Raw genomic sequence first — 71,281 nt, forward strand, 5'->3', positions numbered from 1 at the left:
CTAATTCCTCTGCCCTTTTTCAATCCTGAGAGTCTTTATCCAACCTGTCAAGATTTAATTTGGAAATTTCTACATTATATTAATTCTCCCTGAAAGAAATCTCTGATCTGAGGGGATTGGCTTTGGAGAGATAAGTCTCTAATTGGAATCTCTCCAACTGTGTACCCTTATGGTTCTAAGCACAGATCCTGGTAAGTGGGAAAGCAGTTTCAAAAGAATTGTTGAAACTTTTTTTTTTTTTTTGTTCCCAAACTGAAACATGTTAAATTTACATGATACGGTAGAAGATGGAAGTCTAGAGGTTCTAGGTTCTGGTCCTAGATCTGGCCCTTACTAGCTTTCAACCTCAAACCTCTCTGAGCGTCATTTTGCTTTTCCATAAGCACACTTCTCTGACTCTCCTAGAATAGCTGCTGAAAAATACAGGGGAAAGCCCCCTCACTCAGGATACCAAGAGTAACACCGTTCTTCAAATGCCTTTCCAGCCCCTGCACGGAAAAGGAAGCAGGCCATAAATGAGGTGCCCTTGCACAATACCTGCAAGGGAGAACTCTTAAAATACTTGCAGGCACTTTCCCAAGCTGGGTGGAAGGGGGTGGGGGGTGGGGTAGGTTGGAGCAGTGGGTATAGAGATCAGAAGTAGCAGTTAGTCTCTGATCACTCTGCCTGAGAGAATTGTCTGGCCTGCCTTTATAGGACTAATAAGAGATGGCTGGAAAGGGCAGTGAAGTAAATCCTTTAACTCCCCAGCAACTCCTTGAGCTCAGCTCTAGAGGGAACACAGCCTACCACCCCATCTTATCTCCTAGCTACTAACACTATTGACTCAAGCCCACTTTACAGCGTCCCCTCAGGCCGGCTGGCTGTGACAGTGGCCAGGTAAAGACCTGGCAGGGGAGCCGTCTGGCCCAGCCAGATCCCGGCCCACAGCCAGACTGCCTTCTCCCATTAGTTTTAGGAGGGAATAAGGACTCCCTCAATGACTCCCTCAGAGCCCTGGCCAATGGCTTGGTCTTTTTTCCTTCTCCCCTTCTGTTTCTTGTTCTGAGCAGGCCAAGCATCTCTGATCTGCCTCTTGGGTCAGAAGGTCAGGCTCCAGGGTCACTGGGATTTCTTTTACTTGAAATGTCAGAGGAAATCAGTCCCTAAGGTCCCTGGACCTCTGAGGAGTCTGCTGATGGATTGAAAGGGGCAGATTCTTGGCGGGCCCTTTGTCCTGCTACCCCACTTTTGATCTTTGTAGTGGGAGGGCCCAGAGCTTTTCCTACCTCCCCTTCCACTTCCAAGCCTGTTAAAGGGGCCCTGGCTGGAGCCAGAGTCTTGGAAGAGCAATACCTCCGGCAGAATTCATGTGGCAATTCACTTCCTCCTCCTCCTCCTCCTCCTCCTCCTCCACTAGCTAGACCTCCACTAGGTCAGACGGATTTGTCCAGGGTCTTTGTCTCGGTTGATGTTGGGAAGAGGAGCACAGGGAGCAGTGAGCTCACGTGGGGACTGAGTCAATTTAAACTGCAGACTTAAATATATGAAATGTGTCACAAAACAGCCCGATATTCTCTTGGAAGGGGTGGAGATGCTCTCTTTGCTTGTACTAATATGATCTTAGTATAGAAACATTTGAAAAATGGCCCGCTGAATATTAACCAAAATAGAGAGCCAACATATTGCAGAAGAAAGAGGCACTCGAGTGGTAGGTCAGCTCCACACGACAAACTCTGTGTATCCTTAGATCTGTTAGTTCCCATCTCAGCGCCTCACCCTTCTCATCTCTAAAATGGAGAGGATTACAGCAGATGGCTCTTCTGCCAATACTGTTGGGCTCTAGGACTCTGTTTTTGTTTTTGTTTTTGTTTTTTTTAAACAGTTCCCAAAGTATAGCCGGGAGGCCATCAAAAATAAATAAATAAAGGGTCCAAAATGGGATAAGAAGGGGATGGATCTTGGAAACAGGAAATAGAGGGGTTTGTTCTTCTCTTTTGTTTGGATAGGAACCAGATGTAGGAACATTTTTCCCCCCACTAGAAAGTGTTACTGGGCCTGCAGTCAGAAGGTCCTGGGATTGTAGGATCTTAGACAAGTCCCATTCCCAGGGCCCAGTTTCCTCAACCCCAACTCTAAATCTGTCCTAGGTTATACTATTATATTTTTGAGCATCTGCTATTTGTTTAACTATTTATTAGGTTTCCAAAATGTAAGGCTGGTTCTCTATACTCTCGTCAAGGACTATTCATTCCAACTAAGGAGATAAGATATCTGTGACAGGGCAAACAATGCCATACTGTGGATGATAAGAACCTGGAAGATAAGCACAGACAAATGTTGTAAAAGTTCAAAAAAGATAAGGGATGCTTAGCTTGAGATGGGCTAAGAAAGGCTTTACTGGAGTCCTGGTGAGATTTCAGTTCATCCTTGAAAGAGTTATAGAATTTTGAATAAATGATAAATAAATAAAACAAATTAAGAACCTCCAAATTTGGTCACTGGTTATATTTGCAATTTTCTGGTGAAAATATACAGATATCCTGTGTATCTAGTAACAAAGTCAGGCTTTAAAATTTATTTGACTTAGTGTGAGGAAACCTGGATTTTTGTTCCTCCAGCTCTGGCTTTATTGATATGTAACGTGGGTGAGGACACAGAACACGGGAAAATACCAAGTAGTAAATAGAGCATTAGATCTGGGTTCTAATCTTGGTTCTGTCATTAGGTGTGTGACATTGCCTTGGTCATCTGAATTCCCTGGGTCTGTTTCCTCACTTGTAAAATGTATCGGTCTCGAGGTTGACTTCCCTTGTGGTTCTACGAGTGTATTGTGTGTGCTCTCCAGGGCTCATTTGCCGTCTGTAAAATAGTGTGTCTCAAGATCGACACCCCTAGAACCATCAAGAGAAGTGAAACATGGATTTGGAGGCATTCTAGGCTAGCATTAACAATGACACTGGGAGGTGGGGGGAGGAAATGAAACTAGCCTAAAGGGCCTGGGAAGATCAGGGAGGAGAGCTTTGGAGTCCTGAGCAGATGAGCATCCCCAATCACAGAATAGACCTTGATCTGTCTAGCCCAATCCCCTCTCTTATCAAGCTGGGGACTAGATTATGGCTTTACAGCCCAGTGCTCTTGATTGACCCATACTGACTCTTTTGTGTGTATCTGTGTGTGTCCGGGCTAGGGAACACATGACCAATGATCCATACCTTCCCTGAAAATAGATATTTCCTTTCTCCTGCTTCCCATTCTCATCCCATGGTGGGAGCCTTGATTTCCCTAATTAATCTGCCAAGACAGTTGGTCTGAGGTTAGTGGTGCTTCAATTCTCAAAGCCCAGACTTGGATTACAACTGCCTACTCCCACCTCCTCCTTCTCTGTCTCCCTCCCTCCTTTTCGCTTCTCTTTCTCTCCTGTTTCTTTTTCTCTCTCCCACTTTCTTTCTCTCCTTCTCTCCCTCCTTTCCTCTCTCTCCCCCTTTCTCTCTCTGACTGTTTCTGTCTCTCCTCCTCTTTCTCTCCGTCTGACTCTCTCCCCTTCTGTTTCTCCCTCTTTCTCTTCTTCTTTCTCTCCCTGTCTCTCTACCCCTTTCTCTCTCCATTTCTCCATTTTCTCCCTCTTTCTCTCCCCCTTCCCCTCTCTCTCTGTCTCCGACTTTCTCCCTATTTCTTCCTCTCTCCGTCCTTTTCTCTCTCCCCCCTTCTCTCTCCCTGTTTCTCTGTCTCTGTCTCTCTTCCCCTCCCCCTCCCCCTCTCTGACCAGGGATGGGCCTCTTCCCTTCCCCCTAGGACTCCCCTCCTGACCATACTTGTCTCCCCCTCTCTCAGTCAGTCAGCTCCACAGTTCCCCAGACTGGTGGCTGTACCTCCCTCTCCCCGCCCCACCCCCATTCTCCTTTCACTGCCCTGGCCAGCCCCTGGGAGCCACTGAGGGCTGTTTGGGAACAAGCCTGAGGAGGCTGGGGAGGGGCCGAGAACCACATGGACTGATTCATTCAGAAGCAGGAGATGCCCTGGGTCCTGTCCTGCCTTCTTAGCCCTGTCTCAGGAGCACTGGCCCACAGCCTCTCCCCAATGGATCTCAGAGCGCTAAGCCATTCCACTCCAGGAGGACCCAGCATCTAATGCAGTCACTGGCTTCAGGTAGATCCAGGGAACAGGGAGGAAGGAGGTTGTGAATCCGGAGAATTTAGGCAAAGAAGATAACTCAAATCACTAGAGGAGAGAAAGAACTGACTGGAGCACAGGCGAGGAGAGAAACCCCGAGAAGAACGAGCTGTTCAGGAGGAGGAATCAAGCCAAGGGCCCCACAGTGTGGATGCCTGCAGGGAGAGTGGGACCAGGGAGCTGGAGGAGGTGCTGGGGGCTGGTGGCGGGAGAAGGCCGGGGCTATGATCCTCATGCCGGCCCTGCTGCTGATCCTGACCCTGCTTTCAGGGCTAACTGAGGGGGCCAGCCTCCAGCCTGAACCCGTGAGCCACCCAGGTGTGTGCCCCAACCAGCTCAATCCCAACCTGTGGGTGGATGCCCAGAGCACCTGTGAGAGGGAATGCCATGTGGATCAGGTGAGAACCGGGGGGCTGACTTGAGGGAGATTAGTTTAAGGGTATCTGGGGGCCTTCCTGCTCTGACTGGGGTTGCAGGAGCTCCTTCTAAGGCTGGTATTCTGGAATTGCCGAAAGGGAGCCACTTCCCTCTTCACTGACTCAGTTATCTAGTATAGTCCAGGCGGATCACCTCAGTATTCCCCAGTCAGAATCCTAAGCAGTGATCTTTATTCAAGATTCCACATCCATCAGTCCCCACAGTCCCGTACCATCATCCAAAGGTTATTAAAATAACAAACTCCAAAATCCTTGGAAATTCCAGAATCAGGAAGCCAGGGAACTACAGAGCAGATCATTTTTTTCCTACAAACGTCTAAAGATGTCACTTATGAGCGGCTATCGCATCCCTAAATGGATTGTTATACCGCATCTGCCTCTTGTCTAGTCTAGATTCTAACGTGGTATCGTGAAATTGTTTTGATCATTGTTTGATGATTTTTCAATATGCTTGGTTCCCTTTGTTACCTTACGTATTTTATTTAAAAACATTATTCCAAGAGGGGATCCATTAGTTTCATCAGATTACTGAAGTTTCAGACTCAAAAAATGTTAAGAACGCCTGGGTCTAGTCCATTCTTTAGTACTCCTGGATAAATAAATGATGTTCTTCCACTTTCCCAGGAGACTCCTCCACCCTACCTCCAGTCCTCCTTCAGTATGGTGCTCTCGTACTTATCAATCCGAAAAGCTTGGAAGTTCTTCCCAGTGTCAGACTTGACTCTTTGCTGCTGCTATTTACGCCCATTCCCTTTTGCCCCAGAGCCAGAGGATACAGCAAGGACAGATTACTTGCTATCTACTCTGTTCCTTTTTCATGTGCTGGAGTTGAATCCCTACTGTATCTCAGCCTTCTCTAAATCAACTGAGCTTCTATATTCTGCAGCCCTTCCGCCATTAGTCCCTGTGAGACTAATGTCAAACTGGACGTGGATCCCTGTGACAAGGGCCTTTTACCAACCCTGCAGTCAGTACAGCCTTGATTGCCTTGTGGTCCCATGTCCTAGATCCTAATTTATACATCATGCCAGAAATGAGGGAGAGCAAAGTTCACCAAAAAACATAGAGCATAACATGGGGGGAGGAGTGGTGGAAGGCAATGAGAGGTTTTAAAAAGAAATATATGACTTTTATAAATACACATTTTAATGCCAAAAAAATTCCTCTCTCTATGCCACATAGTGATTTATTTTGTGGTGAGTCAAGTTGGCTGTGTTAAAAATGAAGGCTCAAAGGGGGAGGTGGGGAAAGATGAAGTGGGGATAGGCCTTCCGCGACCAAACCTTGCCTAGAATTTCTCAAGGGGCCCTGTGGCTTTAAAGAAAGGGGAAGAGGTGTTATATTGCTTATGTACTTTGTCTTGGAGGTCACCATAAGCCGCAGACCATTTTTCCTAAAGCCACAATTTAAAATCATGCAGTCTTGTCTTTCCCTATTCTTTTCAAATTTGCCGAGGCTTCCTGATTTTCTGGGATTTATTAAAGATTTGATTCTATCCTAAATTACATCACTCCATTAACTTGGTATTACTAGCAAACTTACTGTGTTCAAGTCCTTTTTGAAAATAGCAATCAGCTTCCAGCTTAGGGACACTTAGTCTGTGGAGCCAGTAGCTAATCCTACTTGTCTTACATCTGCAAACTTTCACATCCAAAGTGCTTTCCCATCTCATTTGATCCTCCAGCTCTCCCACGAAGTGGTTATGGCTGGGATAATTCTACTTATTTTACAGAAAAGGAAACTGAGCTGAAGAGGAATGAAGTGATTTTTCCATTTCCCAAAAGCCAGTTAGTGGTGGAGCCAAGGGGTTACAATTAAATTAGTCTGCACCGAAGGAGCCCCAAATTAGTCCCAGCAGGAGTCTCAGAGCTGTCTATTCACTGACCTTGGGCAAGCGACTTCCTTTCTCCAGGCCCCTTCTGTGAGAGGGAGAGGTGGGGCGGAGGGCGGCCAGGGAAGCTCTTGCTGGGCGTTCTAGGCCCCTCTCCCCGGCCCCCCCAGGGAGCAGCCCCAGACAAAGGCCCAGGACCTCCTGGAGGGTTTGCCAGGGAGGAAGAGGGGTCCAGGGCGCCTCTCCCCCGTAGCCCGGGCCTGGCAGAAGGGAGGTGGGCCCGCTCTAAGCGCCTCTTCTCCCCCTTCCCAGGACTGCAGCGGGTTTGAAAAGTGCTGCACCAATGTGTGCGGCTTGCGGAGCTGTGTGGCGGCCCGCTTTGCCGACGGGAGCTCAGCAACCCCGGCACCGGCCGCCTCCTGCGAGAGCTTCATCTGCCCCCAGCAGGGCTCCGACTGTGACATCTGGGATGGCCAGCCCGTGTGCAAGTGTCGGGACCGCTGTGAGAAGGAGCCCAACTTCACCTGCGCCTCAGACGGCCTCACTTACTACAACCGCTGCTACATGGATGCCGAGGCCTGCCTGCGGGGCCTCCACCTCAGCGTGGTCCCCTGCAAGTATGTCTTCAGCTGGCCTCACACCAGCCCCGGGCCTCCCGAGACCACCGCCCCCCCCACTCCGGGCGCGGCCCCTGACGTGCCCATCCCGCCCGCCCTCTACAGCAACCCCTTCCACCAGTCTGTCTACGCCGGGGGCACAGCCAGCTTCCACTGCGATGTGAGCGGCCGCCCCCCACCCGACATCACCTGGGAGAAGCAGAGTGATCAGCGTGAGAACTTCATCATGCGGCCCGACCAGATGTACGGCAACGTGGTGGTCACCAACATTGGGCAGCTGGTGGTCTACAACGCGCGGCCCGAGGACGCCGGCCTCTACACGTGCACCGCCCGCAACGCCGCCGGCCTCCTCCGGGCCGACTTCCCCCTCTCGGTCATCCAGCGGGAGCCCCCGAGAGGGGAGCCCCCAGCCCCCAGCCCGCCACCCCCCGCGCCAATGGAGTGTCTGAAGGAACCCGACCGCCAGGCCTGCCAGGGTGCCGGTGGCCGAGTACGGTGGCACTTCGATGCCAAAAGGGGCAGCTGCACCACCTTCCAAGACAACGGCTGCGACCGGGGCAACGGCAACCGGTTTGAGACCTACGAGGCCTGCCAGCGGGCCTGTGCGCGGGGCCCTGGGGATGCGTGCGTGCTGCCCGCCGTGCAGGGCCCTTGCCGGAGCTGGGAGGCTCGCTGGGCCTACAGCCCGCTCCTTAAACAGTGCCATTCTTTTGTGTATGGGGGCTGTGAGGGCAACGCCAACAACTTTGAAAGCCGCGAGAGCTGCGAAGACGCGTGCCCTTTCCCCCGGACGCTGCCCTGCAAGGCCTGCAGGCTCAAAAGCAAGATGGCGCTGAGCCTGTGCCGCAGTGACTTTGCCATCATCGGGCGCCTGACCGAAGTGATCGAGGAGCCCGATGCCGGCATCGCCCGCTTCGCCCTGGAGGGAGTGCTCAAGGATGATAAGATGGGGCTCAAGTTCTTTGACACCAAGTATCTGGAGGTGACGCTGATGGGCATGGACTGGGACTGCCCCTGTCCCAACATGACGGCGGGTGACGGGCCGCTGGTCATCATGGGGGAGGTGCACGACGGGGTGGCCGTACTCCACCCCAGCAGCTACGTCAGGGCCGCCAGCGACAAGCGGGTCAAGAAAATCTTGGAGCTGATTGAGAAGAAGGCCTGCGAGCTGCTCAACCGCTTTCAGGACTGAGCCTGGGGGTCCCTGAAGGCCGAGTTCCAGCCGGCGCCCCACTCAGCCGGTGTTTTCGAGTCGGTGAATAAAAGGTGTTTCTCTCTCAAGGCCTTGTGGCCCTTCTGCCGAGGGCAGGGACCCGGAGGGGCCAGTGGCAGGGCCCGCCTAACGGCCTGGCCAGACGCCCTCTCCCAGCCACGCGCCACCCCCCCAGCCGCACAAACACGACTTCTCCTCCCAAACATGGCCAGCTTCCAGACTTGGGGGCTCTTCTTGGGCATTGCCTCTGGGCCAGCGGGGAGAGAGGAGGTCGGAACTGCTCTTTCCATACAAGCCACTGGGCGGGGACTCAGGCGCCCTTCTCCTGTCCCCCTGGTGCTTCCTGTTCCCCGGCCAGCTTTGGGGCTCACCTATGTAGCCCTGGTTTGCTTTAGGGCCGGAGCTGGGGTCAGAGTTCAGTAGGAACAGATAGGAAGGGAAAGGGTCAGAACTCACAGAAGAAGAAACCTCCTCAGATCCCAGGCTGACAAACCTGAGCCTTCATCTGGGGACCCCCGGCCTGATGCCTCCCTGGGGAAAGGGCAACGTCTCCTCCTGGCAGTCAGTCAGGGCCTATTCTTCTCCTCCGGGTTGGGACTCAGAGGTTAAGAAAGGGAAACCATTCGATTAGCTGTGGTTGCTGAGAGACAAGGCAAACAGGGCCCCTACAGAGGCCTCTCAGCCTGGGGTACTGGCCAGAAAGATGGGAGGGGAAAAGAACTGGGGGCCCAGAGGTGGCTGTTGCTTCAGAGACAGTGGGGGGAGGGAGGGAAGGCAGAGGGACAGAGCTCTTCCAGGAGTTTCTAGAGAGCTCCGGCCCTCGGGGAGGAAAGGTTCGAGGGGAAGCAGGCCTCAGAAGGGGGGTGCGACGGCCCCTTCGCCCGAGAGACCCAGCGCCTTCCCCTGACCACAGTATAAGGGCATCTTCGCTTCCCTGGCCGCTCCCCAGCCAGAGCTGACTCGGCAGCCCCCTATCACTAACAGGGGCACCTAGTTTCTAAGCTCCAGCTTTCCTGGCCCCTAGTTCTGGGAGGCAGGCCCTTGTTATTTCCCAGCTTCCTTTCCCTGACCCCAAGTCCAGCTAGGCACAAGCAGTCCCTTCTCAGCACGGCCGCCAGGGGGAGCTATGACTCCACCAAGGGACGGCTCCCAAGTCTGCTGCTGAGGTCTCTTGGTTCCCATTTTCTGGATCAAGGGCTCCCAGCTCGGTGTGGGCCGTACAAAGGCCTTGGGATGGGCCCTTCCCCCCGTGAAGAAGGATGTGAGCAGCCCAAACCACTGAGTCACAGAAGGTTAGAGCTGAGATCCTTTATTACAATTCACTCGTATAGAAAGAGAAATGGAGGTCCCCAAAGTGCCACAAGTCAGTGACTGGCAGAACACCCCAAAAAAAGTAGATCTCATTCAGGATGGCAAGCAGATGCCAAGGCTGACCTTTCACCCCGGGCTCTCCCGACGCACGGAAGACGAGCATGCAGGGGGTGAGAGAGAAGGAGGTCATAGGCCCAGGAAGGAGGCCAGCCAAGAGCTGGTTGACACTTAGGACTTGGTGAGTTGCCAAGGCTTGCTAGTCAGCCCCAGTTCTGCTCCTGCATGGCAGGACCCTAGAGAAAAGTCCTCCAGCCTCTGAAAAGCTAGGACACACTCATAAATATTCCCCAATTGGCAGGGTGGAAGCCTGTTAACCAGCTGAGCACCAAGCTCAGCCCGTGTATAAGGATGAATTTTGCAGTTGCCAGTAGTGACCGGGCGCCTAATTTTTCTGAAGCCCTGGAACTGTGGCAAGCGCAATGGGAAAAGCAGGAATCCTCCCCAGGGCGGTGAGAAGTGATGACTGGGGGTCAGCAAGTCACTGTTTTCGAAAAATCAGGCATTTGTTGTTGGCTGGCATGTCAATCTGGGAAGAGAAGTACGGATAATAAAGGAATGGAGACTCCCCTGGTGAGCTCACTACCTGCCGTCTTGTCCATGTTGACCCTGGCAGGTGACATGTCACTGCTGTTACCTCTAGGCGATGGTAGCACAGACAGATCGCCTCTGGCTTCCAGGATGACCCAAACCAGAAGGGGAGGAAGGAAAATAGAAAACCCAGTCCTAGGCAGCAACAGCCCTGGTCAGCACCCACTTACTCCACGGCCCAAACTGGTACCCATGTGGGTTCCTACCATTTTCTCCAGATACAGGCCACTGGCTTGAGCAAGCTGCTGCAAAAGGGATGTGTCTCGGAGCCCCCAAGCTGGGTTCCTGCAAAACCATCAGACAGGGAAAGGGAGGTGAAGTCACTCCTCTGTTCTCTGGTAAGTGAGGAAGCAAAGACGTGGGTGGCCCAGCCACCACTGCCGCACCCCCGCTGGTGCCCGTACCTGCATCTGAGGCCAATATCAAAGTCCACGTTGCTCTGGGGGGTGATCCTCCCGTTGATGGCATAAGGCTGTCAAAGACATGGAGACCCCCCCACAGGTCAGTCAGTAGAATCCTGTTGTCCTCTGCAGGAGCAGCCAATGGGAAACTGAGGAGGAGCTCTAGATCCCTTCCTTCCTCAAGTAATCTGAACCTTTACAGACTCTGACCCATGAGACCTCAAAGCCTTTCTAGTTCAGCCCACACCTGAAAAGAATTCCCTTATAGTACTCCCCAAAATCATCCAGCCTCTGCAGCAGGGCCTCCCAATGCAGGGAGCTTCCAACACTTCTCGGCAGTTCTAATTGCTTTTCATTCTTCAATTGTGTCTCACTCTTTGTGATCCCATCTGGGATTTTCTTAGCAAAGGTACTGGAGCAGATTGACATTTCCTTCTCCAGCTCATTTTACAGATAAGGAAATGCAGGCAAACTCGCCCAGAGTCACACAGCTAGTAAGTGTCTGAGGTTGGATTCACACTCAGGAAGACTCATCTCCCTGACTCCAGGACCAGCACTCTATCCATTGTGATAGCTACCTGTGCTCATATTGTTTTTTCCCCTCTTCTCTAAAGCCTGAATCAATTTCTTTTCAACTCATGGTTTCTCATTTTGCCATCCAGGGCTAAGCAAAACAAGTCTATACTCCATGGGAAAACCTTTCAAATGTATTGGTTATCATTTTTTCTCTTCCTTCACCCAAAGTACCTCTTCTCCAGGCTGTTTTTTTTTTTTTTTTTTTTCAACTAATCCTCACATGGCATATGATATCCAGTCCTTTTGTCATCCTGATAGGCCTTTTGTACCCAGGCTCCAATCCCCTTTCTTCTTCCCCAAGATTTTACCTTATACTTCGATGATCTAAGAATACCCCATAAGGAAACCCCTGCCAGTGTAGATTATCCCTGATCTGCCACTTTTAGTCTTCAAGAATTGTCTCTGGCATTGAGAGGTTGTGATTTAAAGAGGATCATTCTCACAGTATGTATCAGAAGCAGGATTTAAGGCCAGATCCCTACTTACTACAACACATTGCCTCTCTTTATAGACAGACATCCATATTCTCCCTAAAAAGTGATCCCAGAACTGATTCTCCACACGTGTATTGAGCACAACTGAGTGCTGCAAAACCACTGCCAAATTTCTGAGCACTCTACTTTTCAATGTGGTTGAGGAAAGTATTTGATTTTTATGGCTACTGAAATCTGAGGACTCCTCAGACTAAACTTGTAGTCTACCCCATCTACCTGATCAGTCATGTCTTTTTACCTTCTAGGATGTAGGACTTTACATTTATTCTTTTCATTAAGCTTCAACTTCTTCAGTTCAAAGCATCATTCTAGCCTATTGAGATTTTTTTATTTCTATCAACATGCTGGCCATGGTATCATGGGCAAATTTTACAACCACGTCTGCCCTGGTTCTATCACTGGAAAAAAAAAAAAAATGTTTACTAGCAAAGAGCCAAAGAGAGACTCCTGGATCATGACACTAGGTGCCTCCTTCTAAGTGGCCACTGACACTCTTGGCCTGCCCCAACCCACTTTCCTCCTAGGTTCTCGGCCTATTTTGTAGAAGAAGCATATGGAACAGGTAATCAAAAAGATGGCACAGCAGGATGAGGGAGTCATTCTACCAAAACAGAACTCAAGGCTTTGAGCATCACTTACCCCATAGGTGATCAGCAAACCATCAGGTTTCAGCAGCTGTCCAGCCCCTTTGAACAGCCCCTGAGGAGAACAAGAGGGCTCTGGAAAACAGAAATATTGAGGAACTACCTCCAAACTGGGCATCTCCTACAGCTCCATTCAATAAATAAGTCATATTGAGCAAAAACTAGAATCCTGCTGAGTGCCAGGAAGTTGGTCTCTTCCGCTCTGTGCCTCAGTTTCCCCAACTAAATGAAGTCCCCAACTATTTGCACTAGCAGGTAGCTAAGGTCCTTTCCAATTCTTAACATGTTAGCTTCTCTATCCTAAGAGCTTTTTCTAGCTCTAAGGCCCCCCAATAATTTTGATATTCTATGCATCCTCTAAATCACTGTCCACTCAAGACCCTACTCACCTCCGTGCAGCTCATGGGGGTGATGTGAATCATATTAATACAGAGCACCAGGTCCACAGATCTAGCCTGGATCCCTCCCCACTTTTCCCAGCTGCAGGAAACATCCAGGAAGAGGGGTGGTCTCACGTTCTGAAGCTGCTGGTTCTTGATGAAAGCTGAAATGCTAGAGTAAGAGAAAACCCGGAGCCTGAGGAAGGGAAGGCTGAGACTCTTATTGTAGTTGGTCCTTAGTTCTTGAAGAGGACCATGACCTCAGTTTCCCTTCCAGAGCCATCTGGGTCCAGTGGTCAGATATAGATCAGGACGGAGCACAGATGGCCCTGTATGTCCAAACACTGCCCTTCTTATCCTGGTCCTCACCACCTCACAGGTTAATGATTAATGATAAAAAAAATAAATAGCAACATTGGGACTGAAAGGGTGGAGAGATCTGGGTTTTAATCAAGACACTGCTAGTAAGTACTAGTTTACCGTGTGATCTCCAGCAAGTTTTTTCTTCTCTGAAGTTCCCTTTCCACAGTTGCGAAATGAAGAGATTAAACTGGATGTAAGAATTCTTCTATTTTTAAGGGACTCTGAATGTATGAAACAAAACCAATGGCTTCAGCAACATCCCTGGCCCAGTTATACCCCAGATGACTTAGGAGGTAAATTCTCACTAAAGGGTGAGCACCTTCTCTCTCACTTTGGGGGGAGGGGGGCAGATGGGTCGGCAGACCCAACGGCGGAGAGGGGGCGGCTTGCGGTCGAGGGGCGGGGCCGGAGAACACTAAAACAGGGTGCTGTCCCGCCCAGCCCCTCCCTCCCAAGGGAAGCCCTCCGTTTGGGAAGTTCTCCTGGGCAAAACCACAAAAACGTCCTCCTTTCTGGCCGCCCCACCCCATGCCCTGCTGCGTCTGCACAAGAAGGGATCCGGCCGGGCGTTAGGGAACAATCCGGAGCAGCCGGGACCTGTTTGGGATGAGGCGGGAGGAGCAAAAGCGAAAGCGGGTGCAAAGGTGCCTTCAGAAGCCCCCGCCTCCCCAGAAGAATAAGAAAGAAGCGTCCCGGACACCGGGGGGCGCACCGGGGCGGATCCCGACCCACCTAAGAAGCCAATGGGAATGGGGCATTATGGGAGGCCCCGCCCCCAGCGTTTCCCAAGCCCTCCCCTTACTTGTTGAGGGACTGCGGGTCCACCTCGGTGGGCTGCCACACCGCCTTGGGAAAAGCCCGAGAGAAATGGGCCACATGCTGACCCGAGCCCGACGCCACTTCCAGGACCTGGAAGTTGGACAGGGCGGGGTTTATGTACTGCTGCAGGACCCGGAGAATGGGCTCCTTGTTCCGCTCGGCTGCTGCGGCCACAAACATCCTCGGTCTGGTTCCCCAGTGGCCTCCTCCGTGGATCTCGGATCTTGTCCCGATTCTTCCCTTTAATCGACCCCTGAACCGGGCCCGGTCCCCCCTTTACCCTGACGCTCGGATCTCTTATTCCGGATTCTAACTAGCCTGACCTTTGACGCTCCCCACGATATGATTTCTCTTCCGTAATCTCTGATCGGAGAGCGGGATATTGATTGATCGTTGTTTTCCGGATCCTAAATTTCCTATCTCCTCGGGGTGCAGATCTGTTAATTCCTCACCCGGCGAGTGCTAAGCACGCTGGGATTTGTAGTCCAGCGCTTACTCCCCGCCCCTTCTCCCGCCCGGGTGTATGAGAGAAGAGTTCACGTGCGCCGCAGTCTTAGGCTACGTAGCCAAGACTACAATTCCCAGAAGACCATGGGCATCTCTAGCCAATCAGTTAAAAGGACCACCCCCACAAAACTCCAACACCTCCCCACGCTTGTGATTTTAACCTCTTATGGAGTAAAGCTCAACCATGGAAGAGTGTTCGCTGAGTATCCATGCTTTCCCAGCGTGAACTATTTTTCACCATTTCTTCGCGAACAGTTGGGAGTCTACTAAACTTGGACCTTACTCTAAAAGACTATTTTTATTTTATTTTAATAGTATTTTATTTTCCCCAATTACACGGAAAGATGGTGTTCGCCGTTGATTTTTGTCATATTTTGGAACTAGCACGCTAGTAAACAGTCTGAGTTCTACGTGTGGGTTCCTTTTTTAATATATTTCCGTAAAATGTAGGGGAAGAACAATCACCACAAAGGGAGAAAATTAAGTATTCTGCAATTTTCATTAAATCTCCATTGTGTGTAGCTGCGGATGGCACTTTTTATTGCAATTTGAAGGCTAATTTTAAATTGACGAAATTACAGTAATCCTCCCGTCCCATTAGGAAGTTTTTCAAGAAAAATAGTTATTTTACGGAGGGAAAAGGAAGTGCGCCGCCCGGGAATCGAACCCGGGTCGCAAGAATGGGAATCTTGCATGATACCACTACACCAGCGGCGCTGTGGTTAATTTTCTGCCCTCCAAAGCTGACGAGGTTAACGGGAGGGAATTTCTGTGGCAATGCGCCTGCGTGTTTTAACCTTAACTAAGCTTTAACCAGCCGCCCTGAAAAGATGGGATGCGGATCTCGCGGATGGCATTTCTAGCTGGCTTTCTGAAATAGGAGGAAAGGATTAGGGACCGGACTGGGGACCGGACTGGGAGGAGCCCTATCTTGGAGATAGCTGGGGGAGACAGGGTGTCTGCAGGGCCTGATTATAGAAATGACTGTAAGCTTTTGGAGAGAAGAAACTGTGTATTTCCTGCTATCATTGATGCTCAAGAATTTGGGCTGGATTTTAGAAAACTAAGATATCAGAATGTCACAAGCAGCCAGGACCTGTTGGGCTGAGGGAGGAGGGAGAAGGAGGAGGGTGGGAGGAGGGAGAGGGAGGAGGGTGGGAGGAGGGAGAGAGATGGGAAGGTAGTTGTGGGGGATTCCGCCCTCCTCCCGGGAAGGAAAAAAAAGTACAGTGTCCAGATCAGAGACAGAGGGATGGCTACCAGACAAATCGCTTCCTGCCCTACCTAAAAAGCTAAAAGGGATGGAGCACTCATCTATCATCCAAATCCTTCTTCCCAAGCTCCCCTCTTACCTGTTGAGGAACTGCTGGTCCACTAGTGTGCCACACAGCCTTGGCAAAGAAACCATTTGGTTGTTGCACGAAAGGAAATCTTTTCTATTATTAACAGTCTTATTTAAATATTAATCTTGAATATCCGTGCCAACGGCTATTTTTATATTTTCTATCTCTTTTATCTGATTACCTGTATCCTGAACAGTTTTTTTGGAAAATTAAAAGTCATTGGGAGAAGCCATACTTGATATTAAACAAAAATGATTGATTAGATGTGGGACAAATAAGAACTCAGCGGATATAAAAGAAAAACAGGATAGTTGATCAGATTTGAGATCCACCCCAAGTTCAACTGTGTCAATCAGCTAGCATGTAGTAAGCACCTGCTAGGTGGGTATAAAGACAAAAAAATTTAGTTCCTCTTCTCAAATAAATGCGCCCAATCTAATACAAGTAAGATGTGTACAGGGTTATTTGGGGATAGTCTCAGAGAAAAGACTTCTAGCAGAACTTGGAGCTTGAACTGATAAGGCTTGAAGGAAGTCAGGAAGAGATAGAAATTCTAGGTTTTAGGTGGGAAGGAGGGCACTCCCTCGAGAGTTAAGAGCTAGGGAGTCTTATCTGAAAAACAGCTTGCTTTTTAGCAAGATATGTTTGATAGCTGAGTGGAGGGTGTGTTGAAGAAGGGAAAAGGTCACCATGTTTTCCTGAGAAATGCAGCATGTGCACAGATAAGCCCTAAGTAACAAGAGAGAGAACACTAAATAGAATCAATGATATTTTATGTTTTTATTTACTCAAGTAATCTGCTAGCCCAACGTTTTTCACCGCGTTTCCATGGAATTGCCATGACCCTGACTTTAGAGGTCCCCTGGGACTCAGAATTTTAGCCTCTGCTTTCATGTATTATAAGATCTACCTGATACTAAATTTCTTCATATGAAGGATTATAGAAGTTGGGTTAAATTACACAAGATTTACACAAGATGATTTTTTTTTGTTGTTATTTTCAAAACATATGCATGGATAATTTTCAACATTTACCCTTGAAAAACCTTGTGTTCCAAATTTTTCCCTCTCTTCCCTTACCCCTTCCAAATGGCAAGTAATCCAATGTAGGTTAAACATGTGCAATTCTTCTATAGAATTTTCACAATTATCATGCTGCATAAGAAAAATCAGATCAAAAAGGAACAAAATTAGAAAGAAAACAAAATGCAAGCACAACAAAAAGAGTGAACATATGTTGTGATCCATGTTCCCAGAGTCCTCTCTCTGGGTGCAGATGGCTCTCTTCATCACAAGACCATTGAAATTGGCCTGCATCATCTCATTTTTGAAGAGAGCCCCACCCATCAAAATTATTGTATAATCTTGTTGCTGGTTCTGCTCATTTCACTTAGCATGAGTTCGTGTAAATTTCTTCAGGCCTCTCTGAAATCATCCTGCTGGTTGTTTCTTACAGAACAATAATATTCCATAACATTCATATATCATAACTTATTCAACCATTCTCCAACTGATAAGTATCCACTCAGCTTCCAGTTACTTGCCACTACAAAAAGGGCTGCCACAAACATTTTTGCCCATGTGAGTCCCTTTCCCTTCTTTAAGATCTCTTTGGGATATAAGCCCAGTAGTAACACTGCTGAGTCAAAGGGTATGCACAGTTTGATAACTCTGGGGGCATAATTCCAAATTGCTCTCTAGAATGGTTGGATCCATTCACAATTCCACCAACAATGTATCAGTGTCCCAGTTTTCCCACATCCCCTCCAACATTCATCATTATCTTTTCCTGTCATTTTAGCCAATCTGAAAGGTGTGTAGTGGTATCTCAGAGTTGTCTTAATTTGCATTTCCCTGATCAATAGTGATTTAGAACACTTTTTCAAATGAGTAGAAATGGTTCCAATTTCATCTGAAAATTGTCTGTTCATATCCTTGACCATTTATCAGTTGGAGAATAGCTTGAGTTCTTATAAATTTGAGTCAATTCTCTCTATATATTAGAAATTAGGCCTTTATCAGAACTCTTGAATGTAAAAATGTTTTCCCACTTTATTGCTTCCCCTCTAATCTTGTCTGCATTGGTTTTGTTTGTACAAAAATTTTTAACTTAATATAATCAAAATTGTTTTGTATTCAATAGTGTACTCCAGTTCTTTGGTCACAAATACTTTCCTTCTTCAAAGGTCTGAGAGGCAAACTATCCTTTGTTCTTCTAATTTGCTTATAATATCACTCTTTTTTGTCTAAATCATGAACCCCTTGTTATACAATGTTAGGTGTGGGTCAATGCTTAGTTTCTGTCATACTAACTTCCAATTTTCCCAGCAGTTTTTTGTCAAATAGTAAGTTCTTATCCCCAAAGGTGGGGTCTTTGGGTTTGTCAAACACTAGTTTACTATTGTCATTGACTATTTTTAGACAAGATGATTTTTAAGGATCTTTTCTACTCTTAAAATTACACTATGATCTTATAAGAATGAGCAGGGTAAGGAGTGTGCTGATAACAACCAGGTTAAAAAAAATGACTAGTCACATGGGAAATACTAAGGGAATGAAGCATATCTATTGTTAAGATGACAACATTCATTTCCATGTACGAATTGTAGAACTTGTAGGGCTCTTTGGGGATGAACCCACGTGAATCTGGCCCAGAGATGAATAGGAGAAAAGTGTGCTAGATGGCTTTGAGGAAATTAGGAAGCTCTTGTCTTTAGTCTTTCCATATTTTGTTTTTTGGGAGGCTATGGAGTTAAGTGACTTGCCCAGGATCACATAGTTAGCATATGTCTGAGTTTGGATTTGAATTCAGATCCTTCTCTCTCCAGGGCTAGGGCTCAATTCAGTGTACAATCTAGCTGCCCCCTGCCTATATTATTCTACGGTTTTGCCGGAGAGACATGGAGTGCCACTGTATATGAAGAAAGAAAAATGAACATCATAGAAGGGCAGTGGAAAGGTGCAGAGGGGCCATCTACTCCAACCTGCTCATTTCACTTAAGAGGAACCTGAGGTAGCTCACAAGGTGACTTGAGGAGCTGAACTGTCATTGCAAATACTCTAGGTGCCTCAAATATCACAAGGAATTATGTTGTGAGCCAGGATGTTGGTAGAACTGGGAACACTTGAGTTACTCCCCCTTCTCTTCAGGATATTCCTGCAATACCAACAAGAAGTGTAGTAACCAAAGAAATTAGGAAGCCCCAGTTCTTATTAGCAGTTCACAATGCAAAGCAATCCCAATAAACTTTGGGTACAAAATGCCATCTGCATCCAGAAAGTGAACTGTGGAGAATGAATGTAAATTAACATATGCTATGTTCACTTTTTTTTCTGTTTTTTTTTCCTCTTGTGGTTTTTCCTTTTTGTTTTGATTTTTCTCTCCCAATAGGATTCATAAAGAATTGTGTATTTAAAAAGTTAATGTATAACCAGAAAAAATATATAAAACAATTAAAAAAAGAAAGAAAGACATGAACTGATGTTGAGCGAAAAAGCAGAACCAGGAATACATTGTACACAACAGCAAGAATGTGCGATGATCAACTATGAAAGACTTAGTTCTTCTCAGTGGTTTAGTGATCCAAAGCAATCCCAATAGGCAGAAAATACCATCTACATCCAGAAAAAGAAGTATGGAGACAATGTAAATCAACACATGCTATGTTCACTTCTTTTTTGTTTTTTTTTTTTTCCTTCCACGGTTTTTCCCTTTTACTCTGATTTTTCTCTCCCAACATGATTCATAAAGCAATGTGTATTAAAAGTAAATATATTTTTTAAAAAGAAAAATTAGGGAGCCCATATGGAATGACTTGAAATCATTTGTCCCAAAGTAGATTGATCTGGGACCCAGTTGTGGGCCCCAGAAACAAGGAAGCTAGAAAATCTGGCAAGAAGCTATTTTTTTAAAAAAGAAGCTATTAATATATATATTTTAACACTTTTGGATTACTCTCTTCTCCCTATGCTTTTGTGACAGCACTCTTTCTGTTCTGTTCCTAACTGCCAAATTACTCCTTCTCAGTTGCATTTGTGGGGTCTTAATTCAAGACATGGGGAGGTTGGTATGCTATATATTTGCTGAATTTTTTCCTTGCTCTGAATATTCAACCTTTTCCTTCCATGATTAAATAATCTTTCTTTTGTCATTTGTTAATATATTAAAAGCATCTACAAGTATCTCACTTTATTCTAGTCTTGAATGAACCTGAGATACCGAATGGGACTTAGCTTTCTCTATGGCATCCTTTGATGAGAATACTGGGATCTTTGGGAAAACCAACAAATGTAATGTTGTACTAAACTGGTGGCTGGGGGTAGCAACACCTTGTGGACAAATTATATACTACATTTCCTTGCTGGTCAATTTAGTTACAAGACCCATTGACATTAGAATTCTAATCCTATTATATTTTTAGGTGAATACAAAATCTAAATTCTCCAGCTGGAAGTGGATTTCTTCAAGGACTTTTTTTGAGGGATGATACACTAAGCTGTATGCTTTCTAAGGAGGGAAATGCTCATACAAGAAATGAGACAATATCATTCAGAAAAAAGTAACATTTCTTCAGAATGTTGGCCCTGTAAGCAGACTAATAGAACATATGTTACGTTACATGTTGAAATTTATACATCTTATTATGTGAGCTATAATGAATCTTCATTTGTAACTATCATATTCATGGAATATAATATGGCATAAAATGTGCCCAATGACTTTGAATTGTTTACTTTTAGGACCCGGATGATAATGATGGAAAATAAGAGGATGGTCCTTCTTATAGGAGAGTCCTTATTTGCAATGGGCAAGAAAACATATAATAAACAAAATGTTAAAGTAAATGAAGAGAACAGTAGCAAAACAATTGAAATTAAATACTAGGAAATTATTATTATAATTAAAGAAGAGATATAAGTAGGTACTTTGCAAAGGTAGGAGTGTGAATTGTTATATTTTATATTAGTGGGTTTTTAAAATGTGTTAGTTTTGTTGCATTTTTCTTTGTTAAAAGGGGTAGTTTTCTGGAATAGGGAAAGGGAAGCAATATGTTGGGAAATAAAGTTCATGGAGAAACTGAAGATATAATTTTTTTTAAGGAAGTCATTTGGATTGGGATGGATTATTATTGCACCTTAAGAAACGACAAGTAGAATCTTTTCAGATTTGCATGAACTGATGTAAAATGAAATGAGCTGAACCAGGAGAACTTTGTACACAGTAACAGCAAAATTATAGGATGAGCAATTGTGAATGACTTAGCCATTCTCAGCAATATAATGATCCAAGGCAACCCCAAAGAACTAATGATGAGAGATACTGCCTCCAGAGAAAGAATTGATATTGTTTGAATATAGGCTGAAATATGCTATTTTTTACTTTCTTTCATTCTTTTCTTTTATTCAAGTCTTCATGTATAAAATAACTTATATGGACATGTTTTATATTGGGATGGGGAATCCTCAGTCTGCAGGTCTTATAAGGCCTGAGAAATCATTTGCTAAGGCATCCACAGGAATGATGAGCTAAAAGCCAGATGTAGCAACCTCCTACTGCTTGAATTCTATAAGTTCATAATTTTGTATGGCCCATGAATTATGTTAATAAGTGTCTAAATCGTTCTTAACCACAACAAAACAGTTCCCTAGCACTGCTTTACATGATTGCATATGTATAACCTTTCATTGCTTATCTTCTCAGGGAGGTAGAAGGAAGGGAGAAGTAGAATCTGCAACTCAAATTTTTTTTTAAATGTTTAAAATCTTAGTTTTAAAATTACATGTTTTGGGGAAAAATAAAATAATTTTTTCCTCAGTATTATTTTATGTTTCCAAATATATGGAAATATAGTTTTAACATTTATTTTTGTAAGACTTTGTGCACAAATTTTTCTCCCTCCCTTACCTCCCTTCCTAACATATCCCTAGATATCAGCTATCTGATATAGGTTAAATATCTTTTGAGTCCTTTCAAATATAAAAAATAAATATTTTTTAAAAGAAGTGATATGGTGGGGGGCAGGGGGATGGAGGCAACATAATGATCTGCAGAATTGATCTCTCTACTACTGACTTTAGATTATGACTTGCAAAACACCAGGAGATCTAATCTGCAGCCAAGTAATTGCAGCTGGTAGAAGGGAATAAAAGGGGTGGAGGGTGTCAGCTCACCATCTCAGGATCAAGCACTTGTTTCTAAACAGGGAAAGGAGGGGGGATGGGAGGGAGCAATGGAAATTAGCCTGTGTCTTGAGCTTGACAGAATCCTAAGTTTTCCCACAACTGGCAGTCTTAGCAATAAGGCAAGCTCTCCAGGCAGCTTCTGTCATTGACCCTACTCCCAGATCCAGGTTTGTGCCACAGAGGTGTTTTCCCATTGTCTCACTTCCCAGACACTCAAAACTGTGACCATTGCACCTGTTGCCCAGGCCACTTCTGTCTACCTCATGGAATCCTACAAGACCAAAGTCAAGGTCATCAGGAAGCTGGATGACGGCTTACAGATCTTGTCCCCTTCTTCCTATCATGTGACTTCTGACAAGCATTCCCTAAGACCTCCTGGTGAGGGGAAAGTGGCAATTACCCTCTCATGTGCCAGAAACTGGGCTGCCAGTTTTTTTTTTTTTTTTCTGAAACACACCAGGAGTAAACAATAATTCTGAGAGATTAGCTATTCAGAGAAAATACGAGTGGCTCTCCTTAAAAAAATCTATGTATCCAAAAAATAAAATAAAAAGTCTAGGCAAAACAATGATCAGGAATCATTTTAGATTTTTTTAGAAAATTTATTATAAATTTATTCAAAATTCATTAGAACTTATTTAGAAAATTTTATTAGAAGTTATTAGACAATTTATTTTTATTCATTAGAATTTATTAGGAAAAAAGTAGGGGTAGTAATCATTGATTTCAGACAAAATTAAAGCTATAAAAAAGATTGAATCAAAATAGAGAAATCTTATATGTCAGCCAAATTAATACTGTTTTAGATGTATGTGTATATGTTTTATGCACATAAACATATGCATATATATGTGTGTGTATAAGTATATGCGTGTACATATATTGTGTGTTTGTGTATGGATATGTATGTGTATATATGTAAATATATCTGTGCTTAACTGTAACCTGCTTGGGGCAGGAGGAAAAAAGAATAAAGTAAAAAATGCATAGGAGAGAACAAAAGAAAACTAAGAAGCAAAGAAAAGATGGACAATTCTAAATATGTCTTCTATTATTATATGTTTTCTTGAAAATGGAAATTTATTGTTAGCTATTTTGAATCTTATGTATTTCCATGCACATGACAATATCTTTTTTCTTTTTTCATTTTATATTATTTCAAGTAGAGAAATACATTTTTAAAAAAAGTCAATGTAGAAGGGGTAGCTAGATGATGTAGTAGACAGAGTACTAGATTTCAAGAAAGGAAGACAGAACTGAGTGCAAATCTGGACTCAGACACTTAACACTTCCTATCTGTATGACTCTGGCAAGTCACTTAACCCCAATTACCTTACACATGCTAAAAAAAAAGTCTATGTAGAAATGGCTACAAAATTCCTATAGCCACTGTTGCTACCAAGGGATGTAAGTATTGGTACTAATACAATCAGCCAAAAAATTTTAAATTAATAAATCATACTCATGAAGAACAGAAATTCTTATTAATCTTTTTGTGTTGTGAACCCCTTTGACAGTATGATAACACCTTGAAATCTATCCACTGATCCCTTGGGATTCTCTTGATCTCAAATTAAGACTACTTGATGCCCATTTTACAAAAGAACACACTGAAGATGATATGCAGTGTCTAGTCTTTGGTGACATGACTGTGAAGTGTCCCACTCCTGATCCTAAAGCTTTTCAATTAGAAGTTGTTGCTCTGACTCACTGTGGTGCCTCTTTAACTCAGAACATAAGCTCTTTGTTTTGGAACAGTCCCAGAACTCATTTTAGGAAAATTTAAGTCTTAGTCAGACTCAAATCAGAGTTCAGTCATTCTGAATAATAGGGAATCAATTCTTTCTTTGGGGCCAAAGTGCCAGACCTTTGGCTATAGATTTAGTGGGACGTTCCTCTGCCTGAAGGCAACTAGCCATTATTTCAATTGCTGATAATAAGAATAAAGAAAAAAAAATTTAGATCTGCAAACTGCTTTCCAAATATTATCTCACTTTATCCTCACAATAACACTTGAAGATGGATGCTTTAATAACCCAGTAGTTATTAGTTTATTATCCCTCCTGTTAAAGAAACTAAGTGACTTGCCCAGGATCCCATAGCTAATGTGTGACAGAACTCAGGTCTTCCTGACTCTAGATCCAATTCTCTAGTCACTGTGCCAACCTGCTGTGTCAACTATGTTGTATATCAACACTGTGGAGGACCACAAATGTGCCAACCAAATATCTGTAGTAGGCTGTTTATCTAATACCCTCAATATTCCTATAAAACAGTTTTTAATTTTCCATCCTTTTGCTCCTTTGTGACCTGCTGATATGTGTGGTTCAGAAATTGCCCAGACTAAAAAGAGAAGTACAGTAGAAAGACTACTTCACATTTCTAGTATTCAAGTACTTCATCAGCAAAAAGAGGGCTGGAACAGATGTCTTCTTGCATCCTTTTCAGCTCTGAATCTCTGGTCCTATAATAGTGGGTAGAAGCATCCTCCCAAATTTTGGGAACACTCATATGATTCCTGACATTTAATTCCTTTTTTTTTTTAAATTTAATAGCCTTTTATTTACAGGATATATACATGGGTAACTTTACAGCATTAACAATTGCCAAACCTCTTGTTCCAATTTTTCACCTCTTACCCCCCCACCCCCCTCCCCTAAATGGCAGGATGACCAGTAGATGTTAAATATATTAAAATATAACTTAGATACATAATAAGTATACATGACCAAAACATTATTTTGCTGTACAAAAAGAATCAGACTCTGAATTATTGTACAATTAGCTTGTGAAGGAAATCAAAAATGCAGGTGTGCATAAATATAGGGATTGGGAATTCAATGTAATGGTTTTTAGTCATCTCCCAGAGTTCTTTTTCTGGGCATAGCTGGTTCAGTTCATTACTGCTCCATTAGAAATGATTTGGTTGATCTTGTTGCTGAGGATGGCCTGATCCATCAGAACTGGTCATCATCTAGTATTGTTGTTGAAGTATATAATGATCTCCTGGTCCTGCTCATTTCACTCAGCATCAGTTCGTGTAAGTCTCTCCAGGCCTTTCTGAAATCATCCTGTTGGTCATTTCTTACAGAACAGTAATATTCCATAATTTTCATATACCACAATTTATTCAGCCATTCTCCAACTGATGGACATCCATTCAGTTTCCAGTTTCTAGCCACTACAAAAAGGGCTGCCACAAACATTCGTGCACATACAGGTCCCTTTCCCTTCTTTATAATCTCTTTGGGATATAATCCCAGTAGTAACACTGCTGGATCAAAGGGTATGCACAGTTTGATAACTTTTTGAGCATAGTTCCAAACTACTCTCCAAAATGGTTGGATTCGTTCACAACTCCACCAACAATGCCTCAATGTCCCAGTTTTCCCACATCCCCTCCAACAATCATCATTATTTTTTCCTGTCATCTTAGCCAATCTGACAGGTGTGTAGTGGTATCTTAGAGTTGTCTTAATTTGCATTTCTCTGATTAATAATGACTTGGAGCATCTTTTCATATGACTAGAAATAGTTTCAATTTCTTCATCTGAGAATTGTCTGTTCATATCCTTTGACCATTTTTCAATTGGAGAATGGCTTGATTTTTTATAAATTAGAGTTAATTCTCTATATATTTTGGAAATGAGGCCTTTATCAGAACCTTTGACTGTAAAAATATTTTCCCAGTTTATTGCTTCCCTTCTAATCTTGTCTGCATTAGTTTTGTTTGTACAAAAACTTTTCAGTTTGGTATAATCAAAATTTTCTATTTTGTGATCAGTAATGATCTCTAGTTCTGCTTTGGTCATAAAGACCTTCCCCTTCCACAGGTCTGAGATGTAAACTATCCTATGTTCCTCTAATTTATTAATGACTGACATTTAATTCCAATGAACAAACCCAGGTTGTAGATAACTTTGGAAGGATGGGAATCATGGGTATGACACCAGTGGGCTCTATTTGTGACATTTGGGATGTTAGAATATTCTGTAGGATAAGCAGTCCAAAGTGCTTTGTATGCTGTTTTTCCCTTAAAAAAAAAAATAATTATTTTTCTTTAATTAACAAAGATAATTTTTAACATTCTTTAAAAAAAAAATTGAGTTTCTAGTTTCCTCCCTCCCTCTCTCATCACCCCCATTCCTGAAACAAGCAATTTGATATAGGTTATACATGTTCAGTCATGCAAAACATATTACCATATTAGTCCTGTTGTGAAAGAAAACACAGACTTCAAAGGAAAGAAAATATACAAAAAAGAAAGTGAAAAATAGTACACTTTGATCTGTGTGTTGCCTTTCTTAAACTTAAAGAAAGACAGAGGGTAAATCTGAGGAGTCAGAGCCCCCTGTCTTCCCACCAGCTTGTGAGCTCTGGAGCAAGGCACATTGTGAGCGCCATCAGTACTGGTTTCCTATTTCATTTAAACTTTTTTATCTTTCCCTGCACCTGGCAGGGTGCTCAGTATATAGAGAGCTTTGTAAGAAGAGGTTCCTTACTGTTAAGGAAATGTATTTTGTTTGAATTCACATGTAGAATCAATATCACATTGTTTTTACTTGCCTTCTCAACAGGTGGAGAGAGGTGGGAGAGACTAATTTTTTTAACGTTCAATTTTTTAAAATGTAACTGAAATATATTCAACAAAGAAAAAAAAAGAGGGCCCTTATGTATTAATTAGTGAAAGATCACAATAGTTGCCCACTAAGAGGTGTTCTCCTTAAGCCACCCAGTCCAGTAACTGCTTCACTTTCTCTCTGTGACCTTCCAATATACCCTTCCTAAAGGTTGAAATATTCTTACAGGTCACTAGAGTATTTAGCCTTTAATAGCCTAAGCTTGTTTCCCTTTACTAAATAGTTCAAACTCTCTCATTAGCTAGATTTGAAGTTATCTGAAGACTGAAATGGATTAATAGTTCTCAAAGTATCAAAAATATGTTCCTACCTCAAGTTTTCCTCTCAGTAGTCATGACCTCCCCCCCCCCCCCCCCCCCACCCCCCCCCCCCCCCCCACACACACACACAGAGGACTCAGATGCTTTGGGGGGGAATATGGTGGAGAAAGAAATTGAAAACCAAGAGGCAGAAATCTATAGTGGAAGTGTATAAAGGAACAAGGAGTGAATATGACTGGTCTGGGCATTTCCTTAGAGTAGGCATTCCTTACCATTCTTCTCTAAGAAACAACCAGCAGGATGATTCAGAGAGGCTGGGAGAGACTTTCATGAACTGATGCTAAGTGAAATGAGCAGAACCAGGAGATTATTGTACACTTCAACAATACTGTATGAGGATGTATTCTGATGGAAGTGGCTCTCTTCAACAATGAGATGATTCAAACCAGTTCCACTTGTTCAGTGATGAAGAGAACCATCTACACCCAGAGAGAGGACTGTGGGAACTGAATGTGGAACATAACATAGCTTTCTCACTCTCTCTGTTGTTATTTGCTTGCATTTTGTTTTCTTTCTCAGTTTTTCTTTTTCTTCCTTCTTGATTTTAATAGCTTTTTATTTACAGGTTATATGTATGGGTAACTTTACAGCATTAACATTTGCCAAACCTCTTGTTCCAATTTTTCACCTCTTACCTCCTACCCCCTCCCCCAGATGGCAGGATGACCAGTAGATGTTAAATATATTAAAATATAAATTAGATACGCAATAAGTATACATGACCAAACCGTTATTTTGCTGTTCAAAAAGAAATCTGATTTTTCTTGTACAGCAAGATAATTGTGTGTGTGTGTGTGTGTGTTGGATTTAACATGTATTTCAACATATTTAACACGTATTGGACTACATGCCAACTAGGGGAGGGGATGAGAGGAAGAAGGGGAAAAATTTTGAACAAAAGGTTTTGCAAGGGTCAGTACTGGAAAAATTACCCATGAATATGTTTTGTAAATAAAAAATTTTAGTAAAAATTATAAATAAATAAAAGAATAGGCATTCCTGAAGGAAATGACAAAAAGGAAAGAACCACAATTAACTTTCATGGTGAAGGATACTTGCTGATCAATATTGTGGAAAATGAAGACTGAAAACACCAGCTCTAGAGTTAGGAGCACCTCAGTTCAAATGTTACTTAAGACATTTACTATCTTCGTAATTCTGGGCAAGGCACTTAATCCAAGAAAAGGAAGAAGGAGAAGAAGAAAGAGGAGGAGGAGGAGGAGGAGGAGGAGGAAGAAGAATCATCAGTTTATAAACATCAATTAAAAGCCTACTATGTGCTAAGCACTGAAGATTCAAAGAAAGGCTAAAAACGGCCCCAACCTTTAAGGAGCTTACAAATGTAATAAAAAAGAAAGAGTAAAAGAACTTGAAAAATAAGGAGTACAAGAAAAGGAAAGGAGGTACAGCAGCTGGTAGGAAATGATGAGATGTTTTGCCCTGGGTCTCCTCCTTAAATGGACAATTTGTTGGGCAATCTTCAATGTCCACCTTCCACCCTCTATTAGCTTTAATTAAAGGGAGAAAGGGGCCCCAGGGCAGAGGGTGCTGAAGAGATGTGATTTTCAGAGATGATTTAATTTTGCAGGACGATAAGTATCTCAGGTAGTCCAATGCAAGTCAGGTGGGGAAATGATATCATGATATATGCCCACGATTTTATGAGTAGGAAGACAATGCTTGAGTTAGAGTCACAACGGAAACAAAAAATATAATTGGACTAAAAAGCTCAATGTCTTCATTTGCCAGAAGAGCAAAATAGAGCCAGAGAGGTAATTTACTTAAGGTCACACAACTAATAAGTAATAATGATGCTGAACCCAAGTCTTCACATTGTGGGTTCATTGATCTTTCTCCTTTACCAGGAAGTTTCAAGATTAAAGTCCTCTCATTTGGTAATTGTCAAACCTTTGACTTTTTCCACATCCTTTCCCTTGTCACTCTTTTTCTTGGGATCCTCTTTCATTTTTCCTCAGGGATTTAAAACTCTTTTCAGGAACAAAGAAGGCCAGGAGATTGGAGAGGGGGGGAAAAAACAACAAATAAAATGGGAGGAAAAAAAAGTACTATGGGTGTAGGGTTGGAGGATTAAGTCACTTTGAAGTCTGGAGCGGTGCTAGACTTCTCCCAGGTCATGTGACCCTATTGACCTAAGTAAATCCCAGATAGAGCAGTTTGTAGAATGCAAATAGACTTTCTATAGACCCTGCAAAAGTCCTGAATGGTGTTCTGGACCAAGAGAAATCGAAGAATTGATCCCTGGAGCAGGCAGGTAGGAGGTTGTGATAATCAAGGTCCATTTAGTTCCTTGGCTCCACACACTGGAGGTAATACAATCAGAAATCCAAGTTATGTCAAATTTTCCCTGAGGCTAAATTTTCCCTATAAAACAATTTATTGGCCCTTGGCTTTGCTACTGCTCTCCTATGGGTCAGCCCACCTCAGCATTCTGCCTCATGGTGTCTTTCCCTTTCCTCTTCATTCATGCCAAATATTATTTCCACTATGCTTCCTAAAACCACTTTTCTTCCTTACAGCTAACTAACTTTTTTTAGGGTGCTCAATCCAATTTAGCCTGCCAGCTAAGGGCATACCCCAGCCTCAAAGGATGCTCCCTTTCTACTGGGTAATTATGAGTTCCACTGAGGAACTTATCTTTCATGTGCTCTCCAACTCAATTTCACATTTGCCATTCCTGATGTTAATTGTATCCCTTCATTTTGCCTGAAACAGCACCTATTGATGATATATACTGAAAGTACATTTACATAGTATGTGTCTTGAAAAACAATGTCTAAGGATGAGCTGGTTAATACAATTCCTGTAAATTCTCCAATTGTGAAAAAGAAGATGAAGCCCAGAGCTCATAGTATAGCAGGAGATAACTTCTTCCCTAAATAAATCTACCTTTTGCCAAAGAGAATAGCCATTGTGAATTCTTCACATGACCAAACCCCAATTTTTGGTGCCAAACCCCACATCAGAGATCACATCAATTGGTCTAGCTGTTCAGTTTGATTTGAGATTTGTAAAAGAAATTCTACTAAAAAGACCAATGTCTTGAATCTCCATGTACTATTGTAAGAATTGACCTCTCCAACATTTTCTAAATGTTCTTGTTCTCTGGTAGACCCCCACCATTTCAAGAATTGGGGGCCAGACTAAATATTCTGCCTCAGGCAAAGGAACAATCGGAAATTGGAAATCCTCCTTGTTATATAGAATATTCACCAACATAATTAATTAGGCAGTTCAACAAATTCAATTCAAATCAATAAACATCCAGTACAGAGCCACTATATGTTTCTTCCAAGAGGAAGAGGATGGAGATTGATGAAGCCTTAGGATGAATTTCTAGATTCAGAGTTGGAAGATTTGCTGAAGAGGAAACTGGGGTCGGAAAAGGTTGTGATTTGCACAATACTGGGCTGTGAATCAAACTTCTCCAATTCCAAATCCAACTGTCTTCCCATGACACCAGACAGTCCATCTTCAATTCAACATGCTTGTTAAGGACCTTCTATTTATAACCCCCTGTGTTTGGTCAGGAATTCAAAGATGTAAAAATGTTCACAAAAAATTTACAATTCAGTATAGAGACAAATGACTATTATGTAAGGTATCTGTGTAAGGGAGAGGTCAGTCAAGATGATAAAGCTAGCAAAGAGGCATTTGGGAGTAGAATGGGAGATCAAGGAAGGCTTCTCAAAAGAGCTGATGCATAGCTGAGCCTTGAAGGAAGAGAGGGTTTCCATTGAGTGGAGACATGGGAGAAGTCCATTTCAAGCAAAGAACATGCATATTTGAGCAAAAGCTCAAAAGTGGGAAAGAACAGAGGAAAACACTCTTTTCCCCCCTGGAAGTGAGAGAAAAAAGGAAAGAAATCATATGTATAAAACTATTTATGGCAGCTTTTTTGTTATGACAAGCACTGAAATTTAAGATGTTCATCATTTGGAGAGTAGATAGATTATAATATAATGGAACATTACTATTTCATAAGGAATTATGAAAAGCAAAGTTTCAGACACTTGAGAAGATTGTGTGAATTGATGCAGAGTGAAATGAACAAAATTAAAAGAATATTTTATATAACACTATAGACAAAAACAACTTTGAAGATTTAAAACTGAAGGGATTAAATAGGCAACATTACATTATGCTTTAAGGGTAAGAAATGAGGGAGGGATGGATAGACTGGGAAGCAAAGGATGAGAAAAGAAGACAAGGGAGGGATGCATGGTTGGGAGAGCTTAAAGGCAAGTTAAGGAGCAGAATTAAAGTAAAGAGTCATCATTGATCAAACATCAGTGTGTGTGTATGGAGGTGGAATGGGGAGGTGTATGTGTGCATGTATGTGTATGTATATATAACTATAGCCTCCTTGAGGGTGAAAGGGGGAGGAAAAAGAGTAAAAAAGGTATGTGGCAGACAACAAAAGAATAATTTACAAGGAACTAAAGAATAAATAGACATTCATGAATATAATTTCTTCTACTAATATATATACTTTCTTGAATTGGTCATTTGTTATATATTTTAATTTTTCCCTGATATTTTGCTGGGCACACAACAATTTTTTTAAAATTTTGTTTTGTTTTATTTTGTTTTTGTATTCCTTTTCTGTTTTTTAAAATAAAATAAATGAAAAAGAAAGACAAAACTGATCAATGCAATGACCAATTAAGGTTCTAGAATTTATTTTGATTGAGTGTAGTTTTATTTTTTTTAACACTTTAAATTTTTTTGAGCTCCAAATTCTTTTCCTCCCTCCATTCCCTCATCCCCCCATTGAGAAAGGAACATAATATTATACTCATTATGCATCTGAAGTCATGGATAATATAGTTCCATATTAGTCTTGCTGCAAAAAAAAAAAAAAAAAAAAAAAAAAAGCAAGAAAAATAAAGTAAAAAAAAGTGAAACATTTTTAAAAATGCATACAAGAGAAGTCCAGAAAAAAAATCAGACCAGCAGGGCAGCTTTGAAAGTTAGATGTTGAATTTATTATATATTTTAAAAGAAAAAAAAAGCTGTATGTAATAGTTTTACAATTCCATGTACAATTGTCTTTTTCTATTTTAATGTATATATATGCATATACATGTGCATATTTTATTAGGTAATTGTTACAGTTTAGAATAAAAATTTCAAATTATAATAAAGATGTAATCTGTTGTCTCATCTTTCACATGCACAAAGCAGTTTCTTGAGAAAGCCAGATTTTATGAAGCTCTAGTCTAAATGTTAAAACATGACTCCTTAGTTTTTTTCTTTCATTTGCTATCTGCTCTAGAAACTGAATCGGCTGTGAGAAAAGGTACTACCCATATAGAGGTTTCATAAAAAATTCCTGAGATAAGAAAGTATCACTTCACATTGCAACTTGGGGACCAAAGAAGACATTTTGCTTTTCTCAGAAGCTCTTGCTATTTGGCTTTGGTCTGTCTCTTGAATGATATTATTTGCCAGTCCATGGAGGTCCATCCAAGTCATTAAGATGTCATTAGAATGATTTTGCTCTCCAGGATATCATTTTCATACCCAAATCTCTGGTATCTGGTTCTAAGGAAATTATTTCTTTGAACTTCAAATTTGCCTCAATAAAATAGCAACATGGAATTTTCTGAGGGTGTTTTCATCTGACTGGGGGGAAAAAAGGCTTTCTGGAGAGAAACAAGGGAGATTATTCTTTCTCCACCTTGTCCTTTAGAAAAACAGGATCAACCTCAAATAGAAATAAGAAGTCACTAAACCATAGATAAGGATCTCTGTGGACTATTAACTAAGAAAAACACATTAACAATATCTATTTTTATTTATTTTGTTAAATATTTCCCAATTACATTTTAATTTGATTCAGACCACACTAGAGAGTTCTGTGAACCACAAGGTGAGTGGGCTGTAAGTTTCACAGCTCTGCTTAGGAATCTCCTCAGTGAAGTAAATTGGCTTCTCTCTCAATGCAGGAGGATGTAATACTCTAAGAAAATATCACCTTGGCTACTTTGAAGTTGTTCAACTTTGAGGTCTTTTTGTCTTCTTATCTTTGCTTCTATGCTTCAGGACTTCCTCTCTTTTCCCTTGCTAATATCATCCCTTCTTTTTTCCTTTTCATCATCTTTTTTTCCTTTAACCCTGCCTTTTGGTTTCTTTTTCTATCCTTTCTTTATCTGTTCTAACATACTGTCACCCTCTATCTGCCAGCTTATGTGCCTTAAGTAAACAAAAATGCTAAAAAATTGATGTTTATATTATATACCCTATCTCATTTGAGCTTGATAACTATGGGATGTCGGTAATGCAGGCATTATTGTCTCCATTTTATAGATGTTTTTCTTCTTCCAGATCTTTTCACAACAGTAGCTACTTCCAGAATACAATACATAAATATTTTTGGATATGTGATATGTGCCAGTCTCCTTAATTATTATTAGCACATTATATAAATTGTGATATGTGAACTGCTAATCTTGTCCTTACACTCAATAATAATTCAGAATTTTTAACCAAAGGCAGAAATAGGTAATGAATGAATGAAAGGATGGATGAATGAGTGATTTGTAGCCTAAATAAATTGGATCTGGAATCAACAGAAATTGCATCTACATTCCAGTTCTGCCACTTGAAGTTGGGAGAGACATTTCTTTTCTCTGAACATTATCAAATGAGGGATTTGGAATAAAAGCTCTTTAAGATTCCTTCTGGTACTAATCTTCTATGTGAAGCTCTGTTAAGAGAAACTGTTAGCCACTCTCCTTGGTACTTAACAATTAGGTTTAAGTCTGCTAATAATTCTCAATTTGGCCAGGAGGGGGCGAATTGGCTAAGTAGTCATTCCAGTACAGAGGCAAGCCTTTCAGACATTTAATGCACATTTGCTGGGATTCAAACCTATACTGGGCATTGTGGGGAATAAGAGTATAAAATAGGATGCATGTGCTTAAGGAGCTTACAATCTAACTGGGAAGGCAAAGCACATGAAAAGTTAAATGCAATTTAGTCACATGTAACTCTTGGTGATCCCATTTGGGGTTTTCTGGCCAGAGATACTGGATAGGTTTTCCATTTTCTCCTCCATGTTATTCTACAGATGAGGAAAAGTCACAAACAAGTGACTTGCCTATGGACACACAACTAGTTAGTTTATGATGACAGATTTGAATTTGGGAAGATGATGAGTCTTCCTAACTCCAGACCCAGGACTCTATCCACTGTGCCATCTAGCTGCCCCTTAAATAGTTAACAGTATAAGAGTTAAATAATATGTCCTGAGAAAATTTAAACTAAGGGTCAAATGACATCCCATCTTTTGGCTTCAGACATTCTCTTTAGCTGTCCCCCATTCCTAAAATGCTCTCCTTCTTCTGCTCTGACTACTAACCTCCTTTGGCTTCTTTTAAGTCCCAATTAAAATGTCATCTACAGGAAACGTTCCCCAATCATCTTAATTACACTGTTTTTTTTTTTAACTTGTAATTATTTCCCATTTTTCCTGAATATTTTTGTCTTTTGTCTCTCGTGTATCCCCCTCCAACACTGAAAGCAGAATGTAATACATAGTAATCACTTAATAAATGTCTCTTGAATGAATGAATATTTACAAAAGATTTTAAAAACCAAACAAAGGATTTTATATTTGATTCTGACAGAAATAAGGAGCCAGTGGAGTTTGTTGGGTGGAGGAAGGACATGGTGAGACTTGCATTTTAAGAAGATCCCTTTGGCAACTGAGTGGAGGATGGATTAAAAGGGAGAGATACTTGAGGCAAGTAGAACAACCAAGACTTTTGCAACAATGTAGGTGATGAGACCCTGTGCCATTAGACTGTGAAATACATGAGAATATAAACTGTTCCCCTTACCACTTTCTCTGTATAGGCACATAGCAATTGTATAATGGATACTTACTCACTGGTTGGCTCCTCCAAGATGAGAGCTGAATGGAAAGAAAAGGATATTTAAGAGAGAGGTTTGGAAAGTAGAAACAATTTTTTGTCATTGAGTCATATCCAATTCTTTGTGATTCATTTGGGGTTTTCTTGCTATGTCCTTCTCAAATTCATTTTACAGATGAGAAAACTGTGGCAAATAGGTTAAGTGATTGCTTAAGACACAGTGCTAGTATCTGAGGTCAAATCTGAACTCAGAAAGATGAGTCTTCCTGACTTTAGACACAGTGTACATTCCATTGCACCACCTAACTACCAGAAACAATAGGACTTTGCAACAGATTGTATATATGGGGTGAGACTTCTATTATGCTATGTTACTGTGTTACTATTTGCTATTTATTACTATATTACTATTTCCCAAATCTGACATTCTATCTGTCCATATTCCACTTAGCATATACCTGCCTATATACTTCTGACCAGAAATGCACCCTATACCTTTCCTTACTTGGATGCATTCCCTACTGATCTCTGTCTCTTTGAGGGCAGGCATTGTTTTTCATTTTCTTTTTGTATTCTTAATCTTGCCTTTAGTGGGTCCTTAAAAGAGGACTTAGATTGGATTGTATAGATTTTAACTCCTTCAGCTTCTGACTCCAGAAATTTTTATATAAATAAAATTGAGCCCCCAGAGATGATACCCCAACTATATGAGAAGGATCAGTCTAGTAATACTGAAAAAAGGTCTGTGCCTAAGGAAAGCCCTTCTTTTGTTTCCAGAGATGACAACCTCCCTTCTTCTTTCTATTCACTGAATTTGCCTAGGTAAATTTACCAAAGGCAAAAAAAAAAAAAAAAAAAAAAAAAAAAAAAAAAAAAAAAAAGAGAGAAGTCTAATGGAAATAGTCCTGCAATAGATCTGGTTTCTAGTTTTGACCTTCAATGTCCCCATTTTTAAAATAGGGTGTTTTTATTTTTTAAGGTCCTTTCCAGCATTGATATCTTCTGATTCTCTCTAAAGAACCAAAGTCCATTTTTTTAGCCTATACACCTAGAAATATTTAGACAAATATGCATGGTTAGTGAAAAAGAGTAGGATAATTTTATAATTTACATTTTGTGGCAGAGCCAAGATGGTAGAAAGAAAAGCCAGGAGGTTATCTGAGCTCTCCTTAGTTTTTCTTGGAAACAATTTTAAATCAAGTCTCTGAACAGATTCTGGAGTAACAAAACCTACAAAGATATGGAGTGAAACAATTTTCCAGCTTAAGATAGCTTGGAAGAACTTGTAAAGATCAATCTCACTTGGGTAAAAGGGGAGTGAAGTCCATTGCAGACAGTGTCTAGGCAAATAAATAGGAGAGTCTAAGAGCATGGATCAGTAACTGAAATCTCTTTATTCTACCTCAATAGGACAGTAGCACAGCAGACCAGAGGTGAAGGTTCCAGTCACAATGATGAAGGCAAATTGCCAGCCTTGTAAACCAGACAACAGTCATGAGTAGGCATGGCTACCCCAGCACATTGAGCATTACATAAAATGCAGAAAGAGGATATCAATAAATTGGACATGCAACTAAAAAGGCTAAAAAAGGAATAAATTAAAAATTCCCAATTAAATATCAAATTAGAAATTCTGAAAATCAAAGGAGAAATAAATAAAATTGAAAGTAAGAAAACTATTGAACTAATAAATAAAATGAACTGGTTTCATGAAAACAACAACAATCCAATAAAATAGACAAATCCTTTGTTAATTTGATTAAAGAAGCAGAAGAAAACCAAATTACTAAGATGAAAAATGAAAAATAAGTTAATTTACCACCAGTGAAAAGGAAATTAAAACAATAATTAGGAGCTATTTTGCCAACCATATGCCAATAAAACTGATAATCTAAATGAAATGGATGAATATTTACAAAAATAAAAATTACCCAGATTAACAGAAGAGGAAATAAAATACTTAAATAATTTCACTTTAAAAAAATAATTCTCTAAGAAAAATATCTCTGGGATCAGAATTTTACTCAACATTTAAAAAACAGTTAATTTCAGCACTATATAATTTTTTGAAATTTTTTTTCTTTAATATACATTGCAATATATACAATACGAATCATTTTGGGAGAGAAAACTCAGAGAAAAAGGAGAAAACCATGGAAGAGATAAAAAAAAAATGGAAAAAAGAAGTAAACGTTTGTTGATTTACATTCAATCTCCTTGGTTCTTTTTCTGAATGCAGATGGCATTTTCTATCCAAAGTCTATTGAGATTGCTTTGGATCACTGAACTACTGAAAAGGACCAAATCTTTCATAGTTGATCATTGTACATTCTTACTATTATTGTATACAATGTATTCATGGTTCTGCTTGTTGCACTTAGCATCAGTTCATATAAATCTTTCCAGGTCTTTCTAAAATCAGCTTGTTCATCACTTTTTATAGAACAATAGTATTCCATTACCTTTATATATCACAACTTGTTCAGCCATTCCATTATTGATGGGCATCCACTCCTTTCCCAGTTCTTTACTACTACAAAAAGAGCTGCTACAGACATTTTTGTACATGTGGGTTCTTTTTCCTCCTTTATTTCCTTGGGATATAGACCCAATGATGGCACTGCTGGGTCAATGAGTATGCACAGTTTTATAGTCCTTTGGACATATTCCAAACTGCTCTCCAGAATGACTGGTGCATATAAATTAGGTGAAGGAGTCCTACGAAATTCATTTATGACACAAATATAGTGCTGATTCCTAAATTAGGGAAGGCCAACACAGAGAAAGACAATTATAGACCAATCTTCTAAGGAGTACTGAAGCAAAAAAATTAAATAAAATATTAGCAAAAAGATTACAGCAATTAATCATTAGGATAATATACTAGGAGTAGGTGGGATTTATACCAGGAAGATAGGGCTGGTTCAATATTAGGAAAACTATTAGCATAATGGACCATATCAATAACAGTCAACAGAAATCAGATGATTGTATCAATAGATGCAGAAAAAGCCTTTGACAAAAATATAACATCCATTCCTATTAAAAACATTAGAGAACATAGGAATAAATGGAATTTTCCTTAAAAATGATAAGTAATATCTATCTAAATTAGCAAGCGTTATATATAATGGAGAAAAGCTGGAAGCCTTCCCAATAAATCAGGAGTGAAGCAAGGATCTCTGTTATCACCCTTATTATTCAATATAGTACTAAAAATGTTAGCTTTAGCAATAAGAGAAGAAAAAGAGATTGAAGAAATTAAAATAGGTAATGAGGAAATCAAATTATCACTCTTTGCAAATGATATGATGCTATACTTAGGGAATTCCTAGAGAATCAACTAAAAATTACTTGAAATAATGAACAATTTTAGCAAAGTTGCAGGATATAAAATAAACCTATATAAATCATGGACATTTCTATGTATCATTAACAAAGCCTAGCAGCTTAGAGATAGGAAAAGAAATTTCATTTAAAATAACTGTAGACAATAGAAAATCTACTTGTCAAGACAAACCCAGAAACTATATGAACACAATTATAAATCACTTTTCATTCAAATAAAGTCAGATTTAAATATTTGGGAAAATATCACTTGTTCATGGGTAGGCAGAGCTAAAATAATAAAAAAAAAGACAATTTTATTTAAATTAATTTACTTATTCAGTGCCACACAAATCAAACTGACAAAAAATATTTTTTAGAGCTGGAAAAATAACAAAGTGCACCTGGAAGAATGAAAGGTCAAGAATATTAAGAGAAATAATGAAAGAAAAATGCAACGGAAGGGGGAATAGCCATAACACATCTAAAACTATATTATAAAGTGGCAAATTATCAAATCTTGTTGCTACTGGCCAAGAAATAGAGTGGAAGATTAGTGGAATAATTTAGATACACAAAACAAGTCATTGACTATGGTAATCTACTATTTAATGAACCTAAATATTCCAGATTCTGGGATAAGAGCTCAGTATTTGATAAAAATGACTTGGAAAAGTGGAACTCTCTCATATATAGTTAAATGGATTACATTAGGATTAGTGTAGGGACTGTCTTTCATTTTGCTTCTAGGTTTAGCACCTTTTGTTTAGTACTTTATTTAAATATTTAAAAGGAAAAGCAAGTTTTGAAAGATTCATGGTTTTATATACAATGCTCTTTCTCCGTCCTACTTTGTATAAGGAAATGCTCATTTTAGTTGGTTTATTAAATTAGTAAAAAAAAAAAATTATCACCACCACCAACAAAAGAAAAATGTACTGGATTTAAAGTTAGAAAGACTTGAGTTTAATTCCTGTTACAGAAAGTTACTTGCTGTTGGATCCTGGGAAATCACTTTTCTCTTCTCTATCTCAGTTGACTCAACTGTAAAATGTGTATTATAATAATAAGCCCTTACTTGACAGGGCTGTTGTTAGAATCAGTTGAATTAAACTTTAAAGCACTACATATTGTAATGCTGGAGAAACTGAGGCAAGGTAGAGATTAGAGAGTTTTTAATATTTTATTTGAAAGGGAGAAATTGTGCTGGGGGTATGCTGTCCCCAGCGCTGATGTCCAAAGCATCCAGCAACCAATGTGAGTCCTCAATGACATATATATGCAGGTAATTTAGCTACAAGGGTAGACCGAGGCAGGAGCGGAGTCAGAGTGCTATGAGCTGGAACAGGATTATCAATCCAGTTCTGAAAGGGTCGGGGGAGGCATGGGACAGTCTAAGATAGATGTCTTTCTCCTTTTCTGGGTCATCATGATTAGGAGGGAGGGATGATGTCTCCTACCAGAACAATTAGGAACTGAGGCAGAACAATTCAGGGAAACCAAGGCAGGACAATTTAGGGCAACTGAATCAGGACAATAAAAAGAAACTGTAGCACAACAATATATACTACCTATATTATTAAGGAAGACCATCTTATCAACTGTGATGGACTTAGCTTGTCTCAATAACATGGTAATTAACACAATTCCAATAGACTTTGGAATGGAAAATCCTATCTACAGCCAGTGAGAAAATTAGGGAGATTAAATATGGTTCAAAGCATAGTATTTTCACCTTTTTTGTTTGTTTGTTTGTTTTTTTTCCTTTCTCAAGTTTTCCCCCCCTTTGGTCTGATTTTTTTTTTTGCACAACATAATAAGTACAGAAATATATTTAAGAAGATTATACATGTATGACCTGTATTGCTTGCTGTCTTGAGGAGGTAAGGGAAAGGAGGGAGAGAAAAAAATTTGGAATATAAAATTTCATAAAGATGTATGTTGAAGATTATCTTTACATGTATTTGGAAAAATAAGATATTATTAAGAATAAAGATTTGGTGATTTTAATCACCAAAACAAAGCCATTTCTCTTACAGGACTAAATTTGGGATTGCCTTTGGCTATAGGTGCTGGAAAACGAACTTGACTAAATTCAAGTTCTGTGAATTCCACCTTATAGAGGAAAGCTATGACTTGGATAATAATCAATATGTTGGCATTATTTTATATAACTAAACAAAGAATATAATATGTTATGAGCCAGAACTTGAAACAAGGTGATAATTCAATGGAATTGATAGAAACAATGCTTAAATTAACACCTTTGAGAGTTCACACATTAGCTTACACATTAGTTCACACGTTTGGGAGATTTCAAGTTCAGTATAAGATATCCAAATTCACACTCCCATAATCCCACTCTCAGAGAAGGAATCAACCTTTGAGTTTACACCTTTAAAAGATCATAAAAACAGCTGAGCTCAGTCAGGAGAGTTCAGTTGAAAAGATTGAGAGGGGAGCATCAGTTGTAGATTGAGAAGCCAGGAGTCGGAGTTGAGCTGGAGGCAGAAGCTGGCAGAGAAGCTGCAAGAGCTCTTGGAACCAAGGAGGGAAATAGGCCACCAAGAAAATTAACCAGGATATTTTGGAAGAGACAATAAAAGATTGAACTTTTAACACCTGGCTGCATTTGAGGTAATTATTAACTGAAACTAAGGTTGCCTCCAGAAAACCTCCCCAAGAAACCTGCTCCCAGAGAACCATCATATTATAAAAAAGAAGAGAACACCACATAATGTAATAATATTGCTATTCTGGTCAATCCTCAAACAGACTTATTTGTGATGGAGATATAATCCTCATTTTAAGATGAAGAAAATAAAGTCCACAGGGGGTAAAGTGACTTAATTATTCCTAGCCATAGAATTTGGAATTTAGGGCTGGAAGGAACTTTCAAGATCATTTAGTTCAAGTGCCTTATTACACTTGAGGAAGAAGTGGAAGAAACTGAGGCTCAGAGAGGCAAAAGATTTCTGGCCTCCAACCAGGGTTTCTAGCCAGAGCATCTGGTTCCTCTGATCTCTCCATTGTATCAACTGCTTCTCTAACAGAATCAGATCATTTAAAAAGACTTTGGATTTAAATTTTAAAATTCATTATTATTTTTAGTGGACCCCAAAGTAGTTCCTTGATGACTTAATGTAGAATTAGGAAGTCTCTAATAATACAATCTAAGAGCCTGTATTTGTCCTATTTTGTTTAAAATTTCTTATTAATAACTTTTGTAAAGGCAGAGGTGGACTGGCAAATGTTAGGTAGTTTGGAGGGATATCTGAATATATTGGATGACAATGTCAGGATCTAAAAGGTTCTGGGCAGACTAGAATTAGAATTAAATCTAGCAGTGTAGGGCAATGGAAAGTGAGCACCACTTCCCTGTCTGACTTTGGGTAAGTAATTTAACCTCTCTGAGTTGAATTTCCTTATCTATGAAATGAGGTGGGAGAATGAACCAGATAATGTCTAAAGTTCCTTATAGGTCTAAATCTATGATAGTATTTTTTTTAGGGTAACATTGTATTCTTGGGTTCAGAAAATACTATAAAACAAAAAAATAAAATATTATTTTTAAAAAGAGGTGAAGATTTCAGTGGACTTTGAGAACTATGAAAAGTCGGTTTGATATAGAAATCAAATAGCCCACTACGGTTTTAGAATGCATTGAGAACCATGATACCCAAAATTAGCATTCCAAAGTTATGCTCTCCTCCTCTCAATTACACCATCCAGAGTTCTTTGGAATTAATTCTGGGTCACACATTTTAGAGAAAATGTTGATAAATTGGAAACCTGAATGATAAAGGCCATTGAAATTAAACCGGAAGAAATCAAGTAGAAGGAATTGGGCAAGTTAAGTCTAGAGAATCCTTAGGAACTTCACTTTATTATCTGTTTTCAAGTATTTGAAGGGTTATCAAGGAAGAGGGTTGAAAATTATTCTCCTTGGACTTAGAGCAGAGAAGCAGCAGCTCCCAAGAGACAGAAGCTGCTAGTCGGAAAGGTAGAGAGAGTGGCTCCCTCTTGCTGGTAATGTTAGAGCAACAGTTGGGCAACACTTGTCTGGCAGTCTGTCAAACCCAGTCTCGTTCACTTTGGGGTTGGACTGGATGGTCTCCGAAGTCCCTCCCAACTTTGGGATTCTATGACATTTGTTTTCACTAGAACTTCCTTGTTCCTTGCGGCTAGCTTTAGTTGAGATTAAAATAATTGCATTCCCAAAGCATCTGACAGTTGGAAGAGAACTAGCAAGGAGTACAGTAGAAAGGGAAAGCCAAGTCAGAGCTGTGCTTTAATTGGCAGGGGGAACTCCCGCGGAGGAAAAGCCTTCTAGCAATGCAGATCCGCTCCTCCTCGGCAATTTAGATTCTATTAACACGTGATGTTTCCTCCCAGAGGGTTCTCCATAGCAATTAAATCACAGATCTGGTACAAATCTGTCCCTATCTTCCTCCCCCTTCTTTTTCTCCCTCTTTTCTCCTTCATCCCTTCCAGTCCTCTCTCTCTGTCTCTCGATCTTTTTAAGGGGAACTGTATTTTCAGGGGGAGCTGTACTTTATCTTTATTTTCCACTTCTAATGTTCGTAAAGTGTTTAATTTAGATATAGTTAGGGGTATGCTGGAGTCAGCTCGTACCAGCTCCTGGGAACCAATTGTTAAATTTCAGTGTGAGCATTTGTAACTTGGAAATTGCAAACGCTACAAAAGAGGGGTTGGTTTTTTTTTTTGTTGTTGTTGATTGTCTAGACTTGAGAAAATATGAAAAATGCAGATTAAACTCGTTAGTCAGGCATATATTCACCCACTTAACCCCCCCCCCAAAAAAAAAGCTTGTTAACTTTCAGCACACTCCCAACCCCCACTAACTCCTATCTTAGTCCTTTTATCTTTCGCAGCCCTTTATAGTGAGCAAACAACCCCACAAGAAGTCTTGTGACCCAAGTTTTGGGCTGAGTTTGCAAAGGGTGCCAAGGGAATTTCCCTCCAAAAAGTTACACTAGCTTTATGACTTAAGGGCACCTGAAAGGCATTTTATGACCATTCAGGGCGTCCAGACCCCAAAGAACTCTACGTATTTCATTTCCTAGTTGGGCTGTCTTCCCATGAGCTTGAGCAAAGCAAGTTTTCAGTAGCTGCCCTAGAGTACCAGAGGCTGCACTTCCGCACGGGTTGTAGGTCCCTTTAAGACGCTTGGGGGCGTGTAGCTAGCATGCCTCAGTCCTTCTCTTACTCTCCCCTAGCATTAAAGGGGAATCGCAATTTCTCAGACGCAGAGCGAAGTTAAAGCAGAAGGTAGACGGGGAGAGTTTGGCAGCCACTTGACCTGGTCTGGTCGGACTGTGCTGGGCTGGGTGGTCCCGAGGGGTCGGGGCCGAGATCGGAAGGTGACCCTCGCCCCCCACCTTTGCGTTGCCACCTCTTCTCCAAGCTGGGACCCCCTGACCACGTCCTGCCTCCCCGGAGAACCGCGGCGAGCGCAGAATGTACACGATCACCAAGGGACCCAGCAAGTTAGCCACGCAGCGGAGGACAGGTGAGGAAGGAGGAGCCGGGAGAGGGCTCCGGGGGCATAGCACCCCCTCCTCTCTCGCCCCCACCTTGCACATGGAGTCGCAAACCCTCGTGGTTTAGGTTTTTTTTTCCTTCTTAAAGCGACCATTGGGGGTTTTTCTGAGCGGTTCGACGAGCTGTCACTCCCCACTGAGAGTGAGGCGTACCACGATTCCTCCGCTAGAGCCTGCAGTCTCCCGAGCCCCCGCCGGCTCGCGGAGGTCCTCGGCCTGTAGCCCCGCAGCCCCTTTCCCCGGGCCGGCAGCGCCGGGGACGTGCCAGTTCGGCCCGCTCCCCCCGGGCCGGCGGTGACGCGGAGTCCTCGTCCCTGCAGGTCCCACGCAGCAACTGGAGAGCAAGCTGGGAGAGCACCTGAAATGCCGGCGGTCAGCGCAGCAGCCGCAGCAGCCGCCGGGCCCCTGGCCCCTGTCAAGGTGAGCTAGCTGCCGCACTCGGGCGGCCGTCCCGCTGCCCCTTCGCGAGAGCCTTGTGTGTGTGTGGGGGGGTGGTCCCCATCCCCCCGGGCCCGGCTGGGAGCCCGGACCCAACCTCTCCTCTGCTCCCCCGTCCCACCCCCCTCCGCTGCGGCTCCTGGGGCTAGGCATGGTAGGTTGGCGGAGGAGGGGTGACCTTGTCGAAAGGTTACTGGGGAGTGTCATTGCCACATGGCTGGGGGGGAGGGGGAATTCGGGTAGTCTTCGCTTTGCCCGCCTGCTCACTAGAGCAATGTCCTTTTCCCTGGAGGGCGGGCTCCCGAGTGATCCTTCCCCACCTCCCACTCGCTGGGCTTCTCCAGTCCCCCCCGGATGCCCACATCCGCGCCCCGCCCCCTATCCCCCCCTACCCCTCTGCCTTGGCCACGAGAATCCCCCGGGGCCCCGGGCTCTGCTGGGCTGGGAGGGCACGAGCTTGCCCTGGCTCGGGCTGCCAGCTGCGCCGGGGGGAGGTGGGGGGGGGCTGGAGGGGGTGGAACACGTCCTGGGTGCGGGAGGTGGGGCCGGCGGCTGCTTCCTGCTGCTTCGAGAATTTCCTCAGGGCCTCCGAAGCTCCGGTGCCCCAAGGCCGTTCCAGGCTGAGTTTGGGGAGGCAGGCCCCAGTCCTCTGCTTCCCAGACCAATAGCATGACTTGGCATGATCGTCTCCAAAGCTGCAAATCCTGGAAATGCTGGGTCACAGACTGCGGCTTTAAGCACTTTTCTCAAACGCTCTGGGAAGTTACAAGTGGGGTACGGTGAAAAGAGTATGGAACGTAAAAGTCCAAGGACCTGGATTCAGATTCTGACGCTTTTGTTATCTGACCTTGGGCAACTCTACCCCTTTGGATCTCTTTTCCCAAATCTGTCTGAGGAAAGGTTTATGATAACTAACCTCCAATGTCCTTTCCAGATATAACATGCTGTGAAATAGAATGATTCATTCAAGAATTATTCATTAAATGTTTACTATATATCAGGAACTGGCAATACAGAGAAGGTGAAATGTCTTGGGGGAGGAGGACCGAATGGGCATTTATTGGTCAGGAACTTTATAGGTATTCATTCATTTGATCTTTCCGAACAACCCTGCGAGGTAAGTGCTATCATGATCCTCATTTTACAGTTGAGGAAACTAAGACAGGCAGAGGTTTATGAATTGGCCCAGGTCACACAGGTGGTCGGTCTTCCAGGCTGGATTTTAACTGGTCTTAAACGACTCCAGGCTCAATGCTCTCTCCACTTAGCTATTTTGCTGTCTAAAAGGGTACATAGCTTGTAAATTGTCTGAGCCAGGACTTAAATCTAGGTCTGATTAATTCTTATTCATTTATGACTTTAAAAAGCCCTTTCATTTAGAATATGTATAAAGGTTCACTCCTTCCATCCCCCACACTCTGTGGATAGGCTTAGGGCTAGGAGCTTCTTTTGAAATGTCCAACATTTATATTTCAGCTAGACTCCCCTCTTTCTGCTAACTTACTAATTCATGCTTACTAACCATTTTGTTCTATGCTTAATTTCATAAGCATTGACAAACTAGAGCCAGTCCTGGGTAATATATCTTCCATAAGGCAGAAGAGATTCCTACGCTGCCACTTGGGTAATTGTGCACTTGAACAATTCATAAAGTCCAATAAGCAATGATTAATTGCTTCCTGTATATATAGCCCTGTGCTAGGTGATGGGGATACAATGACAGAAACAAAAGCCTTCATATTATTCTATTGGAGTATACAGTATATATATATATATAGTTATATAGTTATATATATAGTTAGGTTAATATAAAATAATTTGAAAGAGTGAGCAGGACTAGGATAGAGGGTGACCTAGAAACAGGCAGAGCAAAAAATATGTAAGGATATGTGGTTTTCTAAGTCAATAAACTTAGTCCACAGGAATCCTTATACAGTCCACATATGGTTTGTTGTAGGAGGGAATACCTGAAATATATCTTCAAGATGGAAGGTAGGAAATTTCAAGAGGTAGAACTGTTTGATATTGGGACAGTGGACCAATTAATTCCTGAGATGGCTACAGCTGTTCTTTCTTCACTTTTCTTCCCATCCTTCCTTAGCATTTGCCATTTGCTACATGTCATTGCATCACTTTGATACATTTTTAAATGAAAAAAAAGGTATTATGTATTTTTGTTGCATTGTATTATTTGTAGGGTTTTTATTTGATTTTCTTTTTGATTGTCTTCCTCAAAAGAAAGGAGATACTTCTTGTATTTTCTCTAAAACTGGAAAAATAAATGACTGGAACTAGTGGGGTCTTGGGCTTTTTTTTTGGGGGGGGGGGGTGGCTGAGGCAATTGGGGTTAAGTGACTTGCCCAGGGTCACATAGATAGGAAGTGTTAAATGTCTGAGATCAGATGGGCTGGTGCTCTGTTCACTCCGCCACCTAGCTGCCCCCTTTAGCCTTGGGCTTTTTGACTAGGAAAGATCCAGAACTTGATTATTCTCTCCATTGCACAGATGAAAAAGTGAGGCACCATGGAAGAGTCACTTAGAATTTGGCCTAAGCAACTTACTTAAACTCTATACTTTATATATTGAATAATAATAGCTCTCCTGCTTGCCCCATAGGATTATTATGGATACTGTAATGGATCTAAATTGTTCTGTAAACTGTAATTTATTTTTTTTAGCTGTTGGAATCTATTATTTCATTTATGTGGGGCAGTAGTGTCAAATTCAGCCACTAAACTGTCCCTATGGGCTGTATATTGACTTAGAAAACCACACATGTTTGAAGTATTATTTTTATTAATATATCATGATGTTCATTAAAATCAGATACATTTTATGTGTATTTGGAAAAATAAAAAAACATTAAAAAAAACAAAACAAAACAAGACATATAGGATATCTCTCTGATGGGGAATACAGATGGGAAAAACAGAAGGAAAAACTTAGTTAATGTAAAAACAAAAAATATCAATAAAAATAAAAGAATTTGAAGAAAAAAAACAATCAGATAGTTTAAGGGCCACACTCATTATTATAGAAGAAATTGCCTATCCAAAGTACTAATCAGTGACTGTTTTGCAACCCAAGGCTTCATTGAATCTCTTTCTTTGAAGAGGTGTTAAGATTCATGGATTTGTGAGAGTTTTACCCAGACTGTCAAAGGTAATAGTTGAACCCAGGTTTTCCTGATTCTGACTCTATAGATGGAAAAATTGGTAGAAGTTACATAGAGTAATTCCCTCTTTCTACAAAGAGAATGGAGAAGCCCAGAGTAGAATAAAATAACATGATCAAAAGTCCTGAAATGCTTTGTCATTTCCTTCTCCAATTGTTTATTTTACAAGTGAGGAAATTGAGGCAAACAGGGTTTAGTGACTTGTCCAGAATCACACAACTAGAAAATGTTGTGTCTGAGAAGGAATGTAGAGGAGAAATGTCAAAGTAACATTTGTTATCACCTTGCATGTGGGAAGTGAGAAAGTGATGTGTTGAGGATGAAACTCCCCCTCCTCTTCTCTGACATTGAACCCAGTTTAGTGAACCTGCTCATCACCTCTTGTTAAGATTATTGCAATAGTTTTCTGGTAGTTTTCTTGCCCCTACTTGGTCATCACAATGATCTTCCTATGGCTCAAGTCTGACTTTGTCACCCCCTGTTAAATAAATGTCAATAGTTAGCTCCCTATCACCTTCAGGATCAAATATCAAATCCTGTCTGGCATTCAGAATCTGTCCCTCCTACTTCTCCAACTTGCCTATACTTTACTCCCATTCTCCCATGTGACCATATTCCCATTGGCCTTCCTTTGTGCTGTTCTGTAATGAAAGTGCTTTCCCCAAAGGTGATCTCATTTTTGTCCTACATATTTCTTATTTACATATAATTACATGTTGTTTCCCTTAGATTGCAAACTTCTTGTGGGCAGGGACTGCTTTTAACTTTCTTTGTATCCCCAGTTTTTATCATAGCCCCAGGCTCACTGTAGGTGCCTGTAGGTTGACTGACTTAAAAGCACAACTTGACCAGCCTTGAAGTCAGAAGTTCAAATCTGTCCTCGGACACTTCCTAGCTGTGTGACCCTGGGCAAGTCACTTAACCCCAATTGCCTCAGCAAAAAATAGAGACAATTTGACTACATAATTCAGATGCAACCAACAAAAGAAGAGAGACACAGTTATAATGGTCAAATTGGTCAAAATGGTCAAAATGTGTCTAACTCTTGTGACCCTGTTTTGGGATTTTCTGAGCAGAGACACTGGAGTGGTTTGCCATTTCCTTCTCCAGCTTATTTTACAGATGAGGAAACTGAGACGGTTAAGTAAATTGCCCATCTAGTTAACGTCTGAGATTACTCTGGTCCTCCTGTCTTGGCTGGCTTCCCTATCTGGCTGCGCCCAATTACAAAGGCTTTATATTTATATTACAAGGTGTTTATGTTTTAACACACCCAGACTTAACATTGTTTCTCAGTAGCTAAAAGGGAGGGAGGAGGCAGCTAGGCTAGGTAAGGTCAGGATTTGTGGTAGCAGAGTGATGAAGGGAATGGTGTAATCCAATTAAGGTCATAACATAAATTAGAAAGAAAAGCCCCACATCAAATTGAATTTAACTTGATTCTTTTCTGCCTTCCCAGTTTTCTTCCTAATAGTGGGACAGTAGGACTGCAGCTTGACTCTGGGGTGTCTGTTTTATTAGGAATAAGAAAAATCTTATTAAGGTTTAAAGGTGTTGACTGTGATCCTTTTCTGCTTGGGATATTTCTGGGATATTGCCTTCTACTTTGAGGGTCAATAAAGATTTAGTACCAGGGGAAGGGAAGGATAGTACTAAGTGAATAATTAGCAGGAGGAGTAGCCAGGTCAGATCAGTTGAGGGAAGACTATAAGACCTTGTTTAAAACACTTTTTTTCTTCTATTTAAAAATTTTTACTTTTTAAAAAATATCATCTGTTTTCCAGTAAAGCCCTACCCTTATTACTTCCCAGAGAGCCATCTCTTGTAACATGCTTTCTAGGCACTAAACACTTTATATTTTAGTTAAATTAGGAAGCAAGTACTTTTGAATACTTGAGGGTACTATTTGGTTTAGGAGACCCGAAGACACTGTTCAGTAGAATTAATGGGTAAGTAAAAAAAACATATATCATTTACAGTGTTACACACCTATAGTTGCTCATGCCTTGTATTTCTTTGGATACAGCTAGTGGTGCATTGAGTAGAACCCTGAGCCTGTGGACAGGAGCCCTCGAGTTCAAATTCAGCCTTAGAGCTTTACTACTAGCTATATGACCCTGGGCAAGTTACTTAAATTCTATTTGTCTCAGTTCATTCAGCTGTAAAAAGGGGAAGCTAAAAACATCTATTCTGCAGAGTTTTTATGAGGATCAAATGAGATAATTGTAAAATCCTTAGCACAGTGCTTCTAAATGTTAGCACTAATATATGTGTTATATGCACTATATAAATGTTAGCTATTATTATCACAGGCTTGTTGTGAAATCAGAGGCAATATTTATAAAAAGTGATTAATATAGTGTCTAACACTTTGTAGATGCTATAAACATGTTTAGTTCCACCTTTTCCTGGTGGACTCCTTGGTCATCATAATTCTACAACATTCAATTTCAATTGTTTTGTAGTCATTATGTACCTTATTGATTTCTGATAACTTTGTATTGATTCATGTGAGTCTTCCCATGTTTCTCTGTATTCATTGTATCTATCATTTGTAGAATAGTGTAATGTGGAAAACTTCCATATGGGGGCTTATAAGGGGCTTTTCCTAGTCTCCAGTCCCATTATCTTCTGCCCAAGCACCATGTTGCCTTGCCTCTGCTCCTTAATTGGAGTGCAAACTCAAATGAATTCTTTTGTCTCTTTACTTCCCTCTCCCCTTCCTTACCACATACTCTGTACTTTTCTCACTTTGGTGCTTTTGCTCACACTATTCTTTTGTGCTTAGACTATCCTCCTCATCTTCTTCAGTTTCATTCCCGTTCTTTGTATAAAAGGGTAGGATTTATTAATTTACTCAATTAACTCATTCCATCAGTAATGACACCTTAATAAGGTAAGAAAGGTCCCCCCTTTTTTTATAGTTTTTTCCCTCAATAACATTTCACCTCTCCAAACACTCATAAAGATAGCTTTCAACACTCATTCCTGAAAGATTCCATATTCCAAATCTTCTTTCCCCTTTTTCCCCCTTCCCCAAGGCAACAAGCAATCCGATATAGATTATACCTGTATAATCCTCCTAAACACATTTCTGTATTTATCATATTATATAAGAAAAATCCATGAGAAAGAAAAAGTGAACAAGCAAACAAAAAAGGTGAAAATAGTATGCTTTGATCCACATTCAGTCTCCATAGTTTTCTCCTTCAATGCTGGTGACATTTTCCAACCCAAGTACTAAGTCATAGATCATAATTGATCATTTGACCCAGTCCTTCCTTTTCCTCCCTTTGCCCCTTTCACCCTCAGTTCCTGATTGCTTTAAAGAGTACTTAGCTGGAATGCCAGACTTGCTCCAATCTCTGAAATGACCTTGGTTCTCAAATAGCTTGATAATTTTTAGATGACCCCTCCAGCAAGACCAAATTTTCTTAGCCTATTCAAATACTCTTCCTGTGCAACATGACTCCAGTTCTAAGTGCTTTTTTAACCCTTAGTCTAAAATCTGTGATTGGTAGCTAAAGACTTATTCCTATCTTCTTAAAGTATCTTTCTACTTTTAGATAGAGAGACTTGTTTGAGTAAACCAATCAACCCAGCTCCATGACAACTTGGCTGATTTCATCCCATCAGTGGCAACCCTTTTTCCTTAGATCTCAAAAGAGTACCTGCTTTGTGTCTGCATCTCATCTCTACCCCATCCCATCCCAGAATATAAGCTCCACAAGGGAAGGGATACTATCTTTTCTCAGCACTTAATGCAGTTCTTTGTACATAGTATGTTCTTAATAACTGCTTATTGAATAAATGAATGAATGAATAAATTAATAGGACAAGGAAACCATAACTCAAAACCTGTTTTCCTAAAGTTGTAGAGCAATGTGAAAAGGAAGGGGCTTCCCTATCCATATATACTATTGCCAAGTCATTCCTCTAATGTTATTGTCTGCAATGAAAGGGAAACCATATATAATCTGAGTCAGTTATTGAAATAAGGAGGTTGGGCTTTGTGATCTTTAAGGTCCCTTCTTATCCTGTTATTCATGAAATCAGAGAGCCACAGAAGACTCCAGTCATCTGATTAAGACATCTAAATTCTGTCAGGCATAGGGAGAAATCTTTGTGCGTAGATGTTTTGATAATCTCTGGTCCTGGATTTAATCAATGACTGCATTTTGTTTTAAGGAAAATATATGATGTGTTATCATGGCCCCAGGAGAGTTACTTGGTTGGGGACTTTTAAAACTGGAAGGGATCTAAGGAATTTTAACTTGTGTTCATTCTCTTTAGGGTGATAAGGGATGTGTATGCGTAGAGCCCTAAAAGCAATGAGATTAATTTTAATTCAGTTACACAGGGCTTTAAAATGCTTTCTAGAACCTAAATAATTTATATTTGAGTTAAATTAGGAACAGGTACCTCTGAATACTTAGGGTACTATTTTTCAGATCAGAAGTATGGAGCTAATTTTATAATAATTTTACAGTGATAATATATGTATATAATTCAATATCTCTTCCTTGATAAGTGTAACAGGATAAAGAGATCTGTTTGCTGGTTTGCTTCCTGGAGGGGGTTAGATTTTTTGGGGGAAATGGGCTTGATTAAGTGGAGTTTGTAAATGAAAGATGAGTGAAGTCAATGTGTTTGGATGAAATAGTAAGCTTTCCAGAGCTCTAACAAATTGGACAACAAGAAACCTCAAGAAAATAGAAGATGATTAATAGAGTGCTAGTTCCCAGTATGCCCAGATCATTACAGCTTGCCTCTGAACTTGACATATACTCCAGCTGAGTCTACAATTATAGGCTGCTTCTGAGCCTACAAATGGCTGCCTCCATCCTTTAAAAACCTGATTTGAGACCTGGTATAAAGTGAAACACACCTCCCTTCTTAGAAGAAAGCACCTCCCTAGATAGACAGAATTAGAGACTATTTCTGACCAATCACTATTTGTCTAGGAGGTAATTCAGATAATTGTATCCTTAACTTTTCTAAAAAAGTGTTTGGTTGTTATCTGTTGACTTCATCCCAAGTCTGTAGGGGAGCATCTTACAATAGATATTTACTAATTGTGTGACCCTAAGCAAGGCTCTAACCTTCTCAGTCTCAGTTTCCTCATCTGTTTTACTGATCTTCATCCTCAAAGTAGATAGAGCACGAGATCTGGGCTTAGTAGCTGTGTGATCTTAGGGAAGTCACTTAGCTCTGTTTTTCTTGATTTCCTCATAAACCACCTCAGTATCTCTGCCAAGAAAAGCCAAATGAGCTCACAAAGAAGAGACATGATTGAATTACAACAAAATGGAACTCCTATTAGCACTTGCATCACAGGAGTGAGGATCTCATGAAATAATCTATGTAAAGAGCTATAGAAATATTAGCTATTACTTCCAAATGTGTCCTCTGCTTGCTATCATTTTTGCTCATCCAGATTCTTCTTAACCTGGTAGCTTTGACCAGTGAACATTAAACTAGGTCCTTGAATTCACAGAATCATGTCTTTAGGAGTATAGGAAGTATCAGTAATTGTGTGAAATGAAGGAATGATTTCTAGCTCAAGACAGTGACATCTGAGGAGGGGAGAATCCAATTCAATCTAACACTTAGCTAGCTGTGGGAAACCATGTCTTTGAATCTTAGTTTTCTCATCTGAAAAAGATGTAAACTAGCTTACCTACCTCAGAGGATTATGAAGAGAGTATTTTGAAAACTTTAGAAATACTGAATAAACTTTTTGCCTTGCTTTGTATCCTTAGGGATTAGACTGGCTCAGTTCCAAAGCCCATACTAAGTGCTTACTTAATAATCATTGGATTGTGGATTGATTGATCTCAGAGCTTTTTGGACTTCTTACATCTAGTGTGATGTATTGGGATGGGTTCTTAGGCTGAGGTGTTTATTAAATGTCTCCTTTCTACACAAGGTGCTAGCTAAACTTTGGGAATATCAAGACAGAATAGGAAATTATGTTTGCCTTCAAGAAACATAGATTCTTAGAGGCAGGAAGGACATATCTTAGGAAACAGTTTGTACATAGAAAAGCATATACAAAGTATAAAAGGAAATACAAGGTAATTTCAGAGAAATAAACGCAAGAATGTTAACAACGGGAATTATGTAAGGCCTTAGGTCAGAAAGTGTTTTGTGAAGCTGAGTTGAGTCTGGAAGAAAACTAAGATGCCTTGAATTTCCAGTTCAGATACATCCTACCTGTGTGGTCACAGGCCCACAGGAAATTTGGACCACTCTGAGAAATTTTTAAAACCTGATAAACAGGCTCATTATCTTCTTGGCTTGGGGGCTAATAATTAACAGCCTAGATTTATTTATCCAGTGCTTTTCTCATAACAAACTTAAAAAGGGGTGATAATAATAACAATATTTAGTACAAGTATACCCACATGCAATAATATCCATCTCTGTCTATCTGTATATCGATCTATCTTCCATAGGTTATCTCATTTGAACCTTACAACTCTGGATGCTATCATTATCACATTTTATAGATAAGGAACCTGAAGCAAATAGGGGTTAAGTGACTTGCCCAGCATAGTATAGGGAGTGAGTTTTTGAGGCAGGATTTGAAGGCTGACCTTAAATATCTGAAGGATCTGTAATTTTTGTCAGGGCGAATACTTACTCCCTTGATTGACAGCCTCTCTGGGAATTAGAAGACCATTTTTTGAGAGTTGTTTAGAAGGGGAGAAAAAAAGGAGAATTACATTTCAACTAACCTCATCATAAGCCTCTGAAGTTAGCTAGGCTTACTCTTGCCTAGTCATCAGGAACTTGACCAAAATCTTTTCATCTCAATAGTACCTGCCTGGGCCTCTATTCCATTAATATGAACCATAATAAAAATAGTTAATATTATATAATTCCCATTTATATTCTCCTTTAAGCATCACAAAACATATTCTCCACAACAGTAACATGAGGAAGGTAGACATTATTTTCTTCATTTTAAAAATTAGGAAACGGAGGCTTTGGGGAACTAAGATTTACTTTTTGATCACAGTCCTTTAAGCCCTGCTATCTTGAGTTCATATTATCCCCATTGCCTCCCAGGTAAATGCTATTGATGGAATCCCCATTTTGCAGATAAGGCGATTGGGGCACAAAATTGGGTCTGGAACTGGAACCAAAAACTCTTGGCTCCAGCTGTTCCTAGGATAGCGTCAGCAGGTGTGAGATTAATAATATTAATTTACACTCATCTATTCAGCCCTTTAGAGTTTTACCAAAGTTTGGGAATTATAATGTACCTCCACGTTTGACTAAGATTAAGCACTTTTTAGTCCTTGAGATCCTACTTGAGATCTTTAAGTGAATCTGAGAGAATCTCATAAATTGAGACTCAGTAGCTTTTCTTAGTCCCTCAGGGTTGACCCTAGGCCTGAGTGTGGTTCTTTGCTTCTCACTGAAGACAAAGGAAGCTTGGTCATCTGTAATACAAGTTAAGGGGAAGTTGTGGGTGCAGGGCTACTGTGGGGTCCAGGCCTGTTGCCCATCCTTCCCTCAAACAGTGGCTCCCTTTGTTTAGAGGTGCTCTTGGCAGGGTAGCTGGCTGAGAAGAAGCCTTGGTTAGCTTCTGCCCCAGGCAATGGCTTCCATTTTGGTGAACCACACCACAATGATTACGGTTTGGACTCTGTCCATGTCTGAATGCAGCAAAAAGGGTTGTCATGAAAACATGAATTTCAGTCTGCTAATGGCTCCTGAGTAAGGATTATTTGACAGCTCAGATGTGGGAATCATTGTGAGGGTGAGGGGGTGGCAAGATGAGGGACCTGCATGGCAGAAGAGAAAATGGTACATTTTAGAGAAATTTCATTAAACAAAAGAAGGATTGGCTGTAGACATGAAGCCGCTAGAAATACATTAACCAACCAAAGATAAATCAACATAGAAACAGCTTAAAGCAGAATGGCCACCAAAGGGGAAGTTTGTCTAAGCAGACAAGAAGGACCTAGAAAAGATCCATGTTTTCAAGAGATGCTGTCAGTAATTGCAAGAATCTCAAAGCAGAAGGTAAAGTTCATGGGTAGGTCAGGGTACAGCAAATAAAGGCATGAGATCATCATGAATCAGGCATCCTTGTTGTGAAATAGAATAATGTCCATGAGAGTCTAATAAGCCTAGCCCTCTGTAATTTTCACCTTTCAGATTTCTCAAACATCAAAGATTTTGAACTGGGAATGACTGGCTAAAAGAATGGAAGGTTAAAGAAATGCTGTGAAGGAGGAATGTGGGAGGGAAGTCAAAGGCCCACAGGCTCTCAAGGGAAGATCTTTGCTCAGATGCTCATCCTTCAGCAAGCAGTCCCTATAAGTCCAATTGCAATTTTTTTCATCTGATTCAGGAGTTTTGAACTGGTTTTGAAATGGGGAGTGGAGTATCTCACACCTTTCCCCTCCCTTGTTCCTCAATCCCAGCTCCAACAGGATTAAACCCTTCCCCAGAAGGCAAAACAACTTTCTGTGTGTCAGCTATTGTGTGTTATCAGAACTAACTTGTCCTGGAACTCTGTATGTATGAATTTTTATAAGGGGGTGAGTTTTATTTAGATTGGTCCTTAGTTTTTGTAGTTGAATTACAACAATGGTTTTTCATGCCATAGGCTATGGTTAGAGTCCATACTAAAACTATTATGGAAATGATGATAATTTCCTTCCTCAGCCTCCCCCCTTCCACTGCAGGAGAGAGGGTCGTTTCTAACTGGGCATTCCCTTAGCATTCAAGATCCAGACTGGAAAGTCAAATGAAATCCAGCTGTTCTTTCCATCCTATTACAGACTTGATCATTCACGTTTCTGGGTTTCTGATTTGGGAGTAACTGGATCATGCCTGTGATCCATCTGAGCTCCAATGTTTATATTGTATTTGTGTGTATGTGTGTGTGTATGTGTGTGTGTGTGTGTGTGTGTGAGAGAGAGAGAGAGAGAGTGTTTTATTCTAGGCTCTTTGTCAGTGAGGGAGAGATGGGCTTTTCATTCAAGAATTAATTGGCTTCTCTAGGTCTAGGCTAAGCCTGTGAGTAGGGGACAAGAGATTTTTGTTCTGTTCTTGGTCAGTCTTTTTTTTTTTTTTTTTTTTTAATTAAAGCTTTTTATTTTCAAAACATATGCATAAATTGTTTTTTTTTTTTTTTTTTAATTTTTTTTTTGCTGAGGCAATTGGGCTTAAATGATTTGCCTCAGGTCACACAGCCAGGAAGTGTTAAGTGTCTGAGATCAAATTTGAACTCGGTCCTCTTGACTTCAGGGTTGGTGCTCTGTCCACTGTTGTCACCTAGCTGCCCCAGGAATAAATTTTCAACATTGGCCCTTGCAAAATCTTGTGTGCCAAATTTTCCTCCTCCTCCCCAGTCCCTACCCTAGATGGCAAGTAATCCAATATATGTTAAAATTGTTCAATTCTTCTATACATATTTCTTCTTCTTTTTTTTTATTATAGCTTTTTATTTACAAGTTATATGCATGGGTAATTTTACAGTATTGACAATTGCCAAACCTTTTGTTCCAATTTTTCCCCTCCCGCAAATGGCAGGTGATCAATACATGTTAAATATGTTAAAGTATAAATTCAATACAATATAAGTATACATGTCCAAAAGTTATTTTGCTGTACAAAAGGAATTGGACTCTGAAATAGCGTACTATTAGCCCGTGAAGGAGATCAAAAATGTAGGCAAACAAAAATCGAGGGATTGGGAATTCTATGTAATGGTTCATAGTCATCTCCCAGAGTTCTTTCTCTGGGTGTAGCTGGTTCAGTTCATTACTGTTCTATTGGAGCTAATTTGGTTCATCTCATTGTTGAAGAGGGCCAGGTCCATCAGAATTGATCATCATATAGTGTTGTTTTTGAAGTAAATAATGATCTGGCCCTGCTCATTTCACTCAACATTAGTTCATGTAAGTCTCTCCAGGCCTTTCTGAAATCATCCTGTTGGTCATTTCTTCTCTCTTTTTTTTTCATTTATTTTTTAATAGCTTTTTATTTACAAGGTATATGTATGGGTAGTTTTACAGTATTGACAATTGACAAACCTTTTGTTCCAATTTTTCCCTTTCCTCTGTTGGTCAATTCTTACCAAACAATAATATTCCATAATATTCATATACCACAATTTATTCAGCCATTCTCCAATTGATGGGCATCTATCAGTTTCCAGTTTCTGGCCACTACAAAGAGGGCTGCCATAAACATTCTTGCACATACAGGTCCCTTTCCTGTCTTTAAAATCTCTTTGGAATATAAGCTCAGTAGTAACACTGCTGGATCAAAGGGTATGTACAATTTGATAGCCCTTTGGACATAGTTGGTCAGCCTTGAATAATCAGACTTTACTATATTGGATTACTTGCTGTCTAGAAGGGGGAAGTAGGGAGGAAGGGAGAAAATTTGGAACGCAAGGCTTTGCAAGGGTGAATGTTTAAAACTATTTTTGTATGTATGTGGGGGGAAAAAAGCTATTGGTATGTGTAAAAAAAATAATCAAGATATAAAACAATCAAGAATAATCCAGGATATAAACTTTTTTTTTCAAGTGTTTTTCACTTGTCTCCAAACTCTCCATGACTCCTTGGGATTTTCTTGGTGAAAATACTGGAGTGGTTTGCCATTTTCTTCTCCAGTTCCTTTTACAGATAAGAAAACTGGGGCAAACAGGGTGAAATGGCTGGTCTGGGGTCATAGAGCTTAGTAAGAGAAGTTGACATTATGAAGAGAGATTATTATGAGAAGAAGCACAGAACTGAATAGAATGTGTCTGAAGTCTGATGAGGGCAGAAGGTCATCTCTTCCTGGAAGTTATGCATCATATAGGTTTGGAGTCAGGTGGGAGATGTGGGTCTGACTTCTGATATATATTCTCTTTTGATCCTGAAGAAGTTCCTAAGAATTATTTGCATTACTTGCATCCCAGCATTATAGGGAATATAATGTTCTCATGATCAGGGGAGGAGGGAACTGTTGCCTGTCCATAAGCTCTTTCCCCCATAGAGCACAATCAGTGACAAAGTTTTTATTTAATTTTCTGGCCTCAGTTTCCAGCATAAGGGAGGAGATAAGACATGTTAGCCCTTAAACCCTGCAGGGCTTTTAATTGCAATCAGCCTTGTCCAACCTTCAAGGCCTTTCCAAAACAAAACAACCTTGAGTGTGACAGGATAAAAATCCCATGTATATTTCAGTCACAGGGTCAGGAAGTTTCGAATCTGTTGGTTTTGGCTCCTGGGTTTCTGTGCAGTGCTCTTGGGCGTACACAAGATTGCCCTTCCATTTCTTTATTTCCTTCTACAGTGATAATGATATGGAGCAGCTAGATATCATGGTGGATAGAGTACCAGCCCTGAAGTCAGGAGGACCTGAGTTTAAATCCAGCCTCAGACACTTAACGCTTCCTGGCTGTGTGACCCTGGGCAAGTCACTTAACCCTAATTGCCTCAGCAAAAAAATTAAAATAAAATAAAATGATAATAATGCATAGTCCTTACTAGGTGGCAGATAATATGCTGAACATTTGCAAACATTATCCCTTTTGATTCTCACTCCAACTTGGGAGACAGATGTAATAGTAATAGTGATGATGATGAGGGTAATAATAATTAACACATTTGGGAAGTTAAATGGGTAGACTGATGGGATTGGAGTTAGGAAGACTCATTTTTCTGAGTTCAAATCTGACCTCAGACTCTAAACCCTTCCAAGCTGTGTGACCCTGGGCAAGTCACTTATCTCTATTTACCTTGGTTTCCTCATCTGTAAAAGAAGCTGAAGAAGGAAATGATGAACTATTCCCAGTATTCTGCCAAGAAAACAGCAAGTGGGTTTCCTTTGATTGATTTGGGATACAATCGTAGTAGTGGTATTGCTGGGTCAAAGGATAATGCCAGGTTTTATAGCCCTTTGGAAGGAGTTCCAAATTTTTCTCCACAATGATGGATCAGTTCACATTGGGGTCCCAATTTTTTCATAAATCCTCCAGTATTTGTCATTTTCTTTTTCTGTCATGTCAGACAATCTGATAAGTGTGAGGTGGCACCTCTTGCATTTCTCTAATCAATAGTGGTTTAGAACATTTTTTCTTATGACTATAGATAGCTTTGATTTCTTCTTTTGAAAATTGCCTATTCATGTCCTTTGGCCATTTATCAATTGGGAAACAGTTTTTTTTTATAATTTTGGCTCAGTTCCCTATATATTTGAGAAATGAATAATCAGAATTTGAACTTATGATTTTTGTTCTCCAAATCCAGTGATCTTTCTATTCCCTATCCTCCCCCAACATTGCTCTCTCTAGTCAATGCCAAAGTTATATGACTAATCTTCACATTCTTCAAAGGGGCAAAGAAATCTGGGAGCCAAAAAAGAAAATTAACCAGTGACTCTGCCCCCAATTGGACTTAGAGATAGCTCCTACATACTTTTAGTGTTAATAATTGCTGGCCTTTAACTTCACTAAATTGCAGTATGTGGTTAATAGAAAGAACACTAGATCTGGAGCCAGAAAAAATGGGCTTGAAGTCAGACTTTGTTACTTATTAGCTATATGATCCTAGGTTAGTAATTTTTCCTTCTCTGAGACTCAGTTTCCTTATCTGTAAAAAATGGCAATTGGTCTTGAAGATCTATTCCAGATCCAACATTTAGTGATTGTGTTACAGGTCATCACCACCCTTTGGCTTCTTCACGATCTAACATTAGCTAGACTTTTATTGTTGTCCTTTTCTTAATAGCATTTTCCTCCAAATACATGTAAAGAATTTTTAACATCCATTTTTGTAATAATTTTTGTTCCAAATTTTTCTCCCTCTCTCCCTTACTTCCCCCAAGACAGAAGGCAGTCTGATAAAGGATAAATATGTACAATTCTTTTAAATATATTTCCATATTTGTCATATTGTAAAAGAAAAATCAGACTAAAAGGGGAAAAAAAATATGGGAAAGAAATAAACAACCAAAAAAAAGTGAAAATAGTATGATTCCGTCCCCATTTGGTTTCCATAGTTCTCCCTCTGGATGTGAATGGGATTTTCCATCCTGAGTCTATTGGATTTGCCTTGGATCAACTCATTGTTGAGAAGAGTCAAGTCTATCACAGTTGATCATCACATAATCTTGTTACTGTGTACAATGATCTCCTGGTTCTGCTCAATTCATTTAGCATCAGTTTGTATAATTCTCTCCAGGCCTTTCTAAAATCATCCTGCTGATCGTTTCTTATATTAATATAACATTTCTTATATTCCATAACATATTATATATTATAGAATATTATATTCTTATATTCCATAACATTCATATACCATAACTTATCTAACCATTCTCCAGCTGATGGGCATCCACTCAGTTTCTAGCTCCTTGCCACCACAAAGAGGGCTGCTACAAACATTTTTGTGCATCGGGCCCTTTTCCTTCTGACAGACTTTTTAAAGGTCTCTTGTCCTGGGTGATGTCCATATCAACTAGGGCTTGGATGTTAGCCAGGACACATGCAGATCTCAAGACAATCCTCTTTATTTATAGCTCCCCTTTCATCTGAGGCACTCAGAGAAGTTCATACACATCAGCAGATGGGAAACTTGAGGCCTAGGGGAAAATGTGAGCAGATCCTTTCTGCCATCCTCCTGGAAAGGTTGCTGTTGATGGCCAATACTTCTGGTCACTGAGGGGTAGAGGGATCCAACAATCAGAGTGGTGATCAGGATGGGAAGCAGAGCTCATAAATAAGACTTGAAGACTTCTTGCCTTGTTTTTCTTTTCCAATTAGAGCTACAAGGGTGATTAGTTGAGGGAGGAAAAGAGGGAGACAGGGAAAGAGATTTAATTTCCCACCTAGTGTAAGGAATTTAACATGATCAATGACTAGTTCCCCAGGCAATGGAAAGTTAAATCCTTCCTGTTAGTATCATGTTCCTCCATGAAGAGGGCAAGGACCTGACCAAACCTTTTATTCTTTCTCTGCACCTTAGGTTCCCTGCTGTGAAGGGAGTCAGCGTATTTCTTATCTGAGCAAAGAAGAAGGGAGAGAGGGAGGGAATAAGCATTTAAATAGCTGCTGTTAGTGCCAGGCACTGTGCTAAGCACTTCTAATAAACATTGTTTCACATGATTTTCACATTACCTGCCAGGTAAATGCCATTTTACAGATGGGAAAACTGAGGCAAACAGTTAAGTAATTGATTTGCTTGAGCTTACACAGATAATGTCTGAGCTCAGCTCTTTGGAAGGAGGAAGAAATATCATTATCCCTTGAGACACTCAAAAATTGTTCAAATATTTATCAGGCTTCTACTGTGGACAAGGAACTGTACTAAGCACTAGGAATACCCTAGGAATCAGTACCCAGACCTATGCTTCCCTTTTTAAAAAAATTTTAAACAGTTTTTATCAATAGCTTGGATAAAGAACGAATGGATGACACAAAGCTGAGAAGGGTAGCTACTGCACTAGATGATAGCCTTAGATTTTAAAGGACTTTTGACAGACTGGTATATTTTCATGAATCAGTGAGATGAAAATCAGCAGGGAGATAAATTATTTATTTACTTTATTTACAAGTCTTATACTTGTGTACACACACAAAGACATAAATATAAGAAGAACTAGGTATGGTTAGACATCTGAAAAAGATCTGGTGATTCTAGTAGACTATCAGTTCAATATGAATTGGCCATGTATTATGAGAAAATACTAATTAGAGCTTGGGATGCATTAAGTGACTCATTCTGTCCAGGAAGAGAGGTGACCTTCTGCCCTTATCACACTTCATCTGACACATACTATTCAGTTCTGTGCTTAATTTAAATAGGACATTGATAAGCTTGAACATTGCAAAGGAAGGCATCCAGAAAAGTCATGTGCCTTTGAGTCCTAAGAGGATTAGTGAAAGAACTAAACTTGAGTTTAGTAAATTAATCAACTAAAAATATAATAATTAAAATTAAATTTTAAATAATTAAAGTAAAAATAAAATAATTAAAATTAAAAGTTTATTTTGAAGGGATGGCTGAAGGGGGATGCCATAGCTGTCTTCAAGTATCTCAAAGGCTGTCAGGTTCAAGAGGGATAAGATTTGTTTCTATTTGGTCCCAGAGAACAAAATCAGGAATGATGGATAGAAGTTACAAAGAGGGAATTTAGATTTGATTTCAAGAAAAATCTAACAATTAGAACTGTCCAAAGATGGGATAGTCTGCCTCCAAACATGTTTGGTTTCTCCTTCTCAGGTCTCCAAGAAGAGAAAGAGCCATTAGTCCTGCATATTCTAGTGGGGATTCTTTTTGTCTTAACACTTTGGATTAAACTAGCTGGATGCTGAAGATACTTTCAACCTTCAAAATCTGTGTGGGAAAATCCAGTCCTGTCCTTAAAGAGCTTACATTTTGCTAAAGGGGAAAAAAGGATCTGTGTGAATGAATGAATGAATAGACATGTATTAAGTGCTGTGCTAGTTGCTAAGGATACAAATGGAAAACTGAAACTGTCCCTACTCAAGGGGTTCACATTACAATTAGAGAATTTACCATATATAGAAAGATTCAGCTGCAAGATGAATAGAAAGGCATTAGGGTTCAGTGGAAGGTCAGATAACAAAATCAAGGGATTCTTAAGGTGCTTTTGCAGGACAGGTGGCAATGCTAGGAAGGTGGGGGGGGGGAGCATCTGGAGGGCGCAGCAAGGCAGGTGGTAGTACAAGGCCCGATTTTCATTTCATCTTACTTGAAATATATGTGTAAATAAAAGTTTATATAAAGCAACTTATTTTTATTTTTTAATTAATTTCTTTTTCAAACAAACCCCAAACAGCCTTTTCTTTCCTCCCCTTCCCCTATAAGAAAACAAGAAAAACAAAATTCCCTGTTACAAATATGAATGGTCAAGGAAAAGAAATTTCTACATTGGCCATGTCCAAAAAAAAAAAAGATGCCTCAATCTGAGCTCTGTGTCTGTCATCTCTCAGGTGGGTAGCCAGTTTCATCTTCAGTCCTTTAGAATTATGGTTGACTATTGTGTTAGAGTTTTTTCATAGTTTATTGTTTTAACAATATTGTGACATTAAAAAAATTGTTCTCCTGCTTCTGCATCAATTCATAACAAGTCTTCCCAGCTTCTCTGAAACCATCCCCTGTATCATTTTCTTATATTACAATAATATTCCTCTTACATCCATATACCATAATTTATTCAGTCATCTTTTAATTGATTGACACCCCCCAGAAAACAATTTTTTTTGATAATTTTATTGATTTCTGTGAGGATTTTTTTTCATGGTTTAATTAATGACACATTTGACTATTCAAGTGAAAGAGACATGTGAAAAATAGCATTCACATCCAAGATATGATCACAGAATAAATAATAAAACTTAAATTTTTTTAACAAACATGCTGGGACTAAAACTTAAGTTGCTGTTCTGTTAGGAACTCATACAGTTATTCTATTGAAATTGCCATTGTTCAAAACATTTTTCAATTTACTTTTTTGGGATTACCTTCAGAGACAATGGTAGATTTTGACTATTATCAGTGATCTCTTTCCAATAGCTTTGATTTTTTTTTTTAACTTTAATAGCATTTTATTTTTCTAAGTACATGCAAAGATATTCTGCAAAATCATTCCAAGAGGGAAAAAGTGATAATGATGGAGAAAAGCAGGGATTAGGAAAAAATATCAAAGGAAATTGTATTTTGAAGGAGATAAAAGTGGGGAGGGAATACATTCAAGATGTGGGGGATGAGGCAGTAAGGTAACAGTGGATAGAACATTGACTCTGTAATGAAGATTACCTGATTTCAAATCTGGATTCAGCCACTTAATAGCTTGTGACCATGGATAATTCTCTTAACTCTGATTGTCTCAAAAAAAAAAAAAAAAAAAAAGACATGAGGAATGACTTGTACCAAGTCACAGAGGCAGGAGATGAAATATTGTGAATAAGAATCATTTAGAGGTACCAGCTTGACTAGAATAGAGAAAGTGCTAAGAGGGGTATTAAAAAATGAGGCTTCAATGATTGGTGAAAACCAGTCTGTAGAGGCCTTGAAATGCATGCTGAGAATTGTTTGGTTTGTGGGCAATCAGCTACTCAAGCCATGTAAATATTTAGAAGTCCTAGTCAGAGGTACCTGAGAACTGAGAAATGGAGAATCAACAGGATTCTTTCTGGACATTTTGGATGCTAAAGCAGGATTTCATTTCTAGGTTCTCCTTGGGTTCTCCCAGCATCCATACCCAGGTAGAAACCCACAGACCTAGGGATGTTCCTCTCCCAACTGTTCTCTAAAGTGTGAGTTACAGACTGTTTGGTAGTTAGTCGTGGATGTTTTGGATAGATCACTGGATCTGAAATCAAGAGGAACTAAGTTAAAATTCTAGTTCTACTTATTACAGACCTGGGTGACCTTGGTTTAATTATCTTGCCTTCTGAGTCTTCTCTTATAATGTGAAAAGATTGGGCCAAATCTTCATGAAGAACCCTTCTTCAGACTCTGTTTGGATTAAGCTTTAATACTGACCTTAGATAATAAACCTCTGGAGCAAATTGAATGGGGATAGAAAAGAATATACTTTGTTCTCAGCAGTACGTGGCACCTACATAAAAATTGACCATGTATTAGGGCATAAAAACTTCATAGTCAGATTAATACTGACCCTAGGAGCTGGCCACAGTCACACATAACTCATTTTAAATAAGGTTGCTGGGAGAATCAAACAAAATATTATTTATAATATGTTTAGCCTGCCGCATAGTAAGTAGATGCTTTAATAAAATCCATGTTTCCTTCTTTCATGCTTTTTTATATCATCATGTTTGTCTTATGAGAGACTATGTGAGGGTAGCTAAATGGTGAAGTGGATATCCCTGGAGTCAGGAGGTCCTGAGTTCAAAAACAGTCTCAGACACTTAACACTTACTAGATGCATGACTCTGGGCAGGTCACTTAACCCCAGTTGCCTCACCCCCCAAAAAAAAAAATTTGTTAAAAAAACCCAAAAGAGGTAGGTGGGTGGTGCAGTGGACAGAAGACTAGGCCAACAGTGTGGAAGAACTGAATTAAAATTCAATCTCAGATATTTACTGTCTGACCGTTATAAGTCACTTAATTTCTGCTTGCCTCAGTTTCCTTATCTGTAAAAACCCCTTTCTTGCAGTGCTATTGTGAAGATCAAATGAGATAATATTTGTGACATGTAGTAAACACTCTGTGAATGCTTATTCCCTTACCTGTTAGCTGGAGAGGGTTAGGATGGCAGTTATGAAGTTCAGGGCTACAGTGGGCTGTGCTGAGCGGTACTGTTTGATAGCACTAGTGAAGTCAGGCCCTCCAGGTTGGTTAAGGAGGGGCAAACCATCCCAGGTTAGAAACAGCAGTTCAAAGCCATTTCTGTGCTGATCAATAATGGCCCCTGCACTCACTGCCTGGGAAAAATGGAGATTCAGTCTTAAAAAGAAGCAGTAACCTGACTACAAACACAGAGCAGGGCGTGTTGTCTCTGTCTTGTCCAAGATATTTCTGGCTAGGGCCTATATCCTGGAGCTGCTAGGCCAACTAGATCAGGAGGGTGGGAGTTATTTGTAGCTCTCCCAGTGGCTCTATCCTATAGGAGGGGCAGAGTGTGGCGACAGCTAGTGAATATTTTGCTAAAGTTTTGTAGGAGTAGAACCCAGCATCTAATGTCAATCAGTCATAGTCAGACTCTGGGTAGAATTTATTTATTTATTTAGTTAAATTTTCCTTGATGGGAAATAAAAGTCTGGCAACATAGTATGTAAGTCATCCAGTTCTGTTGGGTATTCACTTTTCCATCAAGTCTTGGATGGGATTTCTGGTACTCTAGTCATTTGGGTGTATGGAAGCATGAACTAAATGTACTGACCAAAGAGGTGTTTTTCCCCTTACCCTAACAGCCTGGCCCCAAAGCTTGTGTTCAACAGAGTGAATGGCAGGAGGCCGCTGGCCACAACTCAGTCCATTACGGCCACAGAGGAGAGTTATACACTTGCTCACGAGGAGAATGTCCGCTTTGTCTACGAAGGTAAGAAGCCCCAGACTATTTTTTGGGGACCTATAGGAATAAGAAGGTGAGAGAAGCTTCCTCATTCATGGGAATAGGATGTCACAGAACAGGGGAATATAAAATAGGCTATCAAGGTTGGAAGAGACTTTAGAAAACAGGAGAGAAAAGTGGAGGGAAAATGACTTGCCTGGACAAATAGGGCAAGGCCAGACCCTGTTCAATCAACTGTAAATATTCCCCTGTTCCTCTACTACATTTACGTTTCTCACTGGGTTTATCTCAGATTCATGATAAAAATAAAGCTGTGCTCTTTGAATTTACTCTGTTAACCACGATGGGTACCCAGAAGTATGTTGGGAGGAGGAAGGTAGGTAAAGATGGATTAGGTAGATGCAGTTCAGAGCTGCTCTTTGTTGCTGGTGGTATGTTCACACAGTCGGCGTGAGTGGTGGGTCATCCTGCTGTCCCTTTCTCTTGGTTGGCCTGGGCAAAAGCTGGGAGTTTTCCATTACTGCCTGGCGTCTCCAACCCTCAGATTTCTATCTTTCTTGCAGCCTGGCAGCAGGTGGAACAGCAGCTGGTGGGGAGCCAGGCAGGTGAGAGTGGGCCTAGACCTGTGCAGTATGTGGAGAAGACACCTAACCCTGGGCTGCAAAGTAAGTAGCCTCTGCTCTGGGTATTCCCTGTCCACACTGGCTCTCCCCACTCAGACCTCCATGGTAATAAAAACAACCCATCCTACCTAAGCAGGAAGTGCGGGGGTCACTAGTGATCATCATAGAAATGGTTTTGAACTGTTGTTTCCAACCTGGCAGGGTTTGCTCCTCCATAAGCAACCTGGTGGGCCACCTGTGCCTTCTTAGGTGCCTGTGTTGTGGAGTAAGCTGGGAAAGGATTAGAATTTGGCTGGATTGTCTGCCCCAGCAATTTCCTTGGCAGCAGATTCCAAGCTCCTTTCAGGGTATTACTTAACACTGTGCACCTGTTAGTCAAGGACATGCCTGAAGTGAAATTTCCTTTCAGCTCTGCCTATTTTCTTTCCAGCTTGAGGCCTTTAGCCAAGTTTAGTTGCATCTCTCACTTCAATGTTTATAAGCAATTTAATTCTTTGGAAGGGTCTTGTCTAACCCCTTTGGGTAGGTATGCTACTGTTCCCCCCTCCCATTTGAGTGGAAGTGAAACCTTGCCCCCAAATAGTCACAATAATAATTATATTGCCTAATTCTAGCATGTTTACAAAGGGCTTTCTTCATCACAACTCTGTGAGGAATGATTATGCAAATTTTAATGATGAGCAATCTTGAGGCCCAGAAAGATGAAGTGATTTGCCATTTAGCTGATCTATAGCAATATGTTAGTGTATATAATACATTTTATATATATATGAGTCAAGACTTAAATTCACATCTCTTTATCACAGACTGGTGCTCTTTGTACCATAGTGAATAAAACAGCAGCAGAAATGTACCCAAGATTCCTTCATGGAGGCAGGAATCAAGCTGAGCTAAAATTCAAGAACCTGTAAGCTAGACTGAAATATTGGTTCTCTGATATGTATTCTCCCATTCAGACTTTTCCCTCTTTCTCTCCATAGACTTTGTACCCATTGACTTGGACGAATGGTGGGCCCAGCAATTTCTGGCTGGGATCAACAATTGCTCCTAAAAAGCTGCATTGGGAGGAGGAGAGTTGTCTATAGTCAGGGGCCATCTACCTGCTGACTCAGAGCAGGCAACACCAACAGAAGAGGACCACTGCCTCCTAAGCCAGCCCCCTTGTCTGGGGGATGAGGCAGGCACCTGCCATCCCAGAAGTGCCAGCATTTGGACATTTGGAACTGCTGCAGCCTCTGGCCAGGCTACCTGGGTGCTACATGTAGTGGGAGGGGGAGTAGAGGCCTGTTGGCCCCTCCCACCTTGACTTTGCTCCTGCCAGTTGAGCCCAGTGGGAAGCCCTTGCAGAGCTGGGGTACAGCTCTCCAAGCCAATAAAGAATTTAAACCTGCCTGCCCTTGTGCAATGTAAGGGATGGTGTGTTCTCTCTGGCTTTCTGTGTGTTTGTGTGTGTGTAGAGGGAGACTAAGCGGTTTGGTTTTGGTTTTTTTGAACACCAGATATTCTTAACTTTTGGGGGGGCCATGGACTACTTTAATAGTCTGTGGACCCCCTTTTCAGCAAAATGTTTTTAAATACTTGAAGAAATGCTAAATTTCAGTTGGAAGTTAGTGAAAATAAAGATTTTTCCTACCTGAGTTCATAGAAAGTCCTCTGCCCAAATCTATCCATACACCCCAAGTTAAGAACTCTTACTTTAGAGTCAGGAAGTAAGGACTATCTTGCTGTCTTAGTTTTCCAGTACTTTCTGGAGTAGTACTCCCCCAGGGTAGATCTCCTTAGGAAGGTCTTTCAACACAAAGTGTCTGTGATGGTGTATGTTGCATAACAGGGTAGGTTGGGGAAAGGCTTATGTAGCATTACCTTTTCTGGAAGAGAGGCTCTTTATCATCTCCTGAGCAAGGTGCTTTCCCCCAGCTTTTGCTTAACATTATGAAGGAAGGCTCAGAGCTGATTGCCCTTTTTTCCTTTTGATCCTTCCACCCTAGTATCTCAATGCTCCCTTTGAGCATTCTTAACTACAGACAGAACTGGGGAGCAGGGAAGTCTGAGCTACTATAGCCATTGAGCAACAAGACCCAGAGATGTCCTGTCCAAGGCCAGTTTGAGTAGTCTCTCTAGAAACCAGGACTGAAATTTTAAAACAATTGCATTGGTCTCTATCACTCCTCTTGAGGTGATTGATAGGATCAGTTCTATGCCTACCCAAGTGCATTTCTCCTTTACCTTTTGATCCACTGACTCTTTGCTTCCCCTTTACTTTCATAATAAAATGATGCACTGGGTTTTGAAAGAGATACTTGTAGAATGTCTTCTGTCTGGGAGGCTTGGAACTTTCCCCTTTTGTTTTTATAATAGATTGTTTACAAAGTGTTTTTTTTTCCTCAAGTGAGGAGCATCCCCTTGTTACAAATGGAGAAAGTGACCGAGAGGCTGTGACTTGCCTATATAGAGTCATATAATCCAGTAGGTGATGGAGCAGAGATTTTAACTGGGGTCTTTAAATATTTCTCCCTTCATCTTTCTTTGGACTTTTGAATAATCCTACTTCTCCCCTCTTCATGCAACTGCCAACAAAAGGCATTTTGCTGAGGTCAAAAACAAACAAAACCCAAAACAGTGCTTCCCCTCAAGGAATACACATGCAAGAACTATTTACAAAAAAGATATAGACAGGATAATTTTGAGACGATCTCAGAAAGAAGTCATTAAGATTTTCTTTTTTTAAGTAATAGCTTTTTATTTTTCTAAATACATGTAAAAATAGTTTTCAACATTTCACCATTGCAAAACTTTGTGTTCCAAATTTTTTTTTCCTTCCCCTAGACAGCAAGTAATTCAATATAAGTTAAACATGTGCAATTTGAAGATTAAGGAGGACTGGGAAAGCAAAAATGGAGAACAGTGACTTTAAAAGCTCATAATTCCATTTGAATTCTAGAAGTTGGCCTAGTATCTACCTCATCCTGAGGTTGTATTTGGATCCAACTAAGCCAACTTTCTTGACTTCAAATCCTTTATAAATCAGATGTTCTTGACCTGATTTTCCATTAAGGCTGGAGGGAACTTGAATAGTTAAGGCATGTTTTTGCCTACAGCTTATGTATCTCCCACTCCTAGCAAGGCAGCTGGAGGCAAAACTGTAGCAGCAAAGTTGATAAGCCTTGTACTTCACCCCAAATATTTATATAGTGCCCTCCTTGGACTTGACCCTCCTAGAAAAGGAAAGATCTGGAAGAACAGTCTCCTTCCCTTTCCAAGCAAGATTTCCCTGCCTACGCCCTACACTCTTTCCTTTAAAATGATACAGCTAATCTTAGAAAGTCTATATTATGGCTGCTAAGATATTTATCACAGAGGACTGGCTTCTAAACTTGACCTGTCTGCCTAGGTAACATGGGCTTTCCAGATGTGAAATTTTTTTTGTTTTTTTTTTTTAACATAATATTTTAGCTTTCAACATTTATAATATTTTGATATCCATTTTCCACCTCTTTTCCTCCTTCCTTCCCAAGACAACAATCTAATATTAGGTTATACATGTATAATCATATTAAACATTTCCACATTAATCATGTTATGAAAGAAGAATCAGAAAAGGCAAAGCCATGAGAAAGAAAAAAGCAACAAAAAAGTGGAAATAGTATGCCTCAATCTGCATTCAGACTCCATAGTACTTTCTCTGAGTGCAGATAGCATTTTCCATCATGAGTTTTTTGGAAATGTCTCATTTATTGTATTGCTAAGAAAAACAAAGTCTATCAAAGTTTATCATCCTCACAATGTTGGTATTGTGTGCATTCATATATATTGTGTATTCTGGTTCAGCTCAATTCATTCTGCATTATTTATATAAGTTTTTCTAGATTTTTCTGAAGTCTTCCTGCTGATTGTTTCTTATAGAACAATAGTCCATTACATTCATATACCATAACTTGTTCAGCCATTTCCCAACTGATGGGCATCTGATATGAAGTTTTAATGAAAGACAGAAGGCTCTTCATACTTTATTTTTTAATGCTGTCCTGGCCCTGACCATTTGAAAAGGGAGGGAATATGTTGGGAGAAAAGGATTATTGACTGGAAAACATTATTAACCTATGAAAAATGGAAGGATGGTGATCCTTTCAGCTATAATCCAATGCTGGTGGTTGGAGGTGGACACTCACCAAAGAGGGCAGACTCAGAATTGAGCACAGGAACAGTAGCCTGACAGCCTACAAAACTAAACAAGTTTTTGAAGCCATCTAGTGGCTGACTTGGGTTGGTCTCTGAAAGAAGGAGCTGACTCAAATCAACATTTGGAGCCCAGCCTAAATGCTACAAAGTTATCTTAGAATCTCTGTGCTGG

At 40.7% G+C, this 71,281-nt stretch overlaps 3 protein-coding genes and 1 non-coding gene across 4 annotated transcripts; 2 read left to right on the forward strand and 2 right to left on the reverse strand.

Moving 5' to 3' along the window:
• Positions 1–3,736: 3,736 nt before the first annotated feature.
• Positions 3,737–9,008, forward strand: WFIKKN1 (WAP, follistatin/kazal, immunoglobulin, kunitz and netrin domain containing 1). Its single transcript, XM_031945718.1, has 2 exons — positions 3,737–4,550; positions 6,733–9,008. Exons 1-2 carry the CDS (start codon positions 4,377–4,379, stop codon positions 8,227–8,229), a joined length of 1,671 nt encoding a protein of 556 aa, XP_031801578.1. The 5' UTR covers positions 3,737–4,376; the 3' UTR covers positions 8,230–9,008.
• Positions 9,009–9,540: 532 nt separating this feature from the next.
• On the reverse strand, positions 9,541–14,379 carry METTL26 (methyltransferase like 26). Its single transcript, XM_023497768.2, has 6 exons — positions 13,870–14,379; positions 12,714–12,876; positions 12,320–12,379; positions 10,614–10,681; positions 10,416–10,494; positions 9,541–10,147 (listed from the first exon to the last, which is right to left on the reverse strand). The coding sequence occupies exons 1-6, from the start codon at positions 14,064–14,066 to the stop codon at positions 10,100–10,102; spliced, it is 615 nt and encodes a 204-aa protein (XP_023353536.1). The 5' UTR covers positions 14,067–14,379; the 3' UTR covers positions 9,541–10,099.
• A 660-nt stretch (positions 14,380–15,039) lies between these two features.
• TRNAG-CCC lies at positions 15,040–15,110 on the reverse strand. Its single transcript has one exon. It is a non-coding gene; the product is annotated as a tRNA-Gly (tRNA).
• A 28,161-nt stretch (positions 15,111–43,271) lies between these two features.
• On the forward strand, positions 43,272–68,340 carry MCRIP2 (MAPK regulated corepressor interacting protein 2). The gene is made up of 5 exons (XM_031945719.1): positions 43,272–43,637; positions 43,989–44,088; positions 66,207–66,334; positions 66,871–66,972; positions 67,911–68,340. Exons 1-5 carry the CDS (start codon positions 43,586–43,588, stop codon positions 67,979–67,981), a joined length of 453 nt encoding a protein of 150 aa, XP_031801579.1. The 5' UTR covers positions 43,272–43,585; the 3' UTR covers positions 67,982–68,340.
• Positions 68,341–71,281: the final 2,941 nt, after the last annotated feature.

The sequence above is a fragment of the Sarcophilus harrisii genome, chromosome 1 (genome assembly GCF_902635505.1).
Source record: "Sarcophilus harrisii chromosome 1, mSarHar1.11, whole genome shotgun sequence".
Lineage (NCBI taxonomy): Eukaryota > Metazoa > Chordata > Mammalia > Dasyuromorphia > Dasyuridae > Sarcophilus > Sarcophilus harrisii.

Coding starts and splice junctions, on each gene's coding strand:
- WFIKKN1 (XM_031945718.1), top strand. CDS start 4,377: ATGATCCTCATGCCGGCCCTGCTGCTGATCCTGACCCTGCTTTCAGGG. Junction 4,551..6,732: donor GGGAATGCCATGTGGATCAG/GTGAGAACCGGG, acceptor CCCCCTTCCCAG/GACTGCAGCGGGTTTGAAAA.
- METTL26 (XM_023497768.2), bottom strand. CDS start 14,066: ATGTTTGTGGCCGCAGCAGCCGAGCGGAACAAGGAGCCCATTCTCCGG. Junction 10,682..12,319: donor GTTTGCTGATCACCTATGGG/GTAAGTGATGCT, acceptor TGTCTTTGACAG/CCTTATGCCATCAACGGGAG. Junction 10,148..10,415: donor GCCTGTATCTGGAGAAAATG/GTAGGAACCCAC, acceptor TTCTCTTCCCAG/ATTGACATGCCAGCCAACAA.
- MCRIP2 (XM_031945719.1), top strand. CDS start 43,586: ATGTACACGATCACCAAGGGACCCAGCAAGTTAGCCACGCAGCGGAGG. Junction 44,089..66,206: donor GGCCCCTGGCCCCTGTCAAG/GTGAGCTAGCTG, acceptor TTACCCTAACAG/CCTGGCCCCAAAGCTTGTGT. Junction 66,973..67,910: donor ACCTAACCCTGGGCTGCAAA/GTAAGTAGCCTC, acceptor TTCTCTCCATAG/ACTTTGTACCCATTGACTTG.